A 72,089-nucleotide genomic window follows, 5' to 3' on the forward strand; every position below is an offset into this window, starting at 1 on the left:
TTAAAAAGTAGAAAGAAAACTAAAAATCTTCCCCATGCTCTGTATTTTCATACTCATACACACCATATGAGGGCCTTATTCCCAAAGACCCCAAAAAAACATTAAAACACGAGTAAAGGATGAAAACCAGAATCCTAACATGTTTTTCCTCTTCACCAACATCAAAATTGCAAATGAACAAGGAAAACAAAGAAATGAAAGAATGAAAAAAATTCCACCACCACCATCATTATAATCAGCAACCATCATCATCAATAATACGGTTTAAAACAACAGATTAGAGGAGGCAAACACGGAATCTTAACATCCTTTCTCTTCCTGAACGTCAAATTTGTAAAACCAACAAAGAAAAAAGAACAGAAAAAGAAAGAAAACAAAGAAAAATTCCACCGCCACCATCATCATCACTCACCTTCTTCGTGTCAATGGAGCGTGCTGCTGAATTGGGCTTCTGGGCAGCCATCACCAACGCAAAGCTACCATGAAACCCGAGAGTCCCCATGGTGATGGAAGGCTTGGATTCGGCAGAAACGAGCTCCCTCTGATACAAGATGTGGAATCCCATGGTGGTCACTGGTCAGCCTTCACGGTACACGTGTCAGCATCCTGTTGGTTAATTTTTATCTGCGGAAGGATTGGCCTGATCACCACCAGAATCCATCTTGGGCTTCAAAGATGATGTGTATATTCCTCAGCCAGGAAAACGAAACGGTGAATTCCGGTACGATACGAGTACCTTGGTAGAGACTCGGATGGGATGCTGACTTTGACGCTGTACAACTCAATCTGATTCGATCGGTTTGGGCTCGGCCTTTTTGCAGGGCCATTGGTTTGGGGGACTTGAGCAGGTGTGTCCGAGTCGATTTGAAGATGTGGTTTGGGCCTAGTTTAGTTTGGCGTGGTTAGCTGATTGGATGGCTGAAGAGATTGATATCAGACTGGGCTCGAGTCAACTTTGACTGTCAAAGTTTGTTTGAAGCCAGCCTGTGCATATGCCAAAGGAGATTGGGTAAGTTTGGTTTGCTTGGCCAATGTTGTCAGTATCTGCATCGGCTCTGAATCGTGTAAGGCTATATGGTCATAAGGTGACTGATAGCTATTTCAAATGTTCAAATACAAAGATACGCGTTTCTTGTAGATGAAAGGATTTCTCTTAGGGATGTGTTCCAAAACTTGAACTCCTTATAAGTGCAGTGAAAGCGTATAAAAAATCTACAGATATACAAAAAAAAATAACAGTTACGGTACAAGAAAGACATTCAAATTGTAAGTGAGTTGGGAGTGTGGACCTCCCTGACGATTTTGAGCATAAAAACGTGTTCTTCACCCTACATCAATTCTGCATCCGAGCATCCAAATTCTTACATTGGTATCAGAGCCACTAGATTTCTTCTTGTTGGTGCACGTAAATGCGATCAACGTGTTATGAAAAAGTTGTGCCTGCATCAAACGAAATAGATTATGTCGTGTGTGCTCATAGACATTCAAGTGCACAGTTAAGCAAACACATACAGTATCTGAGATAGCAGGTACTTCTTCTAGACCATATAACTCATGCAGAATGAAAGAGTGAGACAATGTAGTCTATCATATGAATCAAATGTTGGTAACAGCTAAGAGCTTAGCCATAGCTGAAAATAATATTTCTAAGTGAATGCAAATCTCCACCATACTAAACAACCTTCCTCCAACTTGAAAGATGGTGTCAATTGCCATGAGATTAAACCAAAAAAGTCTTACTATAACTGAGCTCCCTCTGCAATCAGCCCTTGATCAAGAGCACATGTCAAAAGACAGGAAGGGGGAAGTCATGAATACTCAAGAATCCTTCCCGACAACCTATCACAAGTTCAAGCCTAAAGGCACATTCTTTAAGAAATTTAAGAAGAATAAATTAAACAAGAAGCGTCCAGTGCAAACCAAGAACTCCAAGACTGCAATTAAGGAAGCATATTTTCTTACAAAAAAGCTGAGCATTTCAAGAATAATTGTCTGAATAAAACTAAGAAAGAGAATCCAAGAAAGTAAGTAAATGGAGAACGAGAAATAATATGCACTGTGTCTGAATCATTGATCATAGATAGTGATCTTCTAGGATGGTGGATTGATTCAAGGGTGATGTGACATGTGTCTAGTCAAAAGAAGGACTTGTGGAGATGAAAAAGTTAAAGCCTGGAGATCGTAAGGCATATATGAGAAATAGCACCTATAATGATATGGTCGGAATGAAGACCTACAAGATTCAAGTAGAAAGGACCAATCTCTTACTAACAAATGTACTTTATATACCTTTCATGAGAAGGAATCTTTTAGCAGTAGGAAATTTTGCCAAAAAGGCAATCAAAATTCACTTTCGGGGTGACAAGGACACTATTGGGAAAGATAGAAAAGTAAAGCTCAGGGTCGCTATGATGTTGATTATGGTCTCTTCTATTTAAATGTAATTCATTTTATAAATAATGCAATGAATATTTCTGGTTATATTGATTGTGTATTTAATGTCTATGCATATTTATGACATTTAAAGTTAGGACATGTAAATGTTAATAAAATGAAAAAAATAATTCACATGGGATTATTCTTTCTCTTAAAAATGTGAACTATACATATCAGGTAAAATGATTAGAAAACCTTTTCCTAAAGAAAATAGATCTATGTGACTTACTAGTTTTAGTACACACAGATATATATGGATCCTTCATAGTAGAAACACATAAAAATAAATCATATTTCATCACATTTATAGATGACTACTCAAGGTATGAATATATATACCTAATCTCTAAGAAATCTAAAGCTCTAGAAAAGTTTAAAGCATAAAAACATGAAGTTGAAAGATTACTAGAAAGAAAAATCTAAGTTATTACATCTGATAGAGGCGGTGAATGTAACTCTGATGAGTTTAAGACCTTTTGTAATGATAATAATATAAGTCCTCATACAACTATGCCTTATACACTATAAAAGAATGGTGTAGCAGAATGAATGAATAAAACCTTAATAGATATGACAAGGTTCATGTTGGCACATGCAAATTTTCCTAAAAAATTCTGAGAAGAAGCAATTTGCACCACCATGTATATCATAAATAAGGTTTCTTCTAAGGCTATAGAGCTTACACCTCATGAATTATGGACTAGTAGGAAGCCAGATTTGAGTCATTTGTGAAAGTGGGGATCATTTGCTTATGTGTTGATTCTTAGTCAAATAAGAGACAAGTTAGATAGCGAAATTATCAAATGCATCTTCATGGGATACCCAAAAAGATCAAAGGGATATTGTCTATATAATCCTAAAAAGAGATTTATAGAGAGTAGAGAGGTTGAATTTCTGAAAACTAAAGAAAATAATTTTGATCTTGAAGATGATGGTGTCTTTCTAGATATCATAAATGATCTTGGGGTACCAAATCAAGAGTTAGAGCATAACAATCCAGTTGTCAATAATGAGCAAAATTCATAACCAGTAATTAGATAGAAAAAAACAAAAACTCCTCCATTCTATTTGAATGATTATTATACATTCTTAAGTAAGGAATTATGTTATTCCGTGGATTTGGATGAAACTCATGACAACTTGAGTTTTGAAGATGTAGTTACTTTCAATAAGTCTGATCTCTGGAAGGAAGCAATGAAAGATGAGTTGGATTCCATAGAAAAGAATGGAGATTGAGAACTAACTACTTTGTCTAATGGATATAGGGCAATTGGTAGTAAATGGGTTCTCAAGAAAAAACTCAAGGCAGATGAATCTATTGATAAATTCAAGGCAAGATTAGTAGAAAAATGTTATTCTCAATGGGAAGACATTGATTATAAAAAAAATTTACTCTTCTGTAGCCAAATTGGCATCTATTTGTATCATTTTGGCATTGATAGCTTATTTTGATCTTGACCTATATCAAATGGATGCGAAAATGATCTTCTTAAATAGTGAACTAAATGAAATTATTTTTATGCATCAACCAGAAGGTTTTGAAATGAAAGATCAAGAGGATAAAATATACAAGTTAAATAAATCATTGTATGGACTTAAACAGTCATCATGGTATTTGACTTTTCATAATTCTATAACTAAATTGGGTTATGAGGTAAATAGTTTGGACCACTGTGTATATACCAAGAATAGTCGAAGTAAGTTTACTATGTTATCCCTCTATGTTGATGATATATTAATTGAAGAAAATGATATAGACATGATAAATATGACTAAATCATGGTTAAGTTCTCGATTTGAAATAAAGAATATGGATGAAGCTTCATATATCCTTGAAATTAAGATATATAGAAAATCGAGATTGCTATGTCTAAGTCAAGAAAAATATTTTGACCACATTCTAAAAATTTTTATAATAAAAGTAACAAGACAAAGGGTACTCATGTAGTGAAAGACCTAAGTAAAAATGACTGTCCAAAAGATGAACAAAAAAATTTGAATATTCTCTATGCTCAGGGAATTGGAAGTCTGATGTATGCAATACTTTGCACTAGACCTGATTTAAGTTTTAATGTAAGTCTAGTAAGTAGATATCAAAGTAATCATAGACTCTCTCACTGGGAAGCAACAAAAATGATTTTTCAATATCTAAAAAGAACTAAGAAACTCAAGCTATGTTATCAGTGAGATAGTTTAGAGTTTATAGGCTACTCAAATGTTGACTTTGTTGGTGATAGAGATGAAGCAAAGTCCACCTCTAGTTATGTATTTATATTATGAGGCGGGGCAATTGCATGGTCATGCAAGAAACAAGGGTGTGTGACACAACATACCCAAGAAGCAGAGTATATCACATGTATTATGGCTGCCACATTTGGAGTGTAGATAAATCACTTCCTAAATGAGTTGAAATTGAATATTCCAAAAGATCCAGATCAACTTTATTGTGACAATAAAGCTGCTATAAGAATAATACAAATAGGAGCTGATAACTCTAAAAGTAAGCATATTGAAGTTAAATATCAATATATTCATGATATGCTTATGAAAAATAAAATAGCAGTGAACTATATTCTTTCAAGTAACATGGTAGCAGATTCGCTAACCAAGGCAGTCCCTGAGGATGTTTTCACTAGACATGTGAGTCAGATGGGACTCAAATATGTCTAAGTGATGAGTGAGTAAAGATCACTCAGAAAGTGCGTATGCAAGGTCCAGTTGAGAACAAACATATAAACACAGAAAATCCCTTATGGCCAAGTGAGAGATGTAAGGCTATATGGCCATAAGGTGACTATTGAGGGCTATTTCAACTGTCACAATGTTCAAATATAAAGATACATGTCTCTTGGGGATGAAGGGATTTCTCCTAGGGATGTGTCCCAAAACTTGAATTCTTTATAAGTTTATAAATGAAAATGAAGTGAAAGAATATAAAATACATACATATATATAGAGAGAGAGAAAGTAATAGTTACGGTTAAAAGAAAGGCATTCAAATTGTAAGTGAGTTGAGAGTTTGGACCTCCCTGACGATTTCGAGCATAACACAGTATTCTTCACCCCACAACAATTCTGCATCTGAGCATCCAAGTTCTTACAAATCGTTGTGTTACCGATTCAGCTATATCAGCCAATACCGATACTCAGTTGAATTGTTCGGTATTGGCCCAAAAATAAAAGTAAATTATTACATGTCAATCATTATGTGACACATGTTAAAATCATTAAAATAATTTAACAGTAATATTTAAAAATATTTTTTGGTATTTTTTTCATTTATTAAAAATTAATCATATTGGCCCTGCAACATATCAAAATTCTATCAATACAATAGGTCGATAGTGATAACATTGTGCTGGGCCACGTTTCATTCTAGAAGAAATTTGATTTTAAAGCATATGAATCAGAATCACATGCATTTAAATGAGAAAGCAACTCTCATTTGTAAAGGCAAATGAAAAGTCCATTCTCACTAGTGGACTGGGGGTAATGGGCCCCGCTCCGCCTCACCCCGTTTGGATAGGGAATGGGGGCGGGGAAGGAGGTTAAAATCAAAACCCGTGTTGGGATAGAGGCAGGGATGGACTTACGCTTTCCCTCGCCCGCCCCACCTTGATCCCCACCTTGCCCCGCCCTGCCCCATCCCGTCCCCCAATCTTTCTAATCACTATTCATTTTCTCGTGTTTGTTTAGTTTATTCCAATGAGATTAATTCTCTCATTTGAACGAGAGTTCAGTTCTCATGAGACTCAACCAAACATGCCCTAAATCAAGCTTTGACTTGGCTTTTTTTTACTTTCGCATGCGCCTTGCGTGTACCCAAAATTGGGTTTGGGCAAGTTGGCCGAATCATTGGTACCGATCGGAGTACTCTTCTGATTCGGTAGCTCAAAAAGCTCAGGGTAGAACGGTCATTGTGATGGCTAAGTATTTTGTCCTTGAACGAGTTGGATTTTTGAACTGGACCCTGATGCTCATGGACCCAGTCTTCAGGTCCCTCACCAGCGACCAAGTTTAGATCCCCAAATAACTAGTTGGAGTCATTCGGGCTTTGTTGGCTAAGAAAATGAAATTCCAATGCCATATTCATATGATTTAAGTCCTTGTTTGGAAACTTGGTCTCGGAGGGCGCCATAAGGGATTCATGGACTCCCCAGCACCCATATCCATTTGGGACGAAAGGAAAAGCAAGAAATCGTGGAATTGGCATGGCACTTGCCAATGCCAATTTCACGGTCCAACTACCACTGTCGAGAGGTGGTAGTTGGCAAATTTCATGCCGACGCCTATTGGTTTAAATACTTGTTGGGTCAGCACGTTGACTCGGCCCAGATCACCTAGTTATTGGGTCAAAAACGATGACAGACTTGTTTTGTACAAAACTCAGCCCAGTCAGCTGAGTTTTAGCATGACTCGGTCAAGTTTGCCCATGACTCAGCCAAGTCATGCACATATATATTTTGTATAGAATTACATATAATATAAATATTAGGTATATTATATGTAAAAGTATGATTTTACATATATTAATAAAATTATACATTAAAATTATTATATAATGCATATTATATATAATATATTGATAACATACTATAAAATATAAAGTTAACATGAAAAGACCGAGTCACGAGTTAATTAAAGACGAGCCGAGTGACTAGTCATGGGATTTTAAAACTATGCCAACGCCCCCCTCCTGATGGTTATCTCTCCTTTTCCAACACCCTCTTGACGGTTCTTTCCCCTTTTCTTCTGACCCTCGTCACTTTGTTTTTCCCAACAGAGAAAACTGGGGTTAGGCAGACACTTACCAGTTATACAACCATACCATTTGAGGTTCGAACTTGCAACGTCCCAACGTGTGCACTAACTGCTCCTACCAGACAAGCGGGGCCCATTTGCATATTTACAAATTTAGCTTCTTGGATCTGACCCATTTGCAACCCTATTTGGGGGGTGGGGCATTGTTTTTTTTTTTTCTTTTTTCATGACCTGTTGTGCTTTTCATCGCTTCATTTTATTCCTTACCGTATGTTGCCTCTCATGTGTTTGACAAAATGCCTAGCCTAAGCTGCCTTTTTATTTCTTACGATGCTGCCTTTTTTTTTTTTTTGCTGTTGGACATCACCCATTACCAGATCATTATCCAGTGAAAAGATTAGAATGTGCACATTTATGTAGGTCTCCTTGCATGAAAGAATAAACCTCAACAAAACTCAACATGAATATGTTCATACGGAAGAAGACATGATCTTAGAAGTCAGTAGCACAAAACTCAACTTGAATATGGACTCACGGAAGAAGACATGATCTTAGAAGTCAGTAGCACAAATACTCATGTGCTGCAGTGCCGGATGATTACTATTCTTTCCAATGTAGGCATATTTGACTGCAAAATGGACAGTAAGGTTGCATAAAAGCTTAAATTGTTGGTTTTCAAAAGCATGATCTTTGGTAATGCAATATGCATGTTTAAGCAGAATATATGATGCTATCACCTCCCTTTCTTTAAAAAAAGTGTCACTCAAGAGATTATCTGTTGTCTTGTGTACAAGATCAGCTTGTAAACTAGAATATAGAGCTAAAAAAAATAGTTATAAACCAACTATATAGCTAGTACATAGCTAGGCTTCTTTTCCATATTATTTTTCTTCTATCTAGGAAGTAGTTTATATTGACACTTCCCCACAATACCATTTGCAACATTTTAATGTGTTTGGACACAGGGAGGAAGTATGAAATCTACGTCATCCTGTTAACAAAAAAAAATTGCAATAAAAGAAATATACGCACTTGGATTTCACAAAACTCTTTTCAAATTCATTTAAAAATTGTGGGACGCTCGTTTCAAGCATTGGCTGTTCTTCTTCACGAGAAGGTAAAGCAGACACAAGTTTCAACCTTTAAAGCTTGAAGTTCACCGTCGAGAAAATTCAGATTTGGGATTCCAACTCCCTGCATAACAAATTATGCAATAAAAATCAAACTTGTATAAGTATTTATGCAATAAACATTACCAAAAAAAACATAAAGAAGACTAAAATAGAAGAATAAACTATCAAATTGATCTAGATTTTGAACTATAGGGTCAATTTCTCTTTTACGCTTCTCTTCGGTTTAGTAGCATCTTCGCATAAGTATGATAGTTGTTACAATGATTTCAGTAGCAGCTCCGCATGGGTATGGCAGTTTTTGGATCAAGCCGAGAGAAAGTCAGAGTAAAGGCAGTGCTAGGGTAGGCGTTCTTTATAGGGTCACCACTCAGACAAGGGATTTTCATATTATCCTGGGCTCTAGGGGTCAACTCCTATTTTATAGGAATCATGAATGAAATGCTATAGATGTAGAGGTGAGTATTGGCTTTCTCTTAGCACATATTTTTTATTTCAACCTTTAACCCTAAGGTAGTTATATGATCAGAGATTGTCACTGCATTATAGATCTGCAGGTGAGTATTGATTCTTTCTAGCACATATTTTTCTATTTCAACCCCTACCCCTAATACAGTCATATGATCGGAGTCTGTCACCATGCTATAGATTTAAAGGTGAGTATCAATTTTCTCTTTCTCTTTTTGTTCATACGCTTTTATGTTTCAACCTCTACCCCTAAGACTGACTGCTGACCAGAGCCTGCCACCATGCCATAGACTCGAAGTAGGTGTATTACTCATTTTATACTTTTTTATATATTATCTCTATTGAGATAAAAAAATGTCTCTTAGGGGATCAACTTATGAAGCAGATTGACATCAAAAGTATTCAACACCTAACTATTTTTCTGTAGAGTTGGTTACCTAGGTGGGTTTTCAAATGAACTATATTTATGCATTGAGGATCATTTTGTGCCTATATAATTCATCGTTATAGACTCATGGGCTAGAACTATTGAATTAAAGTACCTTGGCCTTACTGTATTACTACATTATTTTTTTCTAAGAATTGGATGTCCTATATGATAGACTCACTTGAAGAAAGTACCATTTTGAAAGTTTTTTTTTCAAAAAAATCCATATTAATTATAATATTTTGCATTGATTGGATTTGATATCTTGACCCCATTGACATTGATAAGCCAATATGAGTTCCCCTAAAGAACCTTTTTGACCACATACGGATCCTCCCAATTCGGGCACCATTTTCTTAAAGGATGGCTACCAATGTAGTGGATCCGTTTGAGGACAAGATTCCCGACCTTAAATGATCATTCAATCACATGCTTTGCATAATGGTGCTTTGTCTTCCTCTTAGAACTGTTTGCATGCTCGACCGCTAGAAGCCTCCTCTCATCTAATGGAAAAGGGTTTTCCTACCTTTTAAAGAAAGACTTAAACTCAGCTAATTATGTGATATCTTCTCCCTCGATTTCACACTTAAGTTTAAACTCTTTTGACTCATCCCTACATGATTTTGATAAAAATACATCATTGGATAGGTTAAAGGAAACAAAAACATGGGTTTTGATAAAAGCTTCCTTAGTCTTGTCAACATGAACAATATGCTCATGCAACGAAGAGGGTAGCTTGGAACCCATACAAGATTTTTTTTTAATTTTATTGGTATTTTTTTATTTTTTTAGATATTCAAAACTTTTCATTTTTTGAGATTTTTAATTTTTTTATTATTTTGTTTTTTCAAAAGACTATTTATAAAATCAAGGCTCTGACAGCTCACTTGGGGTTATGGGATGATGAACCATGAAAGAGATCTTTTTTCCTCTATATTGTTATGGTTCTGCCCTGATTTGTTTTTATCTTACTCTGAGCATGATGATTCTTTGCAAGAGGAAAAACAATATATTTCAGGTTGCTACTCAAATTTTGAGATTTAAGGGTAAGTTCATGCAAAGGGAGAGCCAATTTTATGACATCTGATATACTTAGACCCTGTACTGAGCTGATAATGGTGGCCCTCTTTTTGAACTGATTCTTCAAGACCCATGTGAGCTCTTCCTGATATTCTTTCTCTATAGGCCTCTTATAACCAAGACCTTGGGTTTCCACCTTGGGTGCTATTGTAAGAGGTACTCTTATCCCATATTGACTTTTTCCCAAACCCTTAAAAGGCTTGTACCCCATGAACAAGGTAATTCTTCATCCATTAATATACTGTAAAACTTGTTGATATTTGGGGTGAGACTTGAGGTGAGAATCATTTATCCTTCTTTTGAGCCTGAAAACTTTGTGTGAGGGCTCAAGGACTGGCATTATTTGCGAGTGTTGGCATTGTATGTGATGGCTCGAAGAATGCAAAGTTCTCGAGCAATGATAAGTTCTCGAGCAATGACATTTTCTAGAAGCCAATTCTCCTTCGATTAACAAGCTTGGACTTTTTTTTTGTGTGTTGTGCTATGGGAATGACTGTTTTAAGATGCCCAAGTTATTGTTGCCATGACTCTATTGTTCTTCATCGACAAACAATTCACCACTTTTGATATTATATTTTTGGGTGTCGTAGGCCACTGCCTTATGATATCAACAATATTTGGATGAGTCTTTATCGTTCATCTGTGGTAGGTCTGACACCTCAGGAAACTTCACCAAACCATCATGTAACAAAAGTTCTAGGACATGTGATCGAGCTTGCTTGAACTTTGTAAACCTTCATATCTCAAGTTTCCTCCATACCTATTCTCATTTGAGTTTAATTTCTTTGATGCAGTTTTTTGGTTACCAGCCTTTTAGCCCTGGTTGTCATTCTTCTGAGGGGTCTATCTCAAGGTTGAAACCACATTGACCTGACCTTTGGGTGAGTATGATTTCTTGTAAACATCGTTGTCTTTGTTATCATCATACACTCCTCTTTTGATGCCAATTTCAAAGGTGATAGCCTTTTTTATGAGTTCAGCATAGGCTTTAACTCAAGCCATGCTAATTAAGTCTTTTAAAGGTTGAAAAAAGTTGTCCATAATGATGATCAAAGCATAAGAGTCTGAAATTGACTCTTTCATTTTCTTGGTCATTGATCACTATCTGTTAATGAACTCATAAGTACTCTCATCTTTTTTTTTTAAGTCATATAGTTGACTTATAGTGGAGAGAGCTTCAAGATTAAAGCAGAATAGATCTATGAAAAGGTTGATGATTTATTAAAAATACTTGACATATTGAAGGTTTAGGATAGTGAACCATTTTAATGTTTCTCCCACCAAACTCTTGGAAAACCAATTGATTAGCCTCATATTGTTGTTGCGATATTTAACCACAGTCCCATGAATAGGGCTATGTGAGTTCCTAGGTCTCCCTTTCCACCTAACTTCGGAAACTTAGGAGAGTATCTTCATCATCATCATTACATCCTTTGGGTAGAAAGTCCTCTAGAGAATATTATTCCCTTTGATCCATGTCTATATATCTCATTCTAGTACTGAGGTTTCAAAACATGTCTTCTAGGAACTTTATTTTTTTATCTGACTATGACGATATAGTTGAGACTGAATGAGTCAATTGGGGTCTGTGAACTTTTCTCTCCTAGTCAGACACTTGGGATTCACCCTATTAGTTACACTCTTGTTCATGATCTCATTTGACATTTCTTTTTGTCTCTGCCACCTGAGCCCGCTCATACTCTTCTCTCCTCTGAATTTTCTTTATCTTCTCCTCCATTTCTTCTATATACTGCTTCATTTGTGCCAATACATCACTCTCTTTGGGTGGAGATTTGACATGTGCCCACTTGTGCTTGAATTGTCCATCTCATATTTCATAGGTTATGAGAGCGATGAGAATTCCGATGTGAGCTAGATTTTGGGATCGCATGAGCTTTTTCTTTTCTTTAATCATCCTTAAGCTCATCAGGAACATCACTATGGGTACCTTCTTCGGGATCCTCATTAAAGATGATATTCAACATCATGTGGGTTGGCATCCCATAGGTGGGATTTTTTAGAGGTTGATCCTTAAGAATGGATAGAGACTTAGCTTTCTAGGTTTGATATCAGGTATTCATGATACCCCAAATAATGGTTCAAACAGAGCCCCAAATAAGTAACATGAGATTTTTAAAAAAATGATTACCCTAGTTCTCCTAAAAAATCACTATATACATATGTAAGGTCTCTTCAGATTTTATGGATCAGGGTTTCCTCCTAGGTTGATAAAAATATTTGAACGTTGGGAAGATGAAACTTACCCAAATTACGCAAAATCCTTTTTCTGAATGTGGGGACACCATTTGTAAGCACCGACCGTCCTTCACCTAACAAGAAGGTAAAGACAAAACATGTTTCTTATTCTCCATAGCTCAGATCACACTACAGCAGATTCATATATGCAAACAAAAATAAAATGTGTATAAGCACCAAATCCAAATTATAAATGAAGTTGAAACAAACATATTAAGGATATGAAAAATACCTTTTTCTGACTCAAAGGTCTATTTTATCGTTTAAGATCCTTTTTGTCTGTTATCACCTTCACATAAGTGTGAGTATTCTTCAATGGCATCAAGGTAAAGTGTCAGCAGGGCTGAAGTAGGCTTGATCTTATAGGGCTAGCAATTGGGTATCTAATTTTCAGATGACCAGGCTATAGGGGTGAGCCCCTATTTATAGAATTCAGAACAAGACATGGATCACTCAATTTTTTAGGTCCAGATTCAATCTAAATGGATCTAAGTCTATTCTAGATGAGGATAAGTAATATCCAAGAGAGTTTTCTCAAAAGGGAGACTCATCCAAAAAACATCCTTCTGCCCTAAAAAATGTGTAGGTCATTCAAAAGAGATAGGGATGAGCCATTTGGCGTATCCACGCATTCAATATAGCAGATGACAAAAGAACTATGTCGTCTCATAGTGGATGATGTTATGTTCTGCCATACTGTAACAGACGATATTTCGTTCTGCCATCCAATAAAAGACAACATTTCGTTCTGTCGTTCCATAGCGGATGGCAGTCTGTTTGGCCGTCCAAGTGTGAGGGGTGTCTAATTCTTATTGGGTACTTGTAAATACTTGTATTTAAAAGATATTAGCAATTGGGCATCATAAAATTTTAGTGTCTACATATGCCCCTCTGTCATTAATCAATGTGATTTGATTTATGACAAAGAAGTATACATTCAAAGCATGAAACACTAGGTTGTTGGGACTAAATTTTTTTCTGCCAAAGAAGGTCAGGCTAGTGTTTGAAGAAAAACTGGGTTGTTGAGACTGTGATTGGTCTCACTGAATAAGGTATATGCTAGCATATGAAAGGAAGAGTTGTACTATTGAGACTGTTATAGTGCTCATCGTGAGGTCGGATAAGTCCGAGGATAACTAGAATGCCATGACTGTTTGGTGGTCTTGCCGAGCGAGGTTAGTTCCAGTACAGGGACAACTGTCTTGCCAAGACTATTTGGTGATCTTGTCGAGCGAGGTCGATGCTAGTGCAGGGATAACTGGATTGCCAAGACCATTTTGTGATCTTGCCAAGCGAGGTTGGTTTCAGTGTAGGGACAACTGGATTGCCAAGACCATTTGGTGATCTTATCGAGTGAGGTCAGTGCCAATGTCGAGACAACTAGATTACCAAGACCATTTGGTGATCTTGCTGAGTGAGTTCAATGCCAGTGTAGGGACAACTAGATTGCCAAGACCATTTGATGATCTTGCCGAATGTGGTTGGTGCTAGTGTCTAAGACAACTAAGATGTGAAGACCATTATAGGTCTCATCAGACAAGGTCGGGCCAGTTCAGGAAACACTTTATTTGTAGTAGAGAGAAAATGTTGGGCTTTAGGAAAGGGTAGAATAAGAGGAATATGGCTCCCTTTCATGCCTTTTAGGCCCCTTTTTTATCTTTTAATAATTTTTTTTTGAGAATTTGTGAAGGCGAGTGTTATGAGTCTTACACCTCTTGTGGGTTCATAAATAGGGTAGAGTTACCCCAATAAGGCTTTAGGGTAGAGATACCCTTCCTAAGATGATCAATTTAGATGTAAGACTTTCTACTCCTATGAGGGGAGTAAGACATACTTCGATCATGTAGCACTGAAGAGAAGACAATTTTTTTTGTGTACTCCTCAAACTCAGGATCCCTATGGCTAGACTGTTTGATGCATGCAATGAACTTTTATGATATTCAGTGAGGCTCATGCATTTGTAGTAGAGTTGGTAGCCTATGACAACCATGAATGATTAATTATGTAAGGTCAATTTTTTTTCCCTTTCTTCTCCAAATTAGAATCTTTCTATCAAGTTGATTCCTGCATTTGAGATTCCTACAATTTAGATTTTTCTCCTCTCAAGTTGGTATAAGATAGCAATATTCAGCTTCATTAGTATTTTCTTCTATAATTCTGCCTTAGTTTTTAAGTGACTAGTTATAGGGATATTAAAATTAAGTTTCAAGGCACTCCTGTTAGGTCTGATGGTCCCCACTAGGGTATAAACTCTAGAGGACTAGAGCTTGATGAGAATGCACTCAAGTGCGCCTCTTGCTCCTGGGTGAATTTCTTAAAGTTTTTGTTGTTAGCTTGGAGGGGCTTTATTTCTCACTTTTTCCATCCTTTGACCTGAGTTCTGGCAACCATAGATCTCATGACTTTTCGGTACAAGAGGGATGTCCCTAGCTATCCAACCTCTATCTCAAAAGACCATATGGCGTGAGCCTGCTGCCTTGTCATAGGTCTAGAAGTAAGTATTGACTTTCTCCTAGCTCTCATTTTTCTATTCTAACATCTACCCCTAAAGTAATCTCATGATCGAAGCTTGCCACTTCTCCATGAACTCATAATAGGTGCTAGCCTAAATGCACTAATCTTTTTTATTTTTTGATATCTTTTTGCACTTTTTATGATTTTTTAATGGTTTACCCTGTTGAGGAAAAAAAAAAGACTCCTTAGGGGGACCTAACCTATGAAGTAGAAATACATCGAAGGTATTCAACATCCGACACTTTTCCTTAAGAGTTGGTTACCAAGGTGGGTTCCACAGGCTTGACACTCATGTATTGGTAATGATTTCATGCCCTTATAATTCATCTTTATATGATCATGGTGTTATCATTGCAAAATTTTACTTTTTCAAGTCAAACTGACTTTTGAAAAAGCTTTGAAAATAACTCACCTTCGTTTTAAAATATGAGAAAATTCTATAAAATGGGACTCGTCTGTCGGTACGAGGTTCAACCATTCTTGGTGCCATAACCAGGGATAATTGAATCAAGGGTCAATCTTATGCTTTGCTCTACTCAACTGTCTAAATGGTTATTCTATTTCTAAATGCATGAAGAATCAGGCATGTGCTATGAACTTTGGAAATTTTTTACTGAAAACATGATGTATGCTTAGAATATTTTGGAAAATACTTGGAAGAAGGAGATGATTGAAAAATCATTTTTCAAACTTGAAAAACACTTTTGAAGAAAGCAAAACTATTATGAGAAAATCGATTTTTGAAGAAGGGAAATCTTGATGCTTTTAAGAAAATTGATTTTTGAAGAAAACCCGGGTAACTTTGAGAAAACTGATTTTTTTGAAATTAAACTTTAAAATAGATCAAAAGGGATGGGTGTGTGGCCTTATGAACCTTTTCATGATGCAATCTAACCTAGATGATGCATGGATGCAGTTTGTGTAAATATTTTCTAGAAAATTTGAGAAAAATATTTGTAAAAGGATTTTTGTGCCTTATAGAATTTTGATGAAATAAATTTGTTATATATTCCTGACGATGGCCACGAATATATATTGAATATATCTCATTTGATTTTAAAAGAAAAAATACTTGGAAAAGCTTTTGAAAGTATGCAATGATTTTTGAAGATATTCTAAGAGTGTAGGTTTGCAACTTAAAAGAAGATAAATCTGAGTATTGTTTATATTCTGACTATGGCCACAAATATGGACTTCACTGAGATTATTAACTCCTTAAAAGCGGGTATGAATGTCATTCGTGTTGACCATTGTGAATTTGAAATATGCATATGAATGATCAAACAATGACAGTTATATATCAAAATCAAACTATATGCGAATGCAACCTAGGGTAAGTAGGAAAGAAATTTTCTTATTCCAATATTACAATTATAATTTACATCAATAACTAAATAATAAACTGAAGAAAGGAAAAGAAAAAATAAAAGAAAATCTAATTTTGATCATTTCTGCAAAATTAGCCAAAACTTGTTAGTAGAAAAATGTTAGCTTTTCTGGATTTATCCAACAATATCTAAAAATTGAGAGATTTATCTGGATATAAGTCTTTTCCTGTGCTTCCCTGAAATAAAATCTTCAAATATCATGATGGATGATACATGACTAAATGAATAACAAAAATAAACAAATTATAAATTCAAAATTGAGGGAAAATGACTAAAATACCCTTAAAATTTGATATTTATTACAAAATAGAGTTACAACATGGTTTTTTAGAAAAGATTTTTGTAATACGCTTAATCTGAGAATCAAATGGATTCAAAACAATGCCAAATCAGGTAGAGAGCGCCCTAATATAATTATGAAAATGATCAATCTCAAAAATCATGAAAACAATGTATGAAAATAATAAAATATGCAAAAAGGATGAAATTTGCCTGTGTTTCGGTTGAATTGAAACTATATGAGCATCTTGTTTTTATGATATAACTAAATAACACATCAAATAAATTCAAAAAATCATAAAAAAAAATATAGACACTTTTAATAACCTTAAAAATAATATGCAATTGAGAAATAACTTTTGGGGATTACTTTGAATATAAATATTAAAAAAAAAAAGATAAAAAATATGCTATTTTACCTGTTATTCTGTATCTATCATGGTGTCAGACCAGAATGACATATCAAAAAATCATAAAAATTTATAAAATTTAACAAGGATAAACTAAACAGATCAATGAAATGAACTATTTTTACGGATCAAAAATACTATCTTTGGTTAGGGAGAAATCATTCTGGTAAGTTACGCTTGATTTTGGTCAACATATAACAATTTACGAAAAGCAAGTTATGATTTTGGGTTAAAGAAAAACAGCAAACAGACTTCAAAAATCACTAAAATCACATTAAAGAAACTATACATGCAGACGAACATGACACATTTTACAGCTCAGAGAGATCATCTCCAGTTAGGGAGAAATCACTCTGGCAAGATGACTCAAAGTTTGAACAATGCTTATCGGCTCCAGAGAAACAGGTTTTAATTTTGGATAAAGGAAAAATAGTAAACGACCATGAAAAAATCTAAAAAATTTAGAGAATAAACTAGATATTTTGACGAGCATGCTGATTTTTAAAGATCTGAAATACAATGTTCGGTTAGAGAGATACGATCCTAAGAAGGTGCTTCTGATTCTCCATAGCGTTTTTACAATGCAGGAATTAGGTTTCGGTTCTTGAATTTATGAATAGGGTTATAGAACTAAAAAAAAATTGATTTTTTTACTGAAAACCGATGCATGATTCTACCATAAAAAAATCATGTTTAAACAGAAAATATAAACTAGTAAAATAATAGCATTAATAAATGGCTGGAAATCAAAACTATAAAACTAAAACCCTAGAACAAAAGGAAACCAAATTAAGCATGATAAACTTGATACAACATGTAAATAAGGCTATGAATCATGCTTAAATACATGAATAACTGAAAATAAATATGAACATGATAAAATAAAAACAAAAACACAGGGAAGCATGATCAAGAATTTGATTTGGCCATTAAAAGAGAGATTCACTTTATAGAGGGGTCGAATCTCAATCTTTTTAGGCATTAACGAAATAAACATGATTCTAAACATTATTAACAGATCAAAAATGTGTAAAGAACCATAAACACTCAGTAGATCATGTTCTTTGAATCATAAACATGATTCTTGCATGCAAAAGTGAAAAAAAAATCCAAGCAAGAGGGGCGACAATGGTGTCTACAATGGAAAATAGTAAAAAAATAACTAAAAATAATAAAGGAAGAAGAAGAGGAAGCTCACCTTGGGCTGCTTTAATGGAGGAGCTGCTGGGATTTTGGAGGAGGAGAACTTGAGAAGAGAGGAGCATGGGCTATACGGCTAGTCCATGTGGGTATTTATAAGAAAATTTTAAGTTTTGGTTTAGAGAGTTTCGATCTAGTCGAAACTCTCTTAATTAAAAGAAATAAACAAAAAAGGAGGGGGTGCGATTTTTCTCGGAGAGTTCTAACCTAAAAAGACTCTAACTAATTACACCTAATTCACTCCTAAATAAATTCTGAAAATTCCCAAATGTGGTGCCACCTATGTGGGCCCACATTTGGATTTTTAAAGCCATAAATAAAAGTTAAAAACAAGGCTAAAATGCTAAAACGAAAATAGAGTTTTTAAATCAATTAGATTTTAACTTTTTAAACTTTAACTTAATTAAAACACTAACTAAACCTAAACTAACTTGAATGCCTTCAAATGTGGCGCTACCTAATGTGGGCCCCATTTGGTTTTTAAAAACGATTTAAAAAAAGTGAAAATAAAGGGGTTAAAAACAAGATTTTCTAAAAGCTTTTTAAAAAAAACACCTAGACCTATGAATTTTTTTATATTTTTGAAATAAGTAAAACATGAAATGAAATGAAATGAAATTGAATAAAAATGGAAAAATTAGGGTTTGGCGCCCCCTACAGGGTGGGCCCCACTTGAAGAAAATTGAGAAAATTAGAAGTTGAATTAAAAATCAAGTTTAAAATGAATCAGATTATTTTTCTAAGGAAAATGTTTTGAAATAAGGAATGTAAAGTCCTGGGGGTTGGCCAAATAACAAAAATATCTATTTAAAACCTAGGTTTTTTAAATTGATTTTGAAAGAAAGGTTTTAAAACCGAGTCTGGATTTGATATTTTGAAAACAAGAGTGTTGGATCTCAAAAATGACATGTAATGATATGAAATGTGATAAAATGATATGAAATGACTCCAAAATACAAACCCTAGATCAGAGATTTGAAGTCTCAGACCCCTGGCAGAGACAAGGAATTGAAGATTCCTGTCTGAGGATGAGAATTGATAATTGGATGTCAGATCCGACATTGGATCCGATCCAAATATGAATTGGAACTCAAATACGGCTACAATTTTAGAAAAGAAATTGTTCTGAGTCCAGATTGGCAATGAATGCGTGAACAAAACACATATTCAAGCAATCAACCAAAGTAGCCAATGAATGCATGAAAAAAACACATATTCAAGCAAGCAATCAACCAACGATTCGAAAAGGAAAACATTGAACTTGCACAAATTCATTCTCCTTGAAAAACATGTGACACAAGAATCAAGAGCCACATTCGCATTCAAGATCGAACCTCACACTCACTCAAAACCTCACAAAACTCCCAAATTTTAGCCAAGAATAAAAAAAACAAAAACATCTGATTACCTGAGGCTCTCCAAGAACCACGGTAATGCAATCGGTTTGGTGCATCCCTAGAGATGCTTTGTTCAAATTACATGTGATTTTGAATCGCATGATATGTTTTATAACAAAGTCCCAACCGATGAGGTTCTGAGTAACACACACACACACAGGGTTACTGAAATTCCACTAGAGGGGGGGTGAATAGTGAAATATAAAAAGATTGGTAATATAAAATTAAAAGCAATCAGGCACAACACATAAAACACAAGATTTATACTGGTTCGGTCAAGTTACTGACCTACATCCAGTCTCCAAGCAAAACACTTGAGCCTTTCACTATAAAATCCGAGTTACCGAATAAATAGTACAACACCCTCTTTCCCAGAGGTCTACTTCTCTCAACAGAGAAGGGAAACACCCTCTTCCACAGAGGTCTACTTCTCTCAACAGAGAAGAGAAACACCATTTTTCACAGAGGTCTACTTCTCTCAACAGAGAAGGGATACCGTGAAACAGAAAGTTACAATACTTCCTATAGAACCTCCAGAATGATATGAATGCACGAATAAGGATTCTCAGAATGTTCTTCTCTTTTCACTCAGATGATTCTCTTTGTCAAAGAGTTATTCTTGACTTTTTCTCTTTCTTTTCTATTTCTTTTTCTAGGCTCTCTTTTTCGAATATTGAATAAAAAATTTTCTATTTGTAAGCTCACGTGTCTTGTTTGAAATACTATTTTGTTAGTGTATATATAGCCTCAAGAAAATAGTCGTTGCCTTTTTGAAATGATTGTCCTTTTGGGATATGAGATGTCAAGTCAATTCAAAAACATCTTTGTGTAAAAAGATGTGTACTATATTGCTTTTTCGAAAAGTCTTCTTTCCATAAGTATAGCATTTGGGGTACACTATTTGTTGTTGTATTTTAGATGAGATATAATTTGTAAAAGGTCTATTCTTATAATAAATGATTTGTAGTACATTGAACGTTGGAGTGTAAGTTATCATGTAGTTTTGTCTTTATTCAATTTAAAGATTTGTAGTACATTAGTATTTTTATTACAAATCGTCACTTCTTTACTTAAATATATGTAAGTACAATAAATGCTTTGTTGAGTACTTTATTTGTAAATGGTCATTTCTCAAATGCTTTATGAGGTGTTATTTAATGTCTACAGAAAAAATGATGACTTTAAGTAAGTCGACATTCTTGAGTGGGGATTTTAATAATAAATAAATGGTCATTTGTCAAAGGCTTTTAAGGTGGCTTTTAATGCTTACAGAAGGAATGATGACTTTAAGTAAGTCGACATTCTTGATTGTATAAAGTGAATAAAGTCTTTTTCAAACACAATTGTTTTGGTATATAATAATATTTGTTTTGTTAACTCATGATAGTCGATTATGTATTATGTCTTAAATTCATTTTGTCTTTTTCTTTCATACTTGAAATCATTAGCTTTTATTTCTTTTCAAGTTGTCTTTTTCATAATTGCATGTTAGAAAGTACAATTAATGCTTTTGAAATCATGAGCTATTATATCTTGTCAAAATACTTTTTTCATAAATACTTGTAAGAAGGTACAATGATTTGTTTCAAAAAGGTGCTTTTTGAAAAATCGTATCATTTTATAAAACATATCTTTTTGTAAAAAGATGGCTTGTATGATAAAACATGAAATATGCAATATGCATGCTTCTGAAGGTTCTGTTACATATGACTCTAAAGAAAACAAAGTCTTCATCTTGAAGTAGCCGATCTTCTTGAATAGTCTTTAGGAATGTATGGCCCATCAAGCTTTTTCTTCAAAGAGTATGATTCCATCAAATAGTTATACTTGATCAGGTTGTCTCCATTCTTCTTAGGGGAAATAACCTTGCATCAAATACTCGTTAAATGCATGACAAATCATATCCAGTCATAATATAACATTTTTCATGAAGGCATATTATCATATCATATTAAAGCATATATGACAGTATATCATATTGAGTGTCATCAAAACATAGTTTCTCAACATTCTCCCCCTTTTTTATGATGACAAAATATGCTCCCCTGTCAAAAAAGCCATATGCATAATGATATCATAAAAATGCATAAAACATAAAAGTTTAAGTTTTAAAAAGATCAGAGTATTATCAGAGTATTTTTATCCATCATAGGAGACAGGGTTTTTCTCCCCCTTTGTCAGAGACAAAAAGAAGGGGATCAGAGTATAAAAGAGTTATTATTACAGACCCAAAAAATAAAAATAAAAAGGTTCATTCAGAATCGGAGGTGGGATTGAACTTCTTGAGTAAAGCATCTTGGTCGAGCTTCAAAGATTCAAAGGCGTGGTGTAGAGAGGCTTGGTTCCTCAGAAGGAGATCCTGGGAATTTTGGACGTTGACAATTGCTGAGAAGATGTCTAGTTCAAAAGTTGCTGCTGAATCTGCTTCACCATGGCCTTCGTCGTCAGATAGGTGCTGAGGTGACCCTTCCTCAGGAAGATAGGAGTCATCAAAAGCATGAATGGGGTAGGAGACGACATCAGTTTGAAGTGACACTTGGAAGTATTGAAGAATGTGGGTGATGAAATAACCAAATGGAAGAGAGCAGAAAGAACGAGAATTAATCATGTTGTTGAAAATGATACTGGACCAGTTTATTGGAAAGTTACAGAAGATCGCATAGAGAAGAAGAGAGATTTCATTTGCAATGAATCCTTTGGATGGCGATTTAGGGAAGACATTTGAGGAGAGGATCTGTGACAATAGCAAAGCATGAGGCTTCAAATTGTTTTTCTACCACGGGAAATGGGTTGAACGAGTGGAGTGGAGGATCTTCTTAAACACAATACGATCTATAGGTACTATGTTGGGGAGTTCAATGCCATAAGAAGAAATATTAAGAATACAACCTAACTGAGAAATGTCGAAAGAAAAAGTTTTTTCATGGACCATGGTAGTGATGGTTGATTGGTCATGGTCGACTGAAAGGTTGGTGTAGAAGATTTTGATTAGTTGAGGATAAATGGTCATAGGGTTGGATGATCCTAAGATACAGACAAAATCAGAGAGAGAGGTTTGGAGGTCTAAAGAAGGAAAGGCTTCAAAGTGAACCAGCTTACCAGTTTGAATCGACATAGAATTAATGGAGTTGTATTGGTGAATGAGATCTGGAAATCTCAATTCAGTTGCTTCAATCATGTTGTCATCATAGGATCGTGAAGAAGATGATGCCATTGCAAGTGATCTTGAGAGAGTAGAGGCTTAAAAAAAATGAGAACTTGGAGAGAGTAGAAGCTTGTAGGATGATAAAAATTTCGAATGAATTGGTGAGGAATGAATTATTTCATTAAATAGAGGGATGGAAATTATTGTGAAAGGAAGTGAATGACAATTGAAGTGAATGAAATTTAGAAGGTAGTTGAATTGAGAACTCGTGAGTTGTAGCTTAGGGTGCTTGTGAATGATAAATCAAATCATTCTTTGGAAGATAGTGTTGATGAGAGTATATTATATTAGGAAAGATGACAAGAAGAACATAGTTTCAAACATTATTTTTCTTTATAAGAACCTTTTAATATGGGAGAATCCAGCGTATTGTAGTATTTGTCAAGTGAAAAAAAATATGGATATGATGAAAGAATAAAGCCAAAGAGGTGTGTTCCATGATGTGAATTATGATCCATAGATTTTAAAGATTTCCATGTGAAGATGTGATGAGATGTGAAAAAGAATCGTGAAAGGAAAGGTGTGTAAGAGTGTTATAAGGCAATATTATGTGAGATAAATAATGGCCTAATAAAACAAACAACAACAACAAAAAATTACTTAAAGAGGATAGAATCTAAATTCGTATGGGAAGCATTTAGAAGAAAACAAAGGAGACTTATGAGAGAAGAGTGATGATTGCTTATATAAAAAGTAGTTTTTATGGATTGGCGTAGAGGAAGAAAGAGTTGACATAAAGAAAAGGTGATGTCATTCATAGATTTTAGAATAAGATATGAGTGGAGAAGAGGACAAAAGTAATAGATGATTGACATGGAAAGAATGACATAAAGTAATGTTATGATTGTCATGAATTAATGTATATTTGAAAGACATAGTTTTAAAGAAACTCGATAGGAGGGAGTTCATGGTTTTTGAAAAAAAAAATAGTTTTTCAATACTTGTTAAAGGAGTCAAAGCCACGGTTTTGAGATGACAAAAAGGTGGATGCACATTTCGTAGAAGAGAAAGATGGTACTAATGAAAAGAACATTTAATAATTAAAAAGTAAAAAGAAAGACAAGTTTGTCGAGAAGGAGTTTTTATATGAATTTTCATAGAGAGGTGAAAAAGGTGATTGGACAAAAAGTAGAGTGTACTTTGGAAAAAAGATATATTTAAAAAAGAGAGGTGACATAAAGTGTTTGTTATTATCATAACTTGTAATGTGCGTGAATCCATGCAAAGACTCTTGAAAGGTAAAAAAATATAAACACTTTTTATAGTAATTTGAAAAAAATGATTTGACACAAAGTGTTTCTATCATTCTTACTTGTTAAGCAAAACTTTGTAGTTAAGTTATATTTTAATATTTTGTAGAGGTGAACTCGAGTAGACTAATTGAATTTTATTGTAATTAGTTATATGGATTAAATTTATAAATCACTTAATTTACAGATTCCTAACTCTCTTCTAATTCTTATAAAGTCTTCATTTTTCAATGGTTTAGTGAAAATGTCTGCTAATTGTTTATTAGTGGGAATAAATTCTAGTTTGATTATGTTGTTTAGAACTTGTTCTCTTAAAAAATGGTGTCTAATTTGAATGTGCTTAGTTCGAGAGTGTAAAATAGAATTTTTAGATAGGTTTATAGCACTAGTATTATCACAGAAAATAGTTGTATTTTCAAATTTTAAACCAAAATCTTTTAAGGTTTGTTTCATCCAGATGACCTGTGTACATGCTAGGCTTGCAGCTATGTATTCAGCTTCAGTAGTTGATAATGATACACAGTTTTGTTTCTTACTGAACCATGAAACTTGTGAGTGCCCTAGCATATGACATGTTTCACTTGTGCTTTTTCTATCAGATTTACTTCCAGCGAAGTCAGCATCACTGTATGAGATTAAATCAAATGTAGATGATTTTGAATAAAATAACCCAAAATCAACTGTGCCTTTTAGATATCTCAATATTCTTTTTACAGCTTTAAGATGTGATTCTTTTGGATTTGACTGAAATCTAGCACACAAGCAAACACTGAGCATGATATCTAAACGGCTAGCAGTTAAATAAAGTAGTGATCCTATCATACCTCTGTATAACTTTGTATCCACAGTCTTACCATTTTCATCTTTGTCCAGTACAATAGTTGTGCTCATAGGAGTAATTTTTGAAGCAGTTGAGTTCATGTTGAACCTTTTCAGAAGTTCATGAGCATACTTAGACTGATTGATGAAGACTCCGTCCTTGGTTTGCTTAATATGCAGTCCAAGAAAGTAGGTGAGTTATCCCATCATGCTCATTTCGAATTCTTTCTTCATAGACTTGGAAAAATCTTCACAAAGACTGTTGTTAGTAGATCCAAAGATGATATCGTCCACATATATTTGAACGATTAGAGTATGATCATTCACTATTTTTACAAATAATGTTGAATCTGCCAAGCCTACAGAAAATCTGGTACTTACTAAAAATGTTTTAAGTCTGTCATACCAAGCACGAGGTGCTTGCTTTAAACCATATAAAGCACGTTTTAGTTTAAAGACATGATCTGGATATTGTTTATTTTCAAAACCTGGAGGTTGTTTTACATAAACTTCTTCATTTATAAAACCATTTAGAAAAACACTTTTAACATCCATTTGGTATAGTTTGAAATCCATATAGCTTGCATATGCTAAAAACATTCTAATAGATTCAAGTCTAGCAACAGGAGCAAATGTTTCATCAAAATCAATACCTTCCTCCTGGTTGTATCCTTGAGCCACTAGCCTTGCCTCGTTTCTTATAACATTACCTTTTTCATCCAGCTTGTTTCTGAAGATCCATCTTGTCCCTATAATTTGATGATCTTTAGGTCTTAGTATAAGATCTCAGACATCATTTCTTTGAAACTAATTTAGTTCTTCAGTCATGGCTAGCATCCAGAACTCGTCAATGATGGCTTCATCAATCTTCTTTGGTTCAAGTTGAGATATGAATGCCATGTTTGCAATTCGTTCCAGCTGAGCTCTAGTTTGAACCCCCTTGGTCAGGTCTCCCAAAATCTGCTTTTGAGGATGATCTCTGATTTCAGCAAATGTTCTTTGAGAATCATCTTCATTAGGTTTAGCTGTGTTATCTAAGAAGAAATTTGTACTTTCAACATCATCATCTTTAGTCTGCTTATGAACAGATTTATCAATAGATTCACAAAAACTGACATGCATAGATTCTTCAATGGTATTTGAACTCTTATTAAAAACGTTGTATTCTTTACTATGACTTGAATATCCTAAGAATATGTCTTCAACAGATTTAACATCAAATTTATCAAGGCTATCTTTTGTGTTAAGGATAAAGCATTTGCACCCAAAGACTTTAAAGTAGTCTATCCTTGGAGTTCTGTCATAGAATAATTCAGAGGGAGTTTTATTTAATAAGGGCCTAATAAGAACTCTATTTGATATGTAGCATGCAATATTAGCAGCTTCTGCCCAAAAATATTTAGCAAGATTATTATGTTGGAGAATAGTTCTAGCAGATTCCTGAAGGGTTCTATTTTTTCTTTCTACTACACCATTTTGAGGTGCAGCTCTAGGAAAGGCAAAGTTATGTGAAATACCATGCAAGTTACAAAAATTTACAAAAAGATCATTGTCAAATTCTCCTCCATGGTCACTACAAATATTGATAATAGTAGAAGACTTTTCGTTTTGTAACTTTTTACATAAAATTTTAAATTGACAAAACGTATCACTTTTGTTTTTAAAAAATATTACTCAAGTAAATCTTGAGTAATCATCTACAATTACAAAAGCATGTTTATTGTGATTAAGACTAGCTACTCTAGAAGGACCAAAAAGATCCAGGTGAAGAAGCTCTAAAGGTCTTTTGCTTGAAACAATATTTTTTTATTTGAAAGATGATTTTGACAGTTTTCCTAACTGACATGCATCACAAAAATAGTCTTTTTTAAAAGCTATTTTAGGTAACCCACATACCAAATTGTTCTTAGCTAATTTAGACATATATTTAGAGTTGACATGACTCATTCTCATGTGCCATAAATTTTGAGAGTCATTATTAGCTATAAGACGGTGTTCAGTAATATTTTCTAGGTATAATTCATATATATTATTTTTTCTTATACCTTTTAAAATAATATTTTTGTTGGTGTCTGCTATGAGACAAGCATCATGTTTAAAACTAACGTTATAACCTGTGTCACACATTTGACTTATACTTAATGGGTTATGTTTTAAACCTTTAACAAGGAGGACATCTTTGATAAGAGGTTTATCGATGTTACCAATATTGCCAATACCAACTATCAACCCTTTGTTTTTATCTCCAAATGTGACAGTTCCTCTTTCTTTATGATGAAGAACAACAAAAAGATCAGGATGTTCTGTCATATGTTTTGAACATCCACTGTCTAGTATCCATCTGTTCTTCTTCTTTAGAGCCTGCAAAATATCAAGTAAAAATTCTTTGTGGCACCCGATCGGGTCCCTTTTTGTTAGACTTTGGTACCCATATCCATTTTGATTTGGGTTTGTCTACAAATTTAGAGGAGTACATAGTATGAAAGTTGTAATACTCCTGCTTAGGTTAAGCAGAACCTTTGATAAAAACAGTCTTTTTATTCATACAAGAAGGTTTATTTATATGAGAGTAACCAATACCATTCTTGTAAAAAGAGAGTTTTTGAGAGGATAGGAGTTTATCCAGGTTCTCTTTCCCTTTGGTAAACTTGAAAACCGTTTTCATAAGGTTTTCAGTTTTGTTTTTCAATTCTGAAATTTCTACTTGAAGATTTTTTGTCTTGAAATTTGTAGAGCTGATTTCAGAAGTAAGGATAAAATTTTTCTTTTTCAACTAAGAATTTTCAATACTGAGTTCTTTATTTTTTTAGAGAAGCTCTAGATTTTCATATTTCAAACTTTTGTTTTTGAGAATCGTTTTTCTTGATTCTTCAAAAAGATCTTTAAAAGCATTTTAAAGTTTTTCAAAAGAAAAATCAAACGATTCACTTACAGAACTTTCTGCCATGAAGCACATGTTGGCGGTTTCGGCTTCATCATCACTTGATTCTTCACTTGAGGATGGTTCTGAATCATCCCATTGAGCATGCAGAGCCTTTTTCTTGAAAAACCTTTTCTTTGGTTCCTCAATTTTGGATTTCGTTTTTAGAAGAGGACAGTCACATCTCATGTGACCTGGCTTATTGCATTGATAGCACATGGAATCTTCTTTAGAATCTTTTTTTTCCTTGTGCTTATTTTACAGTTTGTTTTTTCTTATGAAGCGCTGAAATTTTTGAGTAAGCATCGCGATTTCAGATTCCTTTTCTGAGTCCTTGTTCTCAGAAAGGGCTGGGAAGGCTAGAGTTTTCTTTGTAGGTTGTTCCTCTTCCCTTTTTTCCTTCATATGGACTTCATAGGCCATAAGATTGCCTATTAAGTCATCCAGTGTAAGCTTGGATAAATTTTGAGCTTCTTCAATAGCTGTTGTCTTTTTCTCCCAATCAGTTGTGAGAGATCTCAAGATTTTCTTTACCTTATTAGTCTGGGAATAGGTTTTTCTCAGTGATTTAAGGTCGTTGGTGATGTTTGTGAATCTTGTAAACATCTTTGTGATTGGTTCATCTTTGTTCATTTTGAACAGTTCATATTTTCGAACCAGAGATGAGATCTTGGATTCTTTCACTTTGTTGGTTCCTTCATGAATAACTTCTAGAGAATGCCAAATATCATAAGCAGATTCACAAATAGATATTTTGTTGAATTCATCTTGATCAATGGCACAATACAAATCATTCATAGCCTTTGCATTTAGATTGACCATCTTTTTTTCTTCATCAGACCATAAGCTATAGTCTCAGGATAAAGATGTATATGGATATTCAACAATTTTTCATACAGCAAAATCTATAGACTTTAGAAATATAGTCATTCTGCATTTCCAGTATCCATAGTAGAGTCATTGAAGAAAGGAGGGCAAGATGCGTGTTGACCTACAATATCACGAGCATAAGAGGTAGATGTCATTTTGTGCTGGAAGACTTGTTATGTCGAAACCAGCAAAACCTGCTCTGATACCAAATGAAATTCCACTAGAGGAGGGGGTGAATAGTGAAATATAAAAAGATCGGTAATATAAAAATTAAAGGCAATCAGGCACAACACATAAAACACAAGATTTATACTGGTTCGGTCGAGTTACTGACCTACATCTAGTCTCCAAGCAAAACACTTGAGCCTTTCACTATAAAATCTGAGTTACCGGATAAATAGTACAACACCCTCTTTCCCAGAGGTCTACTTCTCTCAACAGAGAAGGGAAACACCCTCTTCCACAGAGGTTTACTTCTCTTAACAGAGACAGGAAACACCCTCTTCCACAGAGGTCTACTTCTCTCAACAGAGAAGGGAAACACCCTCTTTCACAGAGGTCTATTTCTCTCAACAGAGAAGGGATACCGTGAAACAAAAAGTTACAATACTTCCTATAGAACCTCCAGAATGATATGAATGCACGAATGAGGATTCTCAGAATGTTTTTCTCTTTTCACTCAGATAATTCTCTTTGTCAAAGAGCTATTCTTTACTTTTTCTCTTTCTTTTCTATTTCTTTTTCTAGGCTCTCTTTTTCGAATATTGAATAGAAATTTTTCTATTTGTAAGCTCAAGTGTCTTGTTCGAAATACTATTTTGTTATTGTATATATAGCCTCAAGAAAATAGTTATTGCCTTTTTGAAATGATTGTCCTTTTGAGATATGAGATGTCAAGTCAATTCAAAAACATCTTTGTGTAAAAAGATATGTGTACTATATTGCTTTTTCGAAAAGTCTTCTTTCCATAAGTGTAGCATTTGGGGTACACTATTCGTTGTTGTATTTTAGATGAGATATAATTTGTAAAAGGTCTATTCTTATAATAAATGATTTGTAGTACATTGAACGTTGGAGTGTAAGTTATCATGTAGTTTTGTCTTTATTCAATTTAAAGATTTGTAGTACACTAGTATTTTTATTACAAATCGTCACTTCTTTACTTAAATATATGTAAGTACAATAAATGCTTTATTGAGTACTTTATTTGTAAATGGTCATTTCTCAAATGCTTTATGAGGTGTTATTTAATGTCTACAGAAAAAATGATGACTTTAAGTAAGTCGACATTCTTGAGTGGGGATTTTAATAATAAATAAATGGTCATTTGTCAAAGGCTTTTAAGGTGGCTTTTAATGCTTACAGAAGGAATGATGACTTTAAGTAAGTCGACATTCTTGATTGTATAAAGTGAATAAAGTCTTTTTCAAACACAATTGTTTTGGTATATAATAATATTTGTTTTGTTAACTCATGATAGTCGATTATGTATTATGTCTTAAATTCATTTTGTTTTTTTCTTTCATACTTGAAATCATTAGCTTTTATTTCTTTTCAAGTTGTCTTTTTCATAATTGCATGTTAGAAAATACAATTAATGCTTTTGAAATCATGAGCTATTATATCTTGTCAAAATACCTTTTTTCATAAATACTTGTAAGAAGGTACAATGATTTGTTTCAAAAAAGTGCTTTTTGAAAAATCGTATCCTTTTATAAAACATATCTTTTTGTAAAAAAATGGCTTGTATGATAAAACATGAAATATGCATGCTTCTGAAGGTTCTGTTACATATGACTCTAAAGAAAACAAAGTCTTCATCTTGAAGTAGCCGATCTTCTTGAATAGTCTTTAAGAATGTATGGCCCATCAAGCTTTTTCTTCAGAGAGTATGATTTCATCAAATAGTTGTACTTGATCAGGTTGTCTTCATTCTTCTTAGGGGAAATAACCTTGCATCAAATACTCGTTAAATGCATGACAAATCATATCCAGTCATAATATAACATTTTTCATGAAGGCATATCATCATATCATATTAAAGTATATATGACAGTATATCATATTGAGTGTCATCAAAACATAGTTTCTCAACAGTTACCTGATGACGGCTGATCTTCATTGCCGCCTCCAGGTACGCCTCCATTTACCCTTCGTTTGCCTCTTCTTCTTCTTCTCTCTCCCTTTCTCCACCGCTTCTTTTTCTTATTCTTCTCTCTCTCTCCCTTCCTCCACCTCTTCTTTTTCTTCTCTCCCCCTTCCTTCGCCTCTTCTGCTTCTTCTTCTCTCCCCCTTCCTTTGCTTCTTCTTGTTCTTCTCCTCTATCTGTCTTTCTTTCTCTCTCTCCCTTTCACTGCCTCATCTTCTTCTCCTCTCTTTCTCCCCTTTCCTTTGCCCCTTCTTCTTCTCTCAATCTGCCTCTTCTTATTCTCTCCCCCTTCCTCAGCCTCTTCTTCTCTCTCTCTCTCTCTCTCTCTCTCTCTCTCTCTCTCTCTCTCTTCCTCCCCCTCTTCTTCTTCTCTCCCCTTTCCTTTGTGACTTCTTCTTCTTTTTCTTCTTTTGCTTATAGATTACGTGTCTTTGAGGCGTTTATCACCTTCTTTTTGTGAGATTTTTTATTTTATTCAATTTTATATGTATAGTTGTTTCTGACAAGGGTTCTATTAAGCATACTGCTCTGCCTATTCTTCCTAGATTATTGTTTAAGCACATTCTGTTATGGAAAATTAATTGTTATTCTCTATTTCTTATATTTTTATATCAATGATAGTAATCAAATGCATAATTTTCTATAAGTCAGCTCCTACATGTACCTAATCTTATATCATGAGCCACATGTTAATGTGTTTCTTTTATTATTCTTTTTATGTGAATGTACAGATGGATTCACCAATCTCAACTTGAGTTTTCCTAACGCAATACAAATGCAATATATATATATATATATATATATATATATATATATATATATATATATATATATGTGTGTGTGTGTGTGTGTGTGTGTGTGTGTGTGTGTGTGTGTGATTCTTTGATTCTAATTTATTTTAGGTTCTTTGATTGTTTCATTTATATACATTTTATTCTTTCATTCTTTTATTTATATACATTTCTGTTAGACATTTTTTTTCTCTTTTATTGTTGATTGATTTTATGTTGCATACATGTTTGTTGTTAATTATAGCATTTTATTTGCATTTTTTTATTTTTTTTATTAAGGTACCGACTAGTCCCACCTAGTCTTTTTAGGGTTCCACTGACTAGGCACCACGTAGCGCTTTTGACTACATAGCCACAATGGGGATTTGGTAATTTGGTAATTTTACAAAGAACTAATGTATTTATGTCTAACATGTGTACCAGCGTCAGGCACCAAACTACAAAGAGAGAGGGTTTGGTATGTCTCCCCACTAAATTACATAGTGTGTCATATTGGTTCTGCAATATATGAGTAGCACAATACTGGTATGTAATTTCATAGTTTCTCCTTGATGTTTCAAAGAAAACCATTAAGATATGCATAATATGAAGATGCCTATTATTTTTGTCTGATTGATAAGTTAATCTCAAAATGTATTTTAAAATTAAAAGAAGCCTACAGGTACATTTATAAAGAAGAATTGAAGTTTTAACACTAAACTTATTAAAAATTCAGGTACATTTATAAAGAAGATTTGAAGTTTTGAACACTAAACTTATTAAAAATTGGAGTGTTTAAATATGTTCGTGCCATTGTTGACGTAGCTAAGTGTCAAAACATGGACATGGGCCACAATAGCGGGCTGGCAGGTTTATCTAACGTAGATAAAGAGAAATGATATAATTGATGTTCTGGGCAAAATGACTTGAGAAATTATTTTGCCCCTGCAGGGCAAGGAGTGACATTGGAAAATGGGGTTTTAATTGATTTGAAGTGAATTCTAGGGTTTCTAAACTTAGATAAACTAAAAAGACATTGACTCAACTAAACTCCTAGACTGGATGATCGAGAAATGATATCATTCTCAGTGAAATGGTGAGAAATGCACACTGGAATGAAGTGGGTGACAGGAATGTAGTAAGTTTGAGCTAGAATGGGGGTTAGTTATATTGAGATGAACTAAATCTGGAGCTCAAACACTAGCTAGACTGACTGAACTTAACTCAACTTTAGCTGAAATGAGTTGAAATAAGCTGAAATAAACTCCAAGACTATGGGAATGGAATCTGAACTGGAATTGGATCGCTTGAACTCATGGTGAGCTCAAGTTAGACTCAAGAAAATAGGGTCGATTAAAATTAACTAACTCAGAGACAATTGGCTTGGATTTGAGCTAAAAACAAGCTCATTTCTCAAGAAATGGATCAATTTTAGCTAAAATGGTAAAAAATGAATATGATTCACTCATTGTGAGCTTAAGGGAGCTAGAAATAACTGATATTCTAACTTTTCTGAACTTAAAATGAGTTGGACTGAGTCTAACTGGCAGGGATTTAAGGTGACCTAGGGGTAAAATGATAACCTTACTGGTAAAAAGGGGGGTAAAATGACACCTATGCTAGGACAAACCTAGGGTTTGACTCTTAAGGAGATTGGCATCTGTTGAAAGAGGGTGTTTGAAAATGAATGAGGAAAATTTTGGGATGTTTACAGATGCCCCTCTTTACTACTAAGCCAATTTAGAGCCAAGCTTAGTGACAAAGAAAAATTTGGGCTATAAAAATGTTTCAGTTAGGAGAATCGGACTAGGTATGAAAGAATTGGTTCAGGTGATGATGGTAGATACGAAATGGAAAAAATTTACCTCATAGGAATGAGGTTCAGGCTAGACCCTTGACTGAATAGGAAGACAAATGTCTCACAAAGTGAGACTCAGGTTTAACCCTTACCTGAATGGGAAGGCAAATATCTCACGAAGTGAGACTTAAGTTTAACCCTTACCTGAACGGGAAGGCAAATATCTCATGAAGTGAGACGCAGGTTTAACCTTTACCTAAACGGAAAGGTTAAAACTTCACAAAAAAAGGCTAAGACTTAACCCTTAACTTGAACGGAAAGAAAAATACCTTATGAAATGAGGCTCAGGCTTGACCCTTACCTGAACGGAAAGGCAAATGTCTCACAAAGTGAGACTTAGGTTTAACCCTTACCTGAACGGGAAGGCGAACAAAATCCTTGAATGAAGAAACTATGATGAAACCTTTAGATTTCGCACAATAAATTTGGAAGGGGTTTGCAAAAGGATAAAAGGAGAATTCCCTAAAGCTTCAAAATGGGATTGATCTTGGGCGTCTCATTGCTGAGACTAAATAGCTTTTATGGTGACCTTTTGTTAGAAATATAAATGTTGGATCAACCTTGAACCAAAAATGAATTGTCTATGGAGGGACAGTGGAGAACACAGGGAAGTGTGCGAGTCTGAGAGCCTGGGTGCTCAAAATAAAAAGAAGGGAAGGACCTTGAAAACTCGTGTTATCAAGTCCTAAAGAGAGATAACGACAATGCCAGAATATATCAAAGATGGACATCAAGCTCTCACTTCATGTCGGGATAGCTTGAAAATGTTGCCAATATGATAAAAACTATAGTTGATTCAAAGCTAATTGAAATGTGGGCACATTTGTGCAAAAAATATTCTCTCTTCTACCTAAAGTATTGCCTCCAATTGGGCTAACTCCATAGAATCTAGAATCAAAATCAAATTATTGTTGTTAGGTTTCTTCAAGAAAGCTATCCATTTCCTTGATATGAAAAGAAAGGATATTGAGCTCAGTATCATAAAAGTGACTTATGAAAAGATATTGATAAAAGAATTTCATATAAATAAAGAAGACTCTTGGAAGTTTGGGGAGTTTGATATCTGGGGTTTAACTGTGATGATCTTTTTGCACTCTTTTGAGATATAGAAATTGAGCTTTCTTGAGATTTGACGAGAATTTCATCACATCAACCTTCAACTTGGCTATGTTCTGATTTTCCCTGGAAGGACATGTCACATACTCCTTCAACTTGGAGATGATTCGAGTCTTCTTTGGTCTCAGGAATTATATTGATAATATTGTCTCTTTGATTGAAATCTCTTGATGATAGCATTGATCAAATATTTTTTAGGAATTGGCGGAAGGTTTATCACATCAACCTTCAACTTGATGATAATTTGAACTTTCCCTGGAAGGACACGTCACATGCTGAGAGATCCCTTTTGTAGATAATTAATTATAGCTTGAACGATTGAGGAGATTGAGTGGATTCTTTTTATCGTTCAGGATATTTTCACTACCTTATTACCAGAAGAATAGTTTTTAAAAATGTGTCATAGTTATTATCAATATCAATTCACTTATGACTTTTCAATATCATTGAATTTTTCTTGCCAGTCATATCAAGGATTTTTCTTCATTCTTTTGGTCGATCAACAGAAAAGGTTTGAATTTTGAGTCTTTCTTCACAAAAGCTTTATCCTTTTGGAATGAATATCGAAGGTAATATGAGATAAAGTTTTTGTGCAATAAAAGTTTGAGATCAACAACTATTTTTTATGACAAAATGGCAAAATATTCTTGAAATTCTTGGTAAAAGGAAGCGCTTGACATCTAATTCACATATCTGTGACTAGATTCTCCTCTCTTTTCCCCAAAGGAGAGACTCAAGCTTGACCCTTACCTGAATGGATAATAAAAGATATTTTTCTCTTCTCTGAAGTGGAGGTGTTTGCAAAATGAACTTTCAAAAAGAAATTAAGTTTTTGTCAAAACTTCTTAATCTTAGGCTTCTCTTATGAAACAGTGTGGCTGATTGGATAAGGTCGATAAATTATCATAGAGGAGCGAGTCCGTCACACTCTCCCTAGAAAGAGGGTCCTTGATGACAGGCGGCCAAGGTAAAAGGTAAATGGGCCACAAAGAAAGCGACCTTCCATCGAAACGCTCCCTAGAAAAGGGGTTCTTTATGTATGGCAAAGTTGTTGCTTTGCAAATAGTTGGCGAAGAAATGAGTCCCTTCAAACTCATTGTGGAAAAGGGTTCTTGTGAACGATAGTGAATTGCATGCGAAAGGAACAAGCTCCCTCGAACTCTCCCTGAAAAAAGGGTCCTTTGCAAGAAAGGCAATTGATATTTGGTAATGAGCCAATTGAAAACAAGTCTGACACGAAGGTCGAATCTGGGATGACCATGATTGGCAAAATGCAACCCGAAGTCCAAAAAATGGCTGACTTTGATAATATTGGTAACCCAAAGGTTTGTTTGATAAAATTGGTGACCTGAAGGTCTGATTGATAAAAATGGGTATCAAGCATAAAGTTGAATTTGGAAGTTTGACCAACTCAAAAGTTGGATTTTGAAAGTAAGTCCAACTCGGAAGTTGGATTTAAAAGAAAGTTTGAGTCAAAATCTGAATCTTGTAAGGAAAACTAGACCAACTCGAAAGTTGGATTTGAAAGAAAATCTGAGTCGATACTCAGATCTTTGAAGGAAAACTAGACCAACTCGGAAGTTGGATTTTAAAAGAAAGTTTAAGTCGAAACTCGAATCTTTAAAGGAAAACTAGACCAATTCAGAAGTTGGATTTGAAAGAAAATTCGAGTCAAAACTCAAATCGTCAAAGGAAAACCAGACCAACTCAGAAGTTGGATTTGAAAGAACGTCCGAGTCGGAACTCGGATCTTGCAAGGAAAACTAGACCAACTCAAAAGTTGGATTTGAAAGAAAGTTCAGCCAATGCGAAGACTGGATTTTGGAAGTTCGACTAGTGTGAACTAGATTTAGGAAAGTTTGACCAATGTAAACTGGATTTAAAAAAGTTTGACCAATATAAAACTGAATTTAGAAAGTTCGACTAGTGTAAGACTGAATTTAGGAAGATCGACCAATATAAACTGGATTTAGAGAGTTCGACCAGTGTAAGACTAAATTTAGGAAGTTCGACCAGTAAAAACTGGATTTAGGAAGTTCGACCAGTGTAAACTGGATTTAAGAAAGTTTGATCAGTAAAAATTGGATTTAAGAAGTTCAACCAGTGTGAAAACTAGATTTGGGAAGTTCAACCGACTCAAAAACTGGATTTTGAAAGTAAGTCCAACTCGAGAGTTGGATTTTTTGAAAAAGGGTTCAGTTTGAAAACCAGATTTTTGAAAAGACTCGGTTTGAACTAGTCTTGAAAGACAAAGGATCCTAAGGATTGAATTTTAAAATAGAATTGCTTTTAATAAAAAGGATTGGTCCGGGAATTGAATTTTGAAAAGGAAATTACCTCAAAGGTTGAATTTTGAAAAAGGGCTGATTGAAATAATTTTAGAAATAGGCTCAACCCGAAGGTTGATTTTGACATGACCGGCAAAAATGGCTTCGATAAAAGACTTGACCCGAAGGTCAAATTTGAAAAGGACTGGTGTTTTGAAAATGCTTGATAATTGTGATGGAATATTTTCAATCTTCACCCTCACGATGACTTGGACAACTGTCGAGGTCTTAGGATTATCCCTTATCTTGAATGAGTAATGAATTTGATGCAAATGAATGCGAATAGATGCAAATAAATGCAAATAGATGTAAATTGATGGTGAGAGATTTTGTTTGATCCTACCTGCATACAAGACGTTTTTAGGTAAAAACAAGTTTTCAAAAGATGCTTTAGTGTAACTAGGGAGTAAGATATTGGAAAAAAGATAAATAATTGATATTTGAAGAACGCTTTCTGAAGGTAACAAGGGAAAGATTGACAATGAGTTTCTTAATTGATTTGGGAGGCACTCTGAAAGAGGTCGATCCTCACAAAAAGACATTTTACAAAGAAGGAAAAATAAAGAAGATGGCGCCAAGCTATGAGGAAAATTGATACTTTTATTGATGCATTGAAGAAAGAATGACAAATTAAGGAAAGAAACAAAACTAAATTATTCCTTCAAAATGATAAAAGAAAGATGAGAAAGCATTGACATTGTTAGTTTCTTGAATGATCGAGGAAAGGCTTGGTCAGGATGGTTGGCTGGTGTCTTCTTCATCTTTAACAAGGAGATTCTTATCGATGCAGTCTTGCACTATGTTCTTGAAGATGAAGCAGTATTCAATGTCATGCCCTACTGTCTGATGGAATTTGCAGAACTGATTCTTGAATCCTCCCATAATCGTGGGAGGGTCCGTGACTCTTGGGAGCTTGACCAGTCCCTTGGTCAGCATGTATTCAAGGACTTCTTCGAGCGGCTGATCTAGCAGAGTGAACTTGCGATCGTTATCCCAACTGTCATATTTTATCTTTTCTTTCTGATGAAAGTTGGACTGAACAGGCTTGTCATTCTGCTTGAAAGACTTCTCCTTCTGATCTGCATGGTTGTTCTTGCTATCTTTGTTGTTATTGGCGTTATTGCTATCGGAGTTGGCCGAGAAAGTGAAATTTGCCTTGAATATTGATTGTTCTTAACAAGGGTGATGTCCTCGTAGACTCTGCTCTCCATTCCCATCTCGAGCCACTCAACTCGTTCAGTAAGCTCAATGAAAGACTAGGAAGGCGAGGTGGAAATAAGGCTTTTTAAAGGCTGTGAGAAGTTGTTCAGGATAATCTGGAGTGCATGCTCCTCTGAGATGGGGTTTTTTATTTTGTTGCAGGTACCTCTCGACCTATGAATGAAGTTTTTGGCCTTCTCATTATCTTTTTGTTTGAGGTTGCAGAGGTGGTTGAGTGTTGGCAGTGCTTCAGTATTGAAAAGGAATCGTTCAATGAACAGGTTGACCACCTTATCGAACTCTTGCAGCTCGATTGGATTGATATGCTCAAAGTACCACTTGGCTACAATGCCTTTTAAGTTGCATGGAAAGAATCTGAAGAGTGCACGATTGTCTCTTAAATCAATTGCATTTCGCAAAGAACATGGCTAGATAAACCTTGGGATCGCCAGTCTCATCGAATTTAACAAATTTGCAGGGGAGATCTTCCAGACTATCATCCCCTTCAAGGCCATCGTAGAAGTCTTCACTTGTGTAGGTTTTCTTGTCCTTGTCACGAGCCTGCAGGTCCTTGACCATTCTGGTCATTTTCTTCAGCTAAAGCTAGATCGGATCATCGAATGCTGGGGTCAGAATCTTGACAGATTCAGTCTCTTGAATAAACTTTTTAAACACCTCCTGCTTTCCTTCAGAGACCTCTTCCACTGAATCTGCCCCTTTCGATTTGTTGTCCTGCTGAACCTTCCTCTGGGTGATTTTGATCTATTTTCTGATGGTTTTGTCCTCAGTCTTCTTCCTGGATGGCACCTTTCCTGAGCTAGCCTCAGCTTGCTTTGATTGCATCTTGGCCATCATTTTCTGGAATAACTCATACATGGCAGGATCGATGTCATCATTATCATGCTGGCCTTGTCCTCTGGTTGAACCTAGGGAACTCATCTTTTCTTCACTGATAATATCATTGATGCGCTGATATGGTACAATTTTCTTGCCTGATCTGGTCTGAACCATTCAACTATACTGATGCTCTCTGTAGGACAAAGGAGATGATCAAAATGAGGAAAAAAACTTAAGGGCAACAATTTGAATGAAAAAGGATAAGAGGAAAATGATGAGATCAGGTTGACAATTTTGAAAGGATATCCCATTACCAGGGATTGGGTCATCGTTGGAATTGCGACAATTGTGTTGTGACTATGACAAAGAAAGTACACAACTAAGGTAAGCCTAAAAGGGAAGGTGGGCAAATAATTTTCCACTACAATGATCAAGGAATTCATTGGAAAATACAAGAAAAATAAGGTGAAGAGATTTGAAAATAGATAACAGGATTGAAGGATCAAAATCCAGGAGAAAAGAAGGAAGAAAGTACATGATTTTTGAGGAAAATAGCAGGCAGGATCAAATAAGGCTAAAAATTTAAGATCCAAAAGAAAGGAAGGAAAGGAAAATTGCCTGGAGTTTTGAAGAATAGAGGATTTTGAAAAATCGTCTAGGGTTTTATAAAATTGTTGAAAAATATAAGAAAAAAAAAATTTAACGAAAATGGCTAAGATACATTTACATCACATCCTGCACAAACAAGTATGCGTATACAACATTCCCTAAAAGGCTGACTCTAAATGTACAAATTTTGAAATAGCTGTAAGACCCTAACCCTAACTCTAAGGATTTGATCATCTGTGTCCAATCATGTTATGCCGATATACTCGAGCCAAAACCCGATGTACGTGGCATAAAAATATTTTCTCTGGTTTTAAGCTCATATTTTCCAACATCCTTGAGCGTCTGTCGATATACTTTAGACTATGACCCTCGGTAAGTGGCAGGGGGGTTTGACCCAAATAGGTGGCCCAGTTGTGAGGCTTTGTCCCAAACTATGGTTCTGGAAGAAATCCCAGCAACATGGTGGCCAGGTAAATATAGGTGGGGTTGTTTTTAAAAAATGATCAAAATGCAAGAAACAAAAGGCTCTAATGACCTAAAGAAGTACCGTTTTAAAAAATTATGAGAAGCAAATAATATTTTCACTTAGATCCTAGATTGAGGAGAATTGTATGAGACCTAAGTCTATGTGAGCATGAATAATGCCTCCTCAATCGGTCCTACCAAACCATGCCTAAGTCTACATACCTTCCATGTCAGCCGAGTTTGATTCTAGGTTCTTAGGTTCACATGAAATAGAGTTGTCATTGTAGAACACAATTTTGACAAGTTGAATAGAGCAAGGCACTAGATTGATCAGGCAAAGACAGGTCCCATCTCGGTTGCCAAACCTGTTATCATTGCAAAATTTTACTTTTGGAAGTCAAACTGTCATTTGAAAAAGTTTTGAAAATAACTCGCCTCCATTTTAAAATATGGGAAAATTCTGTAGAATGGGACTTGCCTATCAGTATGAGGTTCAACCATTCCTGGCACCATAACGAGGGATAATCGAACCAAGGATCAATCTTATACTTTGCTCTGCTCAACTGTCTAAATCGATATTTTATTCCTAAATGCATGAAGAATCAAGCATGTGCTATGAACTTTGGAAAATTTTGACTGAAAACCTGATGTATGCTTGAAATATTTTGGAAAATACTTAGAAGAAGGAGATTATTGGAAAATTATTTTTTAAACTTGAAAAACACTTTTGTAGAAAGAAAAACTATTTTGAGAAAATTGATTTTTGAAGAAGGAAAATCATGATGCTTTTAAGAAAATCGATTTCTGAAGAAAACCCAAGTAGCTTTGAGAAAATCAATTTTTTTTTAAATTGAACTTTGAAATAGATCAAAAGGGTTGGGTGTGTGGCCCTGTGAACCTTTTTATGATGCAATCTAACCTAGATGATGCATGGATGCAGTTTGTAAAAATATTTTCTAGAAAATTATTTGTAAAAAGATTTTTGTGCCTTATAGAATTTAGATGAAATAAATTTGTTATATATCCCTGACTATGGCCACGAATATATATTGAATATATCTCATTTGATTCTAAAAAAGAAAATACTTGGAAAAGCTTTTGAAAGTATGTAATAATTTCTGAAGATTGTCTAAGAGTGTAGGTTGTTTGCAACTTAAAAGAATATGATAAATCTATATTGTTCATATTCTGACTATGGCCACAAATACAAACTCCACTGAGTTTATTAACTCCTTAAAAATGGGTGTGTTTGCCATTCGTGTTGGACATTGTGAATTTGAAATAGGCATGTGAATGACCAAACAATAGCAGTTATATATTGTTATCATTGCAAAATTTTACTTTTGCAAGTCAAACTGACCTTTGAAAAAGTTTTGAAAATGACTCGCCTCCATTTTGCCTGTCGGTACGAGGTTCAATCGTTCCTGGCAGCATAACTAGGGGTAATCAAACTAAGGATCAATCATGTGATTTTATTTGCTCAACTGTCTAAATTATTATTTTATTCCTAAATGCACGAATAAGTAGGCATGTGCTATGACTTAGAAAAATGCAGATTGAAAACATGATGTATGCTTGGAATATTTTGGAAATACTTGAGGAAAAGGAGATGATTGGAAAATCGTTTTTCAAACTTAGAAAACACTTTTGAAGAAGGAAAACTTGGAAAAAAAACCATGAATTGGACTTAGGAAACATTTAAAGAAGAAAAAACCTTGAAAATCGTGAGCCAACTTGGAATATTGTATTATGAGAAAATCAATTTTTGAAGAAAGGAAATCCTGATGTTTTAAGAAAATCAATTTTGGAAGAAAACTCGGGTAACTTTGAGAAAATCAATTTTTCTGAAATTGAATTCTGAAATAGTTCAAAAGGAATGAGCATGTGGCCGTGTGAACTTTTTCATGATGCAATCTAAACCTAGATAATGCATGGATGCAATTATTGAAAATATTTTTTGAAGAATTTGAGAAAATCATTGGTAAAAGGATTTTTGTATCTTATAGAATTACATAAGATATATTCACCACATATCCCTGACTATGGCCACAAATATCTATTGAATATATCTTATTCGATTCTAAAAGAAAAAATACTTAGCAAAGCTTTTGAAAATATGCAAGGATTTCTGAATATAGCCTAAGAGTGTAAGTTGTTTGTAACTTAAAAGAAGATGATAAATCTGAGTATTATTCATATTCTAACTATGGCCACAAATACAAACTCCACTGAGTTTATTAACTCCTTAGAAGAAGGTGCATGTGCCATTCATGTTGACCATTATGGATTTGAAATATGCATGAATGACAAGCAATATCAGTTATATATCAAAATCAAACTATATGCAAATGCAGCCTAAGCTAAGCAAGAAAAAAATATTTAAATATTATAATTACAATTTACATCAATACTTGAAAAATAAATTGAATAAAGAAAAAGAAAAATACAATCTTGAGCTTTCCTGCAAAATTAGCAAACTTGTTAGTAGAAATATGTTGGCTTTTCTGGACTTATCCAATAATATCTGAAAATTAAGAGATTTATCCGAATATAAGCCTTTTTCCATGCTTCCCTAAAATAAAACCAACTAAATAACATAATGGATGATGCACAACTAAATAAATAATGAAAACAAACAAATTGAAAATTTGGGATTGAGGAAAAAATGACCAAAATACTATTGAAAATTGATATGATTTGCAAAACAGAGTTTTTTAAAAAAGATTTTTGTAATATGCTTAATTCAAGGATCAAACATATTCAAAACGATGCCAAATCGAGTGGAGAGCACCCTAACATGATTATAAAGATGATCAAACTCAAAAATCATGAAAACAATGTATGAAAATAATAAAATATGCAAAAAAGATAAAATTTGCCTATGTTTCGGTTGAGTCAAAACTCTAGGGCATCCTGTTATTATGAAATAACTAAATGACACATCAAATGAATTTCAAAAATCATGAAAATCAACATGGACACTTCTAATAATTCTAAAAATAAAATGCAATCAAAAATAATTTTTTGGGATTATTTTGAATATAAATATTAAATAAAAAAAAGTATAAAATTTGCTATTTTACTTACTATTTTGTACCTATCATGGTGTCAGTCCAGAATTGAATATCAAACAAAAATTAAAGTTTATAAAATTTAACAGAAAGAAACTAGACAGATCAATAAAAATAACCTTTTTTACGGATCATGAATACAATCTCTGGTTAGGGAGAAATCATTCTGGCAAGTTGCACTTGATTCTGACCAACATATAACGATGCTAGAAAGATAGACCCTGGTTTCGGTTTAAAAAAATTAAAAAAAAAAACTATGAAAACTCATAAATTTTTCCAAAAATAAACTAGATATAACAACGAGAAAAACCCTTTTTACATATCAGAAATACGATCTTCAGTTAGAGAGAAATTATTCTGGCAATATGACCCAGAGTTTGAATCATGCTTGATGATTCAAGAAATACAGACTCTTATTTTGGGCTTTAAGAAAATAGAAAACGATAGTAAAAATTTATAAAAGTTATACCACAGAAAGTAGACATGCTGACAGATTGGTCACTTTCTACGGATTGTCGATGCGTTCTTTGGTTTGGGAGAAATCGTTCTGGCAAGTTGTGCTTGATCCTAGCCAACGTATAACGGTTCAAGAAAAGCAAGTTCTGATTTTAGGTTAAAGAAAAATAGCAAATAGACTTCAAAAATCAACAAAATCATACTCGAGAAACTAGACATGTAGACAAATGCGACACTATTTACAGATTGGAGAGATCGTTTCCGGTTAGGGAGAAATCACTCCGGCAAGATGACCCAGAGCTTAAACAATGCTTAACGGTTTTAGAGAAATAAGTTTTGATTTTGGTTGAAGAAAAAATAGTAAACGATGTGAAAAATTCTAAAAATTTTACAGAATAAACTAGACACACATACGAGCATTACACTTTTTACAGATCTTAAATACAATCTTCAGTTAGGGAGATACGACCCTGGAAATATGCTCCTGATTCTGCACAACATTTTAATGGTGTAGAAATCAGGTTTCAGTTCTTGAATTTATGAATAGGGTTATAGAACTCAAAAAATCCAATTTTTTTACTGAAAACTGTAGACAGATTCATGATTCTATAATAAAAAATTCAGATTTAAACTATAAATATAAATTAGTAAAATAATGGCATTAACATGTGGCCAGAATTGAAAACTGTAAAACTAAAACCCTAGAACAAAAAGAAATCTAATTAAGCATATTAAAAACCATAAAATGTGTCACTAATGCCATGAATCATGATTAAATGCATAAATAACTGAAAATAAACATGAATATGATGAAATAAAAATAAAATTATAAGAAAGCATGATCAAGAATTTGATTTAGCCATTAAAAGAGGGATTTAACCTATAGAAAGGTTGAATCTCGATCTTTTTTTAGGCATTAACTAAATAAATAAAATATAAACATTATTCATGAATCAAAAATGTGTAAAGGGCATTAATCACTTAGCTGATTGTCTTCTTGAATCTTTCACACGGTTTCTTGAATGAAAAGGGAAGAAAAAGGTCCAACAAAGGGGACGACAATTGTGTATTTAGCAAATAAATAAAAATTAATTAAAATTGAAAGGGGAAGGAAAGTTTACCTTGGGGTTAATGGAGGTTGTTGAAGGAGGAGCTTGAGGAGGAGGATGGGCTGCTGGAGAGAGAAAAAAAAAACAGATGGGTCGACACTTGCTATGGGGCCCTATTTATAGATTTTCAAAACACTTAATTAGAGAGAATTCCAAAAGGGGGGGGGGGGGATTTTTCTTAATTGCTTTGACCTTGACTTTTCTAATTAAAACCCTAATAAAACCTAAACTAACTCAACTACTCTCAAATGTGGTGTCACCTAATATGGGCCCCATTTGGTTTTTCAAAAATGATTTTGAAAAGATAAAATAAAGGAAAACAAGATTTTCAAGAAGCTTTAAAAGACACCTATATTTTTTATTTTGTTTTTGTATTTTTAAAATAGATAAAACATGAAAATGAAATGAAATTGGATAAAGATGGAAAAATTAGGGTTTGGCGCCCCCTGCAGGGTGGGCCCCGCTTGAAGAAAACTGGAAATTGATTTAAGAATCAAGTTTAAAATGAATTCAGATCAATTTTCTAAGGAAAATACTTTGAAATAAAGAAATATAAACCCCTGAGGGTTGGCCAAATGAAAAATATCGATTTAAAACTCAAGTTTTTTAAATTGGTTTCGAAAGAAAGGTTTTAAAATCGAGTCTGAATTTGATATTTTGAAAACAAGAATGTTGGATCTTGATAATGATATGCAATAACATGAAATGCGATAAAATGGCATGAAATGATATGCCAAATACAAACCCTAGATAAGGGATTTGAAGTCCGAGACCCCTGGCAGAGACAAGGAATTGAAAATTCCTGTTTGAGGATGAAAATTGAGTATTGGATATCAGATTTGATATTGGATCTGATCCAAATGTAAATTAGATCTCAGATATAGCTAAAATTTCATAAAAGAAATTGATCCAAGCCCAGATTGTCAATTGTACCAGCTTGAAAAATGTCAGAATTGATATTTTGGATAAAATGATCTGAGAAATAATTTTGTCCCTGCAGGGCAAAGTGCGACACTGAAAAATGAGGTTTGAACTGGTTTAAACTAGATTGAACTGGATTTTAGGGTTTTAAACTTAGAGGAACTCAAAAGATACTGACTCAACTAAACTCTTAGACTAGATGATCGAGAAATGACCCAATTCTCAGAGAAATGGTAAGAAATAAATATTGGAATAAAGTGGGTAACAGGAATGTACTAAGTTTGAGCTGGAGTGAGGGTTAGTTATACTGAGATAAACTAAATCTGGAGCTCATACACTAGCTGAACTAACAAGACTTAGCTCAATTTCAGCTGAAATGAGCCGAAGTGAACTAAAATGGACTCCAAGACTATGGGAATGGATTTGAACTGGAACCGGATCACTTGAACTCCTGGTGAGCTCAAGTTAGACTCAGAGGAACAAGATTGACTGACTTGAAGATAATTGGCTAGAATTCAAGCTAAAAAAAAGCTTATTTCTCAAGAAATGAACTAATTTTAGCTGAAATGATTAGAAATGAAAAATATTCATTCATCGTGAGCTGAGAGGAGCTAGAAATGACTGAAATTCTAACTATTTTGAACTTTTAAATGAGCTTGGTTAACTCTCAATGTAAGAGATCTAAGGTGACCTAGGGGTAAAATGATAATTTTATTGACAAAAGAGGTGAAATGATACCTAAATTGGGACAAACCTAAGGGGATTGACATATACTGAAAGGGGGTGTCCTAGAATGAACCAGGAAAATTTGGGGTATTTACATATATCAAAATCAAACTATATGCAAATGTAGCCTAAGCTAAGGAGGAAGAAAATTTTCTTATTCCAATATAATTACAATTTACATCAATAACTGAATAATAAACTAAAGAAAAGAAAAGGGAAAATAAAAGAAAATCTAATCTTGAGCTTTCCTGCAAAATTAAAAAACTTGTTAATAAAAAAATGTCAATTTTTCTGGATTTATCCAACAATATCTAGAAATTGAGAGATTTATCCAAATATAAGCATTTTCCTGTGCTTTTCTGAAATAAAATCTTTAAATATCATGATGGATGATACATGACTAAATGAATAATAAAAATAAATAAATTTAAAATTCAGATTTGAGGGAAAATAACCAAAATACCCTTAAAATTGATATTTATTATAAAACAGGGTTTTTTAGAAAAGATTTTTGTAATACACTTAATCCAGGGATCAAACAGATTCAAAAAAATGCCAAATCGGGTGGAGAGCACCCTAATATGATTATGAAGATGATAAAACTAAAAAATAATGAAAATAGTCTATAAAAATAATAAAATATGCAAAAAGAATAAAATTTGCTCGTGTTTCAGTTGAATCGAAACTCCGCGAGCATCCTATTTTTATGATATAAATAAATAACATATTAAATGATTTCTAAAAATTATAAAAATCGACATTAACACTTCTAATAACCCTAAAATTAATATTCAATCAAGAAATTATTTTTTGGGATTATTTTGAATATACATTATAAATAAAAAGATGAAAAATATGCTATTTTACCTGCTATTCTATACCTATCACGATGTTAGACCAGAATGATATATTAAATAATAATTAAATTTTATAAAATTTAACAAGAATAAACTAGACAGATAAATAAAAATAACCCTTTTTACGGATCAGGAATACAATTTTCGATTAGGGAGAAATCGTTCCAGCAAGTTGCGCTTGATTCTGGTCAATATATAACAGTTCAAGAAAAGTAAGTTTTGATTTCGGGTTAAAGAAAAATAGCAAACAGACTTCAAAAATCACCAAAATCACACTGGAGAAACTATACATGTAGTTGAACATGACACTTTATATGGATCAGAAAGATCCTTTTCGGTTAGGGAGAAATCACTCTGGCAAGATGACTTAGGGTTTAAACAATGCTTATCGGTTCTAGAGAAATAGGTTTTAATTTCGAATAAAGGAAAAATAGTAAACGGCCATGAAAATTTTTGAAAATTTCAAGAATAAACTAGACACTCTGATGAGCACATCACTTTTTACAGATCTGAAACACAATATCCGGTTAGGGAGATACAACCCCAGAAAGGTGCCTGTGCTTCTTCATAGCGTTTTAATGGTGCAGGAATCAGGTTTTGGTTCTTGAATTTATGCATAGAGTTACAAAACTCAAAAAAAATGATTTTTTTACTAGAAACCGTAGACAAATGCATGATTCTATCATAAAAAAATTCAGATTTAAACAACTAATATAAACTGGTAAAATAATAGCATTAATAGACATCTGAAAATCAAAACTGTAAAACTAAAACCCTAGAACAAAAAGAAACCTAATTAAGCATGATAAACTTGATAAAACGTGTAAATAAAGATATGCATCATGATTAAATGCATGAACAACTGAAAATAAATATGAACATAATAAAACAAAAATAAAAACACAGGGAAGCATGATTAAGAATTTGATTTAGCCATTAAAAGAGAGATTCACTTTATAGAGGGGTTGAATCTCAATCTTTTTAGGCATTAACGAAATAAACATGATTCTAAACATTATTAACAGATCAAAAATGTGTAAAGAACCATAAACACTCAGTAGATCATGTTCTTTGAATCATAAACATGATTCTTGCATGCAAAACTGCAAAAAAAATCCAAGCAAGAGCGGCAACAATGGTGTCTACAATGGAAAATAGTAAAAAAAATAACTAAAAATAATAAAGGAAGAAGAAGAGGAAGCTCACCTTGGGCTGCTTTAATGGAGGAGCTGCTGGGATTTTGGAGGAGGAGAACTTGAGAAGAGAAGAGCATGGGCTGGATGTCCAGCCCATATGGGTATTTATAAGAAAATTATAGGTTTTGGTTTAAAGAGTTCTGATCTAGTCGGAACTCTCTTAATTAAAAGAGATAAACAAAGGGGGGGGGGAGATTTTTCTTGGAGAGTTCTAACCCAAAAAGACTCTAATTAATTACACCTAATTGGCTCCTAAATAAATTCTGAAAATTCTCAAGTGTGGTGCCACCCATGTGGGCCCACATTTGGTTTTTAAAGTCATAAATAAAAGTTAAAAACAAGGCTAAAATGCTAAAACGAAAATAGAGTTTTTAAATCAATTAGATTTTGACTTTTCAAACATTAACTTAATTAAAACACTAACTAAACCTATACTAACTTGAATGCCTTCAAATGTGGCACCACCTAATGTGGGCCCCATTTGGTTTTCAAAAATGATTTTAAAAGGGTGAAAATAAAGGGGTTAAAAACAAGATTTTCTAAAAGCTTTTTAAAAAAATACCTAGATCTATGATTTTTTTTGTATTTTTGAAATAAGTAAAACATGAAATAAAATGAAATGAAATTGAATAAAGATGGAAAATTTAGGTTTAGCGCCCCCTGCAGGGTGGGCCCCACTTGAAAAAATTTGAGAAAATTGGAAGTTGAATTAAAAATCAAGTTTAAAATGAATCCAGATCATTTTTCTAAGGAAAATGTTTTGAAATAAGGAATGTAAAGCCCTGGGGGTTGGCCAAATGGCAAAAATATCGATTTAAAACCTAGGTTTTTTAAATTGATTTTGAAAGAATGGTTTTCAAATTGAGTCTCAATTTGATATTTTGAAAACAAGAGTATTGGATCTCAAAAATGACATGCAATGATATGAAATGTGATAAAATGATATGAAATGTGATAAAATGATATGAAATGACTTCAAAATACAAACCCTAGATGAGAGATTTAAAGTCCCAGACCCCTGGCAGAGACAAGGAATTAAAGATTCATGTCTGAGGATGAGAATTGATAATTGGATATCAGATTCGACATTGGATCTGATCCAAATATGAATTGGAACTCGGATATGGCTACAATTTTAGAAAAGAAATTATTCCGAGTCCACATTGACAATAGTACCGGCTTGGAAAAAATGATATAATTGATGTTCTGGGCAAAATGACTTGAGAAATGATTTTTCCCCTGCAGGGCAAGGAGTGACATTAGAAAATGGGGTTTTAATTGATTTAAAGTGAATTCTAGGGTTTCTAAACTCAGATAAACTAAAAAGACATTGACTCAACTAAACTCCTAGACTGGATGATCGAGAAATGACATCATTCTCAGTAAAATGGTGAGAAATGCACACTGAAATGAAGTGGGTGACAGGAATGTAGTAAGTTTGAGCTGGAATGGGGGTCAGTTATACTGAGATGAACTAAATCTGGAGCTCAAATACTAGCTAGACTGACTGAACTTAGCTCAACTTCAGTTGAAATGAGTTGAAATAAGTCAAAATAAACTCCAAGACTATGGGAATGGAATCTGAACTGGAATTGGATCACTTGAACTCTTGGTGAGCTCAAGTTAGACTCAAGAGAATGAGGTCGATTAGAATTAACTAACCCGAAGATAATTTGCTTGTATTTGAGCTAAAAAATGAACTCATTTTTCAAGAAATGGATCAATTTTCGCTAAAATGGTAAAAAATGAACATGATTCACTCATTGTGAGCTCAGGGGAGCTAGAAATGACTAATATTCTAACTTCTCTGAACTTAAAATAAGCTGGACTGAGTCTAACTGGCAAGGATCTAAGGTGACCTAGGGGTAAAATAGTAATTTCACTGGTGAAAAGGGGGGGGGGGTGAAATGACACCTATGTTAGGACAAACCTAGGGTTAGACTCATAAGGAGATTGGCATCTGTTGAAAGAGGGTGTTTGAAAATGAATGAGAAAAATTTTGGGGTGTTTACACATGGTCTAAAATTATTGAATTAAAATACCTTAACCTCATTGTGTCACTTTTATCTTTTCCTAAGATTTGAATGTCTTATGTGGTAGACTCTCAAGTGCAGAAATCTACTTAAAGAAATGATCATTTTGAATACAGTTGGATCCATGACCTTTATTGATCTGTCAATGATATGCCTAACATTGTGATAAAGCTTTATCCTCTTCCTATGACCATTATAGTCAAGGTGAACTGGACTGTCAAAACTGTTTTGGGTCTTGTCGAATGAGGTCATACCAATTAAGGACAACTAGGGTGTAGAGAACGTTATGGGTTTCACTAAACGAGGTTGGTCCAGCTCTCGGGACAACTGAGATGTGGAGACCATTGTTGGTCCCATCGAACAAAGTTGGGTCAGTGTCTAGAGGTAAATCTGGCTTTAAGATCACTCGGGTCTCGTCAAACAAGGTCGAGCCGGTTTGGGAATTTATATGCTTGGCTGCTAGAGGTGTCTTTTTGTCTAAGAGATTTGTACTTTGGATGACTTTAGGATGACTTATCTCTGGGTTTTGTATAGGTTCAAACTCCTTTGACTTGCCCCTACATGATTTTTACACAAAGACATCATTGAGAATGATCATAAAAAACAAAAGAAAAGGGTTTGACAAAAGCTTTTTTAGTCTTGTCAACAGGAATAACATGCTCTTGCAATGAAGAAGATTGATTGGACCCTAGAAAGAAAAGTCTTTTTAAATTTTCTTAGTTTTTCTCATTTTTTTAGATTTTTTAAAATATTTTATTTTTTTTAAAAGCTATTTACATAGTTCAGTTTTTTGAAGGCTTACCTAGGGTCATGGGATGGTGACCTATGCGAAATATCTTTTTTTCTCTATATCATTATTGTTCTGCCCTAACTTGTGGAAGCCTTGTTCTGAGCATGGTGTCTTCCTTTTGTTAAAGGAGAAACAAAGGAGTCCAAACTACCTTATAGCTTTTTTTATTCCAACTAAGTCCTTGTAAGGGGAGAGTCAGTCCTGTGTTCTCTGATGTGGCCGATCCTTTCACTGAGCTTATGATGGTGACCCTTTTCTTAAAATGGTCCTTCATGACCCATGAGAGTTTTTTTCTTCTGCCCCTTTTTTGTTTAAGCCCTTTAAGGCCTAATCCCTGAGTTCTTATTCTGGGTGCGACTGAAAGATGCTCTCTTATGACTTTGGACCTTTTGAAGAGGTTTCTAACCAACAATTGCCCCGAACTGGAGGACACTACATTCACGACTGAGTTAGATGATGAGTCTTTTTTCCTTTCAACCAAATAGTTGTCATGACTGTTTGCCCCTCGGGTTTGGATAATATGAGCTCTATAAAAAGGTTGTCCTTTTTCGTGATGGACGTTAGGAGAGAAACCTTTGTGTGATTATTATCTAGTTGACCCAGATTAGTCACATTTATATTGACTTCTTAGTTCTCCCATGAAATTTTTCTTTCTTGTACCCTTCGCCCTTCTTGATAATAAATCTAGGGTACTAGCGGCATCAAAAAGGAACAATTACTACATATGAGGGATCGTGCAACATAGATCACCATATTGATTAATAACCCTTGTCCCACACCTTTCTATGAGAACTAGTCTTCTCTCATTTCACAAGCCTGAACTGCTTTTTTTGTGGTGTAGTTGCTGTTGATTGGCTTTGGTTGTTCTTCATTTACCACCAACTCCCCACTATCTATATGATATTGGATGATATGATTCAGGATGAAACAGTCCTTGGTGTCATGACCCACGACTCTATGATACCAACTTAGCTTATTCATTTCTTTTTATTTGTAGTGGGTTAGACACTTTTGGTAAATTAACTAGGTCATTCTGTATCAGTAGATCCAGGACCTATGACTGAGGCTACTCAAACTTAGTGAAAGTTTGGTCTCTGGTCCACTTGAGATTGCCTGCATATCCATTCTCGTTCGGCTTCTTTAGGGCAACCTTCTAGTTACCTGTCTTCTGTCCCTAATTGTTGTTCTTGCAAGAGTTCTGTCTTGAGGTTCTCATAGTGTTAGCCTGGCCTTTAGATGGGTCTGACTTCATATATATATTATGATCTTTATTGTTCTTTAGGAACCCATCAAACACTCCTTTCTTGATACCTACCTTAAAGGCAATAGCCTTCTTGATGAGTTTGGCATACATTTTAACCTAAGCCATGTTGATCAGGCTCCATAGAGGTTGGGAGAAGTTGTCCATTAAGATTACCAGTGCATGGGAGTCTAAAATTTACTCCTTTATCCTACTGACCATAGACCACCATCGGTTTATGAACTCCTTCCTCTTTCTTCTGCTTCTGATCACACAACTGGCTGATGGTGGGAAGGGCCTCAACATTAAATTTGAACCTTTACATGAACAGGTTAATGATCTGCTTGAATTCTCTAACATTTTGGATGTTCATGGTGGCAAACTATTTCAATGCCTCCCCTTTTAGACTCCTGAAAAACCAATTAATTAGTCTCATATCATTGTTTCAATATTTGACCCTACTTTCCATAAATAAGGACAAGTGAGTCATTGGATCTCCCTTTCCACTGAACTTCAAGAATTTTGGAGGGGTCTCATTATCCTCATTGTCATATCCCCCCGACAGAAAGTCATTCGTGGAGTATTTTCTCTTATCCATATCTATGTATTTCATCCTCGAGGTTAGGCTTTGGACCATGTCTTCCAGTGATTTGATCCTTTTGTCCAACTCAAACAACATGATTTGAATAGGACAATTTGGCCTTGGTCTGTGGATTCTCCTCTTCACGGCAGACACTTGAGACTCTCCTCACTGACTGTGCTCTCTATCCTCTTATGGCTTTGGAATCCGTCTATTCCTTCTTTTGGTCTCTATGTCGGTCTGTGCCCTTTCACATTTTGATTTATGGACTCTTCGGGTTCTTCTTTCTGCTCGTGTCAATTCTCATCCCAACCTTTCTTGGATCTATCTCATTTTCTCCTCAATCATTTTCATATTCAGTCTTGCTTATACTAGCATATTTCTTTCTTTGAACTGGGCTTTGAAATGTGAGATCCTAAGAGTTCGTCTCCTAGTGGACTCACCTGTATTATAGTTGCCCATCTCGTAACCTGCATAAGGGACTTTACGAGACTAATGAGGGTGTCATTCTTTAGATCAAGCTTTGAAATGTGAGGTCTTGGAGATTCATCTTTTGGTAGACTTATTCGTGCTAGAACTACCTGTCTCGTAACTCATGTGAGGGACTTTATGAGACTGATGAAGGTACTGACGTGAGCTGGACTAAGAGAATATCAAGGTCTTTTTCCTTTTCTAATCGTTCATAGACTCATCAAGAATGTCTATATGGGTCCTTTCTTTAGGATCCTCATCGAATATGATGTTTTGCATCATATGGAGTGACATCTCGTACATGAGATTATCCAAAGGTGGTTCCTTTGGGATATATTGGGTTTGGAGTTTACGGGCTTTAGATCGAGTATTCATTATACCCCAAAAATTAGTTCACACAGGACCAAAGAAGTAATCGAGAGATTTTTAAAATAATGGGTATCCTAGAAAGTTGCATTCACTGATCTCAGAGGTCTCTTCAGGTTATAAGGTTTCAAGGTTTCCTTTTGGATCCATACCGATATACCCAAGCTAACAACTTAAAGGTACTAGTATGAAATATCTGGCTCTAAAGGTACCACCATCGATATATCCAAGCTAACAACTTAAGAGTACTAGTGGGGGGATCCGAAGATCCGAATGATAGGATAAGAGAAGAAGAACTCTTTTCCTAAGAGAGAGGGCGATAAAGAGCACACAATATAATCAAACAAATCATAACTTGTTGGAGGTTGTGTTTTCCTATTTTGTATGTGATATGGAAGTCTCTAGCAAGGGTTTCTAAAATATAATAAGTCTAAAAACCTAGTGTTGATGCATAAATCTAATGCAAAGCAACCTATTCGCGAGATAAATTGGCTAAAAAACAATTAAACGGGAGATCTAGCAAGAAGCAAAAGAAAGCAATGGTGCAAATGCGAGGATCTGTGGACAGCAAAACCGACATGGCTTGTCAGCTGACGACAGAACCTGCAGATGCAAGGGTCTGCAGACGACACTGTTTATCAACATATGACAAAGCAGACACAAGGGTCTGCGGATGGTAGAACCTGCTGACGCGAGGGTCGACATATGGTATCGTCTATCAATAGACGGTAGAACCTACAAACACAAGGGTCTACAGACGACACTGTCTGTCAGCGAATGACAGAGCCTACAGATGACATTGTCTGTCAGCGGACAACAGAAACTGAATGGCCAAATGCTAGTGGATGGTGGTTAGTGGTCAGCGGATGACCAAAATCCAATGGACGACAAAATTTGGGTTTGTCATCCGATTAAATACAGAAACCCCTAAAACAAAAAATTTGGACTCGTTAGGGCTTAAAATCTTCCTGTAATATAATTCTAGCTACAAAAATTTTAAAAAAGGTATGACATCCCACCATGACCATAAAAAACTGTTAATAAAAATATTTGAATGTTGGGAAGATGGGACTTACCCGAATTATGCAAAATCCTTTTTCTGAATGTGGGGATGCCGCTTGCAAGCTCCAATCATCCTTCACCTAACGGAAAGGTAAAGACATGACAGGTTACTCAATCTCCCTAGATTGGATCTCACCACCATGGATTCAAGTATGCAAACAAAAATAAAATGAGTATAAGCACCTAAAATATAAATAAAGTTGAAACAAACATATTAGGGATATGAAAAATACCTTTTTCAGACTCGAGGGTTTGTTTTATCGTTCAAATTCATTTTTGTCCATTAGCACCTTCGTGTAAGTATGAGTATTCATCAATGGCATCAAGACAACATGTCGGTAGGGCTGAAGTAGGCTTGATCTTGTAGGGTCAATACTTAAGTATCTAATTTTCAAATGATCTGGCTATAGCGGTGAGCCCCTATTTATAGAATTCAGAATAAGACATGGATCAAAAGATTTTTTGGCTTCAGATCTGATCTAAATGGATCTAAGTCTATCTTGTATAAGGATAAGGCCTATCCAAGCGAGTTCTCTCAGAAGAGAGACTCATCCAAGAAGAATCCTCCTACCCTAGAATACATGCAGGGCTTTCAAAAGAGATAGGGATGAGCCATTTGGCTTATCCACACATTTGTTACAATGGATGGTGAAAGGACTATGCCATCTCATAGTGGATGACATTCTGTTCTAGCGTTCCGTAATGAATGGCGTTTTGTTCTGCTGTCTAATAATAGACGACGGTCCATTCTACCATCTCATAGCGGATGACAGTCCATTTGGCCGCCTTAGTCTGAGGGGTGTCTAATTCTCATTGGGCACCCTCAAACACTTGTCTTCAAAAGATATTAGCAATTGGGCATCATAAAATTTTGGTGTCTACGTCCCAGATCCATCACTGATATACCTAAACTAACAACTTAAATGTTCTTACTATATGGATTATCCGGCTTCACGATACCACCACTAATATACCTAAGCTAACAACTTAAATGTACTAGTAGGGAGATCCAAAGATCAAAATGATAAGACATGATATTTTTTAAAATCCAAATAAAAGAGGGGCTCAAATCCTAGAAGAGAAGATAAAAATATAAAGAGCACACAATGATTCAAACAAGGTGTCAATCAAAACCTTAACTTATTGGAGGTTTTATTTTTTTAATTTTTAATTGACATGAATATTATCCAACAAGTGTTTCTATGAATGTAATAAAACTTAAACTTAATGTTTATGCATGCATCAAATGCAAAAAAAAACTTATATTAGAGATTCAAGAAAGAAGCGATAAGCCTAACACTAAGAATCAAGCTTAAAAAGGATGACATTATCTTAAAAAAAAGCAAAAATCACAAGATTTGAATTTCAAAGTGCAAAAATACATTATTTAAAATGCTGAGCTTTTCTGCCCCAAAATAACATAATAGAATTTTCCCATAGATTTTTGACCAAAATTATTTTTCTAGATTTTTTTTTTAAAATATGATTTTTTTTAGGATGTCAGCTTTCAAAAAGGATATTTTTTCAACTTCTGACATCCAATTAGAGAGAAATGCCTCCTGGAACAGAAACTACCCTATAGTCTTACCTGCTACCGAATGAAAATAGAAAGCTTATGGGTGATTTAGACCCAACAATTTTTATTTTATGGAAAAGCTCACAAGAGATAAAATGTAGAAAAATAAATTGTCTTTTAGAAGAAAAAAGTCATGTTTTTTATGCCATAGCATGGAGATTACATTATTGGAATGCAAACTATTTGGAAATTTCTATTCTAAAATAGGAATAGAAATAGAAACTTTCTAGGCACTTTGAAGGTAGAAATATGCAATTTCAGGGGAAGAACAAAAAATATGAACTAAAGTTGGAAATCGTATCTTTCCAATGCATAGAAAATTGCTCAATTTCAATACCGGAACATTGAGATACAACCTCTAGAGAGAAAGCTATTTAGAAAATATGTCATAGGGATTTCAGTCCTTGGATTACAAAGAAGTTATTGTCGTTCAAGTCCCTAATGACAATACGACTTTGTCATTTGAGCCCTTGACAATAAAGGATTTTTGCTGTTTGGGTCCCTAACAATAAACCAACTTTGCCGACAAGGTCCCTGATGAAAAAAGTTTGTTGTTTCAGTCCTCGATGGCATATTTTTTCACTATTTCAATCCCAAATAACAAATTTTATTTGTTGTTTGGTCTGAAACATCTTGAATCCAGAAACAAAGTTATTCTATCTATAATTTTGGGTCCCATAAAACCCTAAATCTCCTAAATAATTTTTAAGCTATGAAAGATCAAAAACATGACGTCCCACCATGATCACAAAAAATTGTTAACAAACAATTGTGCGATAAAAGAAATATGCAGTCACCTGGATTTCGCAAAACCTTTTTTAAATTCGTTTAAAAGATGTGAAACACTTGTTTCAAGCCTTGATTGTCTTTCTCCACAAAAAGATAAAGCAGACGCAAGTTTTGACCTCTAAAGCTTGAAGCCCACTATTGAGGAAGTTCAGATTCATGATTCTAACTCATCGCAGAATGAATTTTGCAATAAAAATCAAATGTGTATAGGTATTTATGCAATAAAAAATAGAAAAAAATGTAAAGAATACTAAAATGGAAGAACAAACTACCTAATCAATATAGAAAAATCTTATTTTTGGGGCTTTGGAGTCTGTTTATCTTTTGGGTTCTTTTTCGATCTAGCAACACCTTTGCATATATACGATGGTTGTTGCAATGACTTTAGTAGCACCTCCGCGTAGGTATGACAGTTTAGGGATAGAGTCAAGAGAAGGTCAGAATGAAGACAAGGCTAGGGTAGCATTCTCTCTAGGGCTAATACTCAGACATAGGATTTTTTAGATCATCTTAGGCTTTAGGGGTCAATCCTTATTTATAGGGATCTTGGATGGGATATAAATCATGGGTTTAATTTCTAAATTCTAATTTAACCCAAACAGATATGTGTTTATCTTAAAGATCAAAAATGGTTTGTCGTCCCAACAATGGACGACAAAAATGGTTTGTCGTCCTGACATTGGATGGCGAACGAAAAATGGTATGTCATCCTAAATGTTGGATGGTTGGGGAATTTATTTTTATTTTGGGTATTTTTGACATTTTGGGTGAAATTTTCCTAAAAAATTAAGGATTATACCTAACTTTTGGGGTTTTTCTTAAACTATGTTAGGAAATGACTAGATTTTGGGATTTCTATCTTAGAACCTAACAAAGTGTTTTCTCCCAAACGTTAGCATTTAAGAATTGAAAAAAATTGGATGTCTACGCATCCAAACAGTTTTAAAATGGATTTACAAAGTGTTGGCCGAATTTATGATTGCTCTCCCAAACGAGCACTACCAAATCTACAAAATTTGTGGATTCCACACTTCTTTTCCCAACTACCTTGGACTGCTGGTTTCCAAACAAGGCCTAAAGCATTTACTTAGGTGTATAAAATATTTGGGTCAAGTCAGGTCAGGTCGAATATTTGGAAAAAAATCATAACTCAAATTGGACTCATGTATTACTCGGGCCAGGTTTGGAATAATATTCAGGTCGACATTTTTTGGGCACATATTCGAGAATTTTCAGTTTGGGTTGAGTCGGGTACCTGATACGACCTTACCCATGGACAACTCTAGTCTGGTTGTATTTGAGTACGTGAAATCGGATCCAAAAGTCACATCACGTAAACCCGAACCCGATCAGACATTCATAGCTTATTTTTCCAATATCTATTATTACATTCGAGAAAACCATATGGGATTCGGATCTGGGGTTAGGACGAAATCCGATCCATTATCCACTATCCGGTCGGAAACCATGCCGGACCCCACACATGAAGTCCAATTTGCCCTCACGTTGGTTGCGTCATGAAGAGAGGGTGGTGTATGTTCGCCCCCGATGATTCACTGAATCCCACGTCTGTGTTCGGGGGGTCGAATGAGCGCCACGTATTCATGCACATGGGTCTCGTATTCCCGTGTAAGTTGACATAACTTTGCATCAGACTCTGGTGCTGTTGCAAAGACCTAATCACCCTTACTTGCTTTTCATGCCCTGAAATGACGGTTCAAGGAAATGACAAAAATATCCTCCATTCAAAAGTTGTCAAACGACGGTTCGAGAAGCGAACAAAAAAGTCCTCCATCCAGAAAGTTTGATGTTAACTATTTAAAGTGAAGACGTTCCCTATTCATTAAACTCCTGCGCCATCTGTTGTAACAGTAGCTCCCATTATTAACCCAAACTTTGCTTTCGTCTCCAGTCGAGTTTTCCGCCTTGTTTTTTACCCTGTTTTACAACACATTGTTTCCTTCTCGTGCCTGCCTTGTGTTACAAAACATTCTCGTGTCTTCTCTTCATTTTTGTTGTCGTTAGGCATCATGGAAGAAAGCAATAATGCACAAACATTCCAACCAGTGCCATTAAGGCAGCTTGAGTAGCTTTTCATCTCATCATGCTATCGATGAAGAAGGCATGTCGTCTTGTGTGTCATTAAGGCATTGTTTGGTTATTGCAGGTAGATCTTGTTCTTACGATGGTTGGAAAGTTTGATGTTAACTATTTAAAGTGGAGACGTTCCCTATCCATTAAACTTTTGCGCCATCTGCTGTAACAGTAGCTCCCATTATCAACCCAAACTTTTTCTTCTTCTCCAGTCGAGTTTTCCGCCTTGCTTTTTACCCTGTTTTACAACACATTGTTGCCTTCTCGTGCTTGCCTTGTGTTACAAAACACTCCCGTGTCTTCTCTTCATTTTTGTTGTCGTTAGGCATCATGGAAGAAAGCAATGATGCACAAACATTCCAACCAGTGCCATTAAGGCAGCGTGAGTAGCTTTTCATCTCATCATGCTATCGATGAAGAAGGCATGTCGTGCTGTGTGCCATTAAGGCATTGTTTGTTTATTGCAGGTAGATCTTCTCCTTACGATGGTTGGAAACTTATCGATATTTGTAAGACGCTGGGACCTGTTGACAAAAATGCTTGTTTACAAATGCTAGGAAGGGCCTCTACCCCATCAGGTATCCTACATTGTATGTCAAACCCCTGTATTAGTAACATACTCCCATTTTTGTGAGACACATTTTTGTTAGTTAATATCGATTTGTTTGCTTTTATGCTCAATTTCTTCCTTATCGATTTGTAATTTATTGTGCGATATATTTATCCACCTTTTAGACAGTATGGTTTTGTATTGTCGAGTTGTAAGTTATTATGCTGAACTGCCGTATCGATTTTCGATATCTTACAAATCGATTAGTATATCTATTTATTCGATATTATATGTTTTGTAATATGTATTTGTAAGATATTTGTACACAGACTTTGAAAACGTGTGCGTGCAGAAACACATCGTTACACGCATTGGGGGGTGATTTTCGCATGCATATCGTTGCTCTCTCAATGACTTCTATTGAACTCGCGTTATAGCCTCATGGATATAATGAGAGCGTTATCGTCAACACACATGTACGACATGAGTATTCTATTGGCATGGTAAGCGACAACTCGATGCTCATTATAAGCAAACATCAAATCGCATACTGTCATTCATTAAATCGTTGCTTTGACTTGCTTAACCTTATCGATATCCGTTGTTACATGCATCCTGATTAAATTGTAGTAAATGTATGTGCTTGCAAACGCAAATTGATATATTGGTTACAAAACATTCCACTATCTTCTCTTCTTTTTCGTTGTTGTTAGGCATTATGGAAGAAAGCAATGATGCACAAACATTTCAACCAGTGCCATTAAGGCGGCGTGAGTAGCTTTCCATCTCATCATGCTATCGAGGAAGAAGGCATGTCGTGTTGTGTGCCATTAAGGCATTGTTTGTTTATTGCGGGTAGATTTTCTCCTTACGATGGTTGGAAACTTATCGATATTTGTAAGACGCTGGGACCTGTTGACAAGAATGCTTGTTTACAAATGCTAGGAAGGGCCTCTACCCCATCAGGCATCCTACATTCACTCATTATATGCATTATATATCAAACCCCTGTATTAGTAACAGACTCCCATTTTTGCAAGACACATTTTTGCTAGTTAATATCGATTTGTTTGCTATTTTGCTACAAACACAAATTGATATATTGCTTAAAACATTGTTGAGCTTATCATCAGGTTGTAATGAAGATGATGTAGCTCAATCAATGGAAAGATCTGGAGAATTGAATATCTATACTAATGGCGCAACTGAAGAATTGAACATCTGCACTAACGATGCACATGAAAATAATGGTGCAGGCATTAGACCCACTATTGACTTGAATGTTCCAGTAGAAGAAATGTAATTCAATAGTGAGGTAGACTACGATTATTCCAGTTTAGGCACCGGTAATGTACATGAAAGTACACTTGACTTGAATGTTCCAGCAGAAGAAATGCAAGTCAATAATGAGGTAGATTTTGATGTCAGTACACACAATAAAAGCGTAGGAACTGGGAATTCACATGGAATTACACTTGACTCTGTTCCTGTAGAAGGAATGCAGTTTAATAATGAGGAAGTTGCATATAAATTTTACAATGATTATGCCTTAAAAGTTGGCTTCAGTGTTAGAAGGTTTTCTTGGTCAAAAAATGCAAAGGGTGTCTTGGTTAGAAAGACATATGTTTGTTCCAAGCAAGGTTGGAAGAAATCAATGGGAAATCCAACAAGGAGCATGCCAGAATCAAGATGTGGATGTCAAGCGAGAATGGTTTTGAGAAGACATCCGAATGAGAAATTTGTCGTGCGCACTTTAATCAGTGATCATAATCATGATTTATCTGCATCATTTATGACTCCTATGCTAAGGTCACATCGCAAAGTAACTGTAGCGCATGCTGCAATGGCTGAAATAGCCGATAGCGCCGGCATTGCACCAAGGAAGACATACAATTTGTTTACCCGCATAGATGGTGGTCGCTAAAATGTGTCATTCACACCTTTGGATCTAAGAAACCACTTGAGAAGGAAGAGGACAGATAACATGAAGAACAGAGAAATATGTTCTTTGGTTCATTACTTACAGAATAAATCAAGCAATAAACATGGTTTCTTTAGTGCAATGCAAGTGGACGAAGATGGATATGATGTGAATATGTTTTGGGCAGATTCAAAGTCAAGAGTAGATTATGAATGCTTCAATGATGTGCTTGTGTTTGATACCACAGTAAAGATTAATACTGAACAATGGCCATTTGCGCAGTTTGTCGGAGTGAACCATCACGCACAGAGTTGTATATTAGGCGGTGCATTTTTGTATGACCAGACCAAGCAAAGCTTTGAGTGGTTGTTCAGAGTATTTACACAGGCAATGAATGGGAAGCATCCTAAAACTGTACTTACAGATGGTGATCACGCAATTGCGGTTGCAGTGCTTCAGGTGTGGCCAGATGCACATCATCGCCTATGTTTGTGGCATATCTTTCAAAATGCAGCAAAGAACATAGGACACATATTTAATCAGAATACAGGGTTTGACAAAAAGTTTACAAGGTGTGTACTTCATAGCGTAGATGAGGTCACCTTTAAGTCAGATTGGGAGCAAATGATTAAGACATACGACCTTATTGACTGTCTGTGGTTACAAAATTTATATGCAGAAAAAGAGAAGTGGGCATTGGCATATGGAAGACAATACTTTTGTGCAGGTATGATAAGCACACAAAGAGCTGAATCTATGCATGCCACGTTGAAGAAAACCCTGTATTCATGTTTAACAATATTTCGTTTCATGGAACAATATGAATTATTTGTAGACGGTCTAAGACAGATTGAGCTTGAACAAGACGTGAAATGCTTCAATACACGACCTCTAACTTTTGGCATGAAGATATTGAGGCGACCTGCAGCTCTGTATACACTAACTGTATTTGAATGGATCAAGAAAGAGGTGTTACATGTCATGAATTACAAAATAGGACTCGTGCAAATCGATAATATGCACAAATACCATATTTTATGGCAGGGCGAAAAGCATCACAAAAGGCAAGAAGCACATGTCACGTACAATGTTGACAACGGAAGAGTTGCATGTTCGTGCAAAATGTATGAATTCAAAGGTATTCTATGCTGTCATGCATTAAAGGCACTCAATCAAGAGAAGATACAAGAAATACTTGAGTCTTACGTAATGCAAAGATGGAAGAGACGCGCAAAGATTGAAATGCTCGTTATGGACAATGCAAGCAAATCTGGTGTTGACGAGAAGTGCCGCATAGCCTCTCGTTACCAACAACTGTGTAGGTCATTCATGCATGTTGCAGATTTGGCATTGAGAAGTGAAGAAGGCTATGTATGTGTGAGAAAAGCTGCAATGCAGTTACTTGAAAATGTGGAGTTAATTCACCTTAAGTCCGTTGCAGCGAATGAATACCAGACGAAGATAATGGGAACAAACAGCGTAGGTGAAGATCATGTTTCTCTTGACACTCCCGAGAAGTTGCGCCGAAGCGTAAACATTATCTTCAACAAGTCAGTAGTGAACGTTGTTGATTATGATGGACATATTCATGAAGCGAAGGGAATCAAAAGAAAACATGCCTCTGATCGCAGTCGTCGGAGGGCAAAAGGTGCACTAGAATTGGTTGGCAAGAAAAGGACTAAGAAACAACCAACCTGTAATAAAAAACAACAAAGCCCTTCGAATGAACAGGTATATAAGACATTATATTGCTTCCCATTACGTGAAGCTTGTCAATATCTAACTCGTGTAATGTCCAACATGCAGCAATACCCTACAGAAGTACCAGCAAACATTGAAACCTTCATTCCTCCCGACCAGATTTCCGGCAACGATCGCTTGAGTTTTACAAGTCTTTTGGTATGTAATCAATGTTGTGAGGAGGTATGCTTTTGTTGTGAAACTTAATACAGTGTCTTATATTTTCTCTTTCATGACAGGCTCTGATGCATTCGACAGATAGGTATGGGACGCAGGAATCCCGTGTGGGCTATTAATGTAGTTGTCATGCGTCTTTGCATGACCCAAAGTCAACAATGTCAGATTTGTTAAGAGTTTATAGCGATTTGTCATTGACGACTTGCGGTCCATTGTTGGGTTTGCTTAAATCGAGAGATAGCGATTTGTTGCTTTCGCTGAAAGTCGATTCCTGACATCACTGAACGGCGATTTGTGGTTATCGTTGAATAGCGATTTGTGGCATCGCAGCATAGTGATTTGAGGGTATTGTTCGAATATCAAGCTAAGCGGGCTGAGAAAGGTTGTTCAAGTAAGTTTTTTTATGGCATTGATAAAGGTTTCGATTCATTTTATGATCTGAGTAAGCTATCACCGCGCAGGTGATAGCCTACTTAGATCATAAAATGAAGCGCAACCTTGATCAATGCCCCAAAAAACCTTACTTGAACAACGTTTCTCATCCCGCTTAGATTGACAGTCGAACAATACCCTCAAATCACTATGCTGTGATGCCACAAATCGCTATTCAACGATAACCATAAATCGCCTTTCAGTGATGTCAGGAATCGACTTCCACAATTGGCTATGCAACGAATACGAAGTCTACTTACACAGCTCCAAGTTGTTATCATCGCAAAATTTTTACTTTTGCAAGTCAAACCGACATTTGAAAAAGTTTTTTAAAATAACTCACCTCCGTTTTTAAAATACGGGATAATTTCGAAGAATGGGACTCGCCTGTCGGTACGAGGTTCAACCGTTCCTGGCGCCTTTACCAGGGGTAATTGAACCAAGGATCAATTGTATGCTTAACCTTTCTCAACTTGTCTAAATCATATTCTATTTCCTAAATGCACAAAGAATCAGGCATGTGCTATGAATTTCTGAAAATGCATATTTGAAAACATGATGTTTGCTTCAAAGATTGGAAATTATTTGGAGATTCTTGGAAAATATAACACTTGGAAAATCGTGAATCATGGTTGAGATATTGTATCTGAGAAAGTGAAAATTGATTTCTGAAGAATCTAGAGGTTTTGTAAAAATCGATTTTGAGAAATGTGAAATAACTTTGGAAAACTTGATTTCTTTGAATTCAAACTTTGAAATTGAAAATATAACTTAGAAAATCGAATTTTGAACTTTGAAAAATACTTGAAATATCATTTGAAAACTTAGAGTTTTGAGAAAATCGATTTTAGAATAAGACTTAGAACTTTTGAGAAAATTGATTTCTTTAAATTGAAATTGAAATTTGCAAATGAATGAATTGAATGAATATGGATTTGAAAGACTTGATTTTGAGAAATTGAGAAATTCTTTTTGTATTTTTGAGAAATGCAGTGCATTTTGAAGTTAGCCTAAGAGTGTAGGCTGAATGTGGCTAATATGAAGATTACAAATCTGGGTCTCATTCGTATTCTGACTATGGCCATAAATACAAATTCCACCAAGTTTGTCAACTCCATAAGAGCTAGTGCACGTGCCATTCGTGTAGACCATGGTGAATTTATAAAGAATGTGCATGAATTGGCATACATAGCAGTTTTATATCAAAGTTTAAACTATATACAATGCATCCTATTCTATGCAGGAATTGAAATTCTTATTCCAAATTTAATTACAATTTACATCACTAATCAAATTTAAATACAGGAATTTAAAAGAAAATAAAGTCTTCAATGTTCCTGCAAAACTAGAAAACTTGTTAGATATGTGGGCTTTTCTAGATTTATCCAGTAATATCTGAAAATTACTGGATTTTGCTAGATATAAGCCATTTTCCATATGATTCCCTTGTATAAACTTAATAAAATATGAAATAAAATAGAAGAAATATGAAAATGATGTTTGAAATTTTGAAATTGGGGTCAAATGATGTTTGAAATTTCGAAATTGGGGTCAAGATGACCAAAATACCCCTGATAGCAAGACTAAGGCCTTGAAATCAGGGTTTTCAGAAAGATATTTTGTAAAAATGCAAGTTTTGAAATACAAATAATGATAAATTAACTCAAATATGATATGACATGATTAAAAATGAGAAAATTAGGGTTTAGAATTTCGAAAATGAGGTCAAATGACCAAATTGCCCCTGATAGCAAGACTATGACCTTGAAATCAGGGTTTTCTAAAATAGATTTTGATGAAAACTTGGGATTTATGATTGCAATAAACACAAAATCAAACATAAAACATCTTAATATGATTCTAAACATAAACAAACCCTAAAATCACACACTTATGCACGAAAATCAAGAAATATCACAAAAATTATGATTTTGTCAGTGTTTTTGGATCTTTCAGGTACCCTGTTTTGCAATTTGATCTATTCAAACATCAAAAGAATTCTAAATTTCATAAAAATTGGCACATACACTTATTATAACCCTAAAATCAGATTGGAATTGCAAAAACATATTTTTGACATTATTTTAATTCAAAAATTGCATTAACAACCTAAAATAAGCTATTTTTAACCTAGGTCACAAACCAGTTTCAGAGTTAGACCCGAATCAGGGGTCAATCCTTCATGAAAACTTCTGAATTTTTACAGATACTAACTAGACATAAAAGCAAAGGTTTTACTTTTTACAGATCAGAAAATCATCTCCGGTTAGGGAGAAACCCTTCCGGCAATCTGAACTAAAATATAACAAATCTAACAGGGGTTAAAACAGCTACTCCAGATTGAAAATACAGAAATAAATAGCAAACCTAATAAAAAAATTCTGAAATTTTAGCAGTGAACAGTGAACAGAAAAATAATGAAACTCACTTTTTACAGATCATGAATCGGATCTGTGGTTTTGGATCTATGAATAACACAAGTCTGATTATGGTTTTGGTAAACCCTAACGAGTTTAAAATTTAAAATCAGATTCTATGACAGATGAAAAATATTAAACAGAAATTAAAAATTCTCAAAATTTCATAGTAAATAGATATCACCAATATGAATCCATAGCACTTTACGGATCTCAAATCGGACATCGGATGAGAAAACCCACACAAGTGCAAGTTACCCTTCTGATTTTAACAACGATTTTAAAGTTTTAAAAACCCGATTTGATGTCTGATTTTTCTGATAGGGTTCCCGAATCCCAAAACCTCCGATTTTTTTACAGAAGTTTAATTACATATGAATGTATCACATATAAAAAAAATCAGAAATTAACAGTAAATATTTCGATCCAAAACAGCATGCTCTTTTCTGTTCTAAACTAAAAACACAAAGAAATCTAATAAAATCTAATAAAACATGCATTAACTAATAGAAACAATAAAAGAAATACTAAAACAGTAAAACAAAAATTATTTATATGCTGGAAAACATATAATAAACATGAAAAAATAAATAAATAAATAAAGATTAGGGAATCAATGGCTGGAATTTGATTTTACCTTTAAAAGCATGGATTTAACCCATTAAAAGTGTAAATCACATGTTTTATTGGTTAATAATGCAAAAGACAATGCTATATTTGATTTTAATGGATTAGAATCCATGTAAAAACAATAAAACCATGTTAGATCATCTTCTTGGACCGTTCTTGATGGTTCTTGAGGTTGAATCATGGTTGAATCCATGAAATAGATGGTACCAATGGCTAAACTAGCATTAAATCATGAAAAATATTAAATAAAACTAAAGAAATTAATGAAATTTCTTACCTTGGAGTTACAGCAATGGAGGAAGGGCTGGAGAGGAGAGAGAAGCTCCAAGAAACTAATAGGAGAGAGATGGAAAAATCGACCCCCCTATGGAGACTATTTATAGAAATTTTTTAGGTTTAAAAATTGGGAATTTTGAATTTTTTTGGACTCTAACAAGGGGGGTGATTTTGGTGTGAGTTTACCTAACTACCCCTAGCCTAGATTATCCTAATTAAGTCCTAATTAGCCCCTAGCCTATCCTAGAAAATCCTCAAATGTGATGCCACTTGGCATTTTCCACATTTGGGTTTTTAAAGTTCTTTAAAAACCTTTAAAAACACTAGTTTTAAAATCCAAACTTCAAAATGAGTTTTTAAAATAACTTTTGACTCTTCTAAACCTCTAACACTGACTAACCCTAGTCTAGCTCTGACTTACTCGAATATGGCGCCACCCCGAGTGGGCCCTACTTGAGTTTTTCAAAAAAAAAATGATTTAAAAACTTGAAATTGAGAAAGTTTTCAAAAGATTTTCAAAAGTAAACTTTGAATTTAAAATTTTTGAAATGGCATAGGGTTCTAACTGGGTCAAAACTCCTCTGGATATGGTTTCAACTGAGTGGGCCCACATCGATTTTTGAAAATTTTGAAATAAACACTGAAAACAGCTTTGAAAAGGGGTTAAAATCAATAATTGAAATTCAAGATTTTTGAAAACAGAGTCTCAAGCGAACAGGAACTCCGGGTTAGAGTCCTGAACTCTTAGAACTCTAAGATTTTGGATTTTAGAAGCCAACTGAAAGAATTTTTAAAAGAATTTATCAGAAAATGGTGAAATGAGTCAGAAAACACAGTCAGGGTTAGATTCCTAACTCGACCGAACTCTGAAATAGAGTCCTGAACTAACTGGACTCTGTAAAATGACCTAAATTTTGAAAACAAACGGAAAATATTGAAAATGGAAGTAAAACAGAACTTCAAAACAGACTCCTAACTGGATAAGGACTCTGGGACAGAGTCCTGATCGAACTAAAACTCTAGAATTTTGAGAAATTTGACAAATAAAGGAATCCAGAGTTGACACCACTTAAATGGGTCTCATCTGAGAATTGAAATCAATTGAAATTTGAATTTAAAATGAATCCAGATTGTTTTCTGAGAAAATATTTCAAAATATAAAGTCCTAGTGTTGGAAGATGACAGAATGTTGAATAAAAACCCAGGTTTTGTCAATTGATTTTTGAAAAACAAGCTTAAAAACTCAATTCTGGATTGAATATTTTGAAAACAAGAATGCTGAATCTCGAAAATGAGATATAATGACATGCAATGCTATGCAATGCAATGAAATGGTATGCCGAATGCATGCAATGATATGCAGTGACATATGAAACGAATGAACACTGGATGGGGGTAAAAATTTGGGGTGTTTACACAAGAAATAAGCACTAATCGAAGCTTACACTTCTTCGGCGCCATGCCTGAACGAAGAGAGTTCAACCATGGAACAAAGAAGGAATTTCGGTCAATTTACCGACGTTAGTTGGTAAAGCTATGACGTAGCGTCGATTCAACTTCTTTTCCAGCACCTCCGATTGCCTTTTGAAATCATTATTGTTATCTTGTGAAAACATGTAGCCATATATTATAAATAAAAGGCTAATCAATGTCTCTTTTCTCTTCCTCACTTCATTTCTTAAGCGGTAAGTAAACCTCTTGATCTGTTACAAGGGGAGCTTTGTTCGCTTTAACAGTGGAAGTGCAAGTATGAGTGGTACTCCACAATTTCTAACAATCGCGTTTTATACTACTATTGTTTGACAGCACGATTCGGTGTTGACTAACACCGTTTACAAAGGCCGAGTATTACAACACAAATCGCTTTCCCGCGATACCCACAACTCGCTATGCACCGAATATGTAGTCGAATTACGAAGTTCCAACGGATAACCATAAATTTTTTAGTTGTCGTACATTATTCATTGATCATGTTGGTTGAGCAGTAGATCTTTTGGGTCATAAATAGTCGCACAGGTACTGGACGGTGTGATTATTTTATACTTCGTGAACCAGCAACAATCAAACTGATGGTTCCGTCATAAACCTGGAGTTCCTCGCTCCCACATAGAAAATTATGGACGGTGAGGCAGACGAAGACAGCTACACGACCAACAATGGCGAATCATGCGTATATTGTCTACACATCGTCTCTTTCATGCCATTTTTTGCGATTTGTGTTGTGTACTATATAATTTAATTTCAATCCCATAATTTTAATGTCCTTATTCATTTCAGTATAACATCCACCGACGAAGTTGGGCGCAAACTTAGTGAATCACTCCTGGAGGACCTGAAACGAATGCGCAATGAGTTCTCACAATGCAACATGATCAGTAATTTTGTTCGTATGAAACCAGTAGGAGTTTTCTATATTCGTAAGTCATGTGTAGGTGCGTTAACAACACCATATTTGTTGCAAACAGACTATAGCTGATTTCGTCAGTTATATTAAAAGCAACGCACCAAGCCAGACTATAAGCATCGTCAGCCCGTATTCCATGGTATCTCGGTTGTATTTTATGTTGCTTTTGGTTATTGATTTAGCCCAATTGATTCGTATGTTAACGTTAATGTTAGCAATGTTTCGGTATGCAGACGATCTTACTGTGTTTGCCATACTCCAATGGATTCAAAGACGGCCTACCTTATTGAGTTAACGGTAATCATTACAGAGACCTTTTGTCATGTGAAAAGGTAAGCAAACAAACCTAGATTGCAAGGTTACAGCATAACAGTGCTAACAACATTCTTTCGATTTATTTGCAGATATTGATTCCTACACTCTGGCAATCTGAAAAGCATTGGGTCTTATACGTGATGGATTTACACGAAAAAACAACTATGGTTTTACAATTCGTTGGAAGTTGACAGTTGTTTACGGCTAGACATTTCCTATCTCGTAAGATTTCATCTATATGAGTATCGTGTCGTGTACTGGGGTCATGAATTTACTATCGGTCGCATTATTCTCAGATCGGTTTCCTCAAAGCCATTTTGGGAGTCGATGTTAGCGAGTGGATCTATCGCACGACATACCATGCTCCTTTGCAAGATAATGGCGTTGATTGCGGCGTATTTGTAATGAAGTACATTAAAGCGATATACAATGGTGCAGAACCCTGTTTCGACGTTGTATGCCATTTCTTGGCCTCTGTTATTGGGGATTAAGTGCATGTCTATTGGTTCTACTTTACAATCTCTCATTGCAGATTGATATACCCGAATTCCGTGAAGAACTATGCAAAAAATTGACGTCTTTTCTAATTGCGGAGGAGAAAGTGACGGAGGCATCGCGAGGATCTAAAAGGCTTGTAATTGATAAAAGATGTGTGCTCAACCCGCGTGATTGACAGTCGCAGAATGAGACTGCGATGTATGCAATGAACAAAGACTTCTAATGTTCGAAATGATAATATTCAACATCGCTATGAAATGTTTGATGCTTAAACATCGCTTTATTGCTGGCATATGAAAAAAGTGGTGAATAAGAGCCATTAATGTCGCTTTCGCAATTACGAATAGGACAAAGCGATACGACATGCTTGATGTTCAGAATTAGTGGTCTAACGTCAACTACACTGCTACCACCATGAAAACTTGTGTAAGAATTTGAAAATTTCTTGAATTTTAAACGACGTTTCCTTTAATTATGATCTTGCAGACATATGAAAAAAGTATAGACGGATACGACGACTGTGTCAAAGACGCCTATATACTCGATTCAAGAACAAGTCGTTTATGCAGGAATTGTCGATTTGTCGGTTCCTTATTCGCGAAGCAAAGTGGAACTGTGTGTTGTGTCATTCAAATATTAATGAAATGTCTTGTCACCCTCCGTCAGTTTTCAAGTATATACGTCAGTTTCATTAAACCAAAAGCAAATCTTAAATAAAAATACACTCTGCATTAATGAAATTGAACAATGTCATGCCAGAGGGCTATTCTCAATAGTAATCAATGCGATTGGACCGAATTTTGGGTCTTAAATAAATCCACAAGTACGTCCACAAGTGTCCCAAGAAATCACCTTAGGTGTACATTATCGTAGGTTCAGCAATACAGCGATTTCTGAGAACAAACCTTTCTTATTGATAAGTTCACGGAATGCGATTTTTAGAAAGATTTCGGAACCGCACCAAAATATCTTTCGCCATAGGAACCGCACCAAAATATCTTTCGCCGTACAGTATTTTTCATTACTGAAGAACAACTTTACTAGCATTGGTTATGCATATACAACAAAAAACTATTTCTGAATACGATTTAATTTTCGTAGAGGAAGCAGTACAACGATTTGCAAGCGTGTTTTGTAATCTTCAAATTATATTTCAACGGAGACAGATTTACAAAATTTGTAGTCTTAAAAAATTGGCCTATCAGACTTCCTCCTACATATCTCCATTCTGTGTCTCTCTCTCTCTCTCTT

General features: G+C 34.8%; 1 protein-coding gene across 1 annotated transcript in view; it reads right to left on the reverse strand.

Annotated features, from left to right (window-relative positions):
- LOC149848809 (uncharacterized) overlaps positions 1-580 on the reverse strand; it is a 3,565-nt gene extending 2,985 nt beyond the window's left edge. Inside the window, exon 1 of the mRNA XM_089997551.1 lies at positions 413-580. Coding sequence (XP_089853677.1) covers positions 413-565 — 153 coding nt within the window. The 5' untranslated portion in view covers positions 566-580. The remainder of the gene's footprint in view (positions 1-412) is intronic.
- Between the last annotated feature and the right edge of the window lie 71,509 nt (positions 581-72,089).

This window comes from Nuphar pumila, chromosome 1 (genome assembly GCF_984573655.1).
Source record: "Nuphar pumila chromosome 1, dmNupPumi1.hap1.1, whole genome shotgun sequence".
NCBI lineage: Eukaryota > Viridiplantae > Streptophyta > Magnoliopsida > Nymphaeales > Nymphaeaceae > Nuphar > Nuphar pumila.